Raw genomic sequence first — 72,089 nt, 5'->3', positions numbered from 1 at the left:
CCAGGAGTAATTCCTGAGTGCATGAGCCAGGAGTAAGCCCTGTACATGGTTGGATGTGACCCAAAGGAGTAATTCCTGAGTTCATAAGCTAGGAGTAACCCCTGTACATTACTGCGTGTGGCCCAAAAAGCAAAAAAATAAATAAATAAAAGAGAGAACTCAGTTTTCCTGCAGGAGGCCTGGGCACAATGCTCAGCACAACATGGTCCCTGGAACATGCCAGAAAGAACACCTGAGCGCTGAGTCCCCAGAACCAACAGGTTACTGCCTCCCCCAATAAAAACAGCCAAATAAAGAACCTCATTTAACACACCTAGAAATGTTTTTTTCTCTTTTTTAAGAGAATATGAGAATATTTAGAAAGAAAAAATTGTTTTGGAGGGGGCTGAAGTGATAGTACAGCCAAGTACAGCATTTGCCTTGCATAGGGCCAACTGGGGTTCTATTCCTGGAATCTCATATGGTTCCCAGGGCACTGCCACGAGTAATTCCAGAGTGCAGAGCCAGGAGTAACCCCTTAGCATCACTGGTGTGGTTACAAAAAATATCACTTAATCACTTAACTTCCCATTAGTCGTCGATTTGCTCAAGCGGGTGCCAGTAACGTCTCCATTTGTCCCTGTCGCGTGCTAGTGTAGCCCAATGGCATCTGTTCGCTCCGGGAATATGAAGGGCCTCAAACCGATCATTCATGATCTTGACGAAGAAGTCTGACCATCTGGTAGGTGGGCGGCCACGCGGTCTTTTGATATCCCGTGGAATCCAGTCAGTAACAGCTCTAGTCCAGAGGTCGTCTTTAAATCTCATTACGTCTCATTTTTTGTCTCATTCACCTGACAAAAAATATATGTTGAAATATATATTTATATGTATCATTTTGGTATGCACAGTAGCACTCTCCTCCTGTTGTTCATCAATTTGCTTGAGCGGGTACCACTAACGTCTCCATTGTGAGACTTGTTACCGTTTTTTGCATATTGAATACACCATGGAGAGCTTGCCAGGCTCTGCAGTGTGGGCAGGATACTCTCAGTAGCTTTCTGGGCTCTCTCAGAGGGACGAAGGACTCGAACCTGGGCCGGCCGTGTGCAAAGCAAATGCCCTACCCGCTGCGCTATTGCTCCAGGTATTACTGTATCACTGTATCACTGTCATCCCATTAATCTTCTGTTTGCTCGAATGGGCACCAGTAATGTCTGCATTCGTCCTAGCCCTGAGATTTTAGCAGCCTCTCCTTACTTGTCCTTGCCAATGGTGCCGCATTGGAGGCTCTTTCAGGGTCAGGGGAATGGGACACATCATTGTTACTGTTTTTGGTATATTGAATATGCCAAGGGAGCTTGGCAGGCTCTGCCGTGTGGGCAGGATACTCTTGGTAGCTTTCTGGATTCTCCAAGAAGGAGAACGAGACTATAAGAGGTCATGCAGCCGCATATGTGACCACACGCTTCCAGAAGCTTTGTTTTATAGTCTCTGGATCTTGGCTGTTGATGGGATTTCACGGCACTGAGGGCAGTTTGTGGGTGTGATTGCCTAGCTACTGGAAAATGGGGGATCTGGATGGAGGAGGCCCAGTCCCGATCCTAGCAAGCTTGGAGATTTCAACCCTGGGACCCATGCACCTGGGTTCCTCTGCCGGTTCCTTCATGCATGAAGCTCGTCAGAGCATGTGAAGAGTGACCTTAGCATGGCTGTGACTGGGTACCAGAGGTCTTTGGCTGCTGGGGCTCTGCTTGGGGCAGGGAGGGAAACTCAACCCACCCCCCTCCAAGGGGCCCCAGTGAAGACAGCTTGGCACAGGGGCAGGAGGCTCTCTTCTGGGAGCTTTGTTTTATAGTCTCTGGATCTTGGCCGTTGATGGGATTTCATGGTGACAGGGGCAGTTTGTGTGTATAACTGCCTAACTACTGGAAAATGGGGGATTTGGGTGGAGGACGCCCACTATATAAAAAGATAAATATATAAATATATGGGCTGCAGCGATAGCAGAGCAAGTAGGGCGTTTGCCTGGCACACGGCCAACTTGGCCAACCCAGGTTCAATTCCTCTGCCCCTCTCGGAGAGCCCAGCAAGCTACCGAAAGTACCTCGCCTGCATGGCAAAGTCTGACAAGCCTGTGATGTATTCTATATGCCAAACACAGTAACAAGTGTCACAATGGAGATGTTACTGGACCCGCTTGAGCAAATCGATTAACAACAGGAGAACAGTGACAATTACAGTGACTGAAACCAGTTGGGTTACTTTGAGGAAGTCCCAGAAACTCATACAAATGTAGCTTTAATATGTATTTATTCCTCTAAGATAGTTTCAAAATAATTATAGTTAATTTATCACAACTAAAGAAAAAAGACAAGTACCACTTTGCAGTTTATCAACAGTTCACAAATAATTCTTATTTTTTAAATTAAAAAAAATTTTTTTGCTTTGTTTGGGTCATACTCGGCAATGCTCAGGGATTACTCCTGACTCTACACTCAGGAATTACTCCTTGCAGTGCTTGGGGGACCATATGGAATGCTGGAAGTCGAACCCAGGTCAGACACGTGCAAGGCAAATGCCCTATCCACTGTACTATCACTCCAGCCCCACACAAATAATTTTTGTGCATAAAATTTTTGCTTCTCTCTTTCCCCTTCCAGTAATATGGCTCTCTTTCGGTTCTTGCCATTTGGTTTCACTGTGTCTTTGAGTTGCTCGGCTTATGTTCAGTTTGTTTGTACTCTTTCCAACTCCGAGATCAGTGCACCAGTCTCCTTAGATTGAGGGATCTCTCTACAATGTTTTCTTTTAATAATTCTTCCCAATCTCTATTTCTCCATTCTCTGTAAAATTTCTATAATTTGAAGGTTTGTTCCTCTTACTACTATTAAATATTTTATTTTAATCATTTTTTCAAAAAAACCCTTTAGAGGTTAGAGTGATAGTATAGCAGGTAGGGCACTGGCCTTTCAGGCAGTTGACCCAGGTACAATCCATATGGTCCCCCCAGCACTACTAGGTGTAATTCCTGAGTACTGAGCATCACTGGGTGTGGCCAAACCAAACCAAACTAAAGCAAATCAAAGCAAAGCAAACCAAACCACATCAAAAACAAAACTAAACAAAGTCCAAAGAACCCCAATGTTCATTTCGAGTCCGGAGAGATAGGGTCAGGCACTTGCCTTGCATGCACTCAATCTGGATTGGATCTCAGGTATTCCATATGGTACCCTGAGTCCACCAGGAGTGATCTCTTAGTGCAGAACCAGGAGTTTCCTCCAAAGCACCACAAGCTGTGGCCTAAAACCAAAACCAAGCAAACAAAAACAAGTCCCTTCACTTTTTTTTTTTATATTATTAGCTTTATTTATTTCTCTTTTACTCAATAGCATGTGCCTTCATCTCATCGAGGTTACTGAATAGACTTTCAGCTTCATCCACTCTGGTGCAGAGCCTTGCCACAGTATTCTTTAGCTCTTTCATTGATTTGAATAAATTCTTTGAATTTTTCATCAGTATTTCTTCCATTTTATTGAGGCTCGCTTCCAATTATTTCCTCAATTTAGTCAGCAACAAGGGGATTTACACTCTGAGGAGTGTTGCATCCTCAGGTAACAGAGTAAGTTGTGAAGCACTTGAAAATTTCCCTGGGGTTCTATCCTTATCCACTGAATCAGCTTACTTCCTTTATTCAACTGAATTCCTTTATCTAATCCTGGTGCCTTATGGGAACTGAGAGTGACAAATTCCAAGTGGTCAGAGCAATGATCTGATCTTCCGGTTTATAGTTTCAGGCCAGGCTATTGCTTATGACCCTGGTGATTCTGAAGGCCACAGCAGCCACGTGATTAGTTGTCTGCAGGACTGACCGGTGAGCGCTAGGCCGGGTCTGGGACTAGCCAGGTATGGGGTAAACTGGCAGCACTGGTGGATTGGAGCTCAATTGTTTAGGTTTTTTTTATTTTTATTTTTTTCACATCTGGCAATGCTCAGGGGTTTCTTCTGGGCCTTGGCCTCAGAAATTACTCCTGGCAGTGCTCAGGGGACCATATGGGATATCAAGGATCGAACCCCATTCAGCTGTGTGCAAGGCAAACACCTTGACCATTGTACTATTCCTCTAGCCCTGCAATTGTTAAGATTTTTTAGATGACCAGTTAATGGACAGAGGTGAGAGTTGACAGGCCTGGGAGAAGTTTCGAGCGGGCAGACTGGGAGCTCATCTGTTTACACTAATGGGATGTGGGCAGGTCCAAGACTCCTGGTGTGTGGGAAGCAGAAGGCTGGCAATGAGCTAAAGGAAACAACAAGTTCTGCAGCTCACCTGCCAGGGCAAAGGGGGCAGTAAACGAACTTATATTTACTTAAGATACTAAATCTCTTATCTGCTCTCTGGTGAAATCCAGACTGAGAACTAAGTCAGACATACGAGATTTGGGTAAAATGAAAGGAAACAACAATAACAGTAACCAAAAAAAAAAAAAAAACAACTCATGAAGAACCAAATAGAACCATGAAATGCCAGCCCTAAAAGTTTTCTACAATATATAATTCCACTTACTACCATTGCTCCTAATCCCAACCTGATTGAATGTAAATTGTATGCTATGGTATGTCCAGGGCGTTCCATAAACTTCTATTCTGAACTGCCAGTTAGTTACATCACCACTTTCCACTTCATTCTTTTTTTTTTTTTTCGCTTCTTGGGTCAAGCCTGGTGATGCACAGGGGTTACTCCTGGCTCTGCACTCAAGAATTACTCCTGGCGGTGTTCAGGGGACCATATGGGATGCCAGGAATCGAACCTGCGTTGGCTGCATGCAAAGCAAATGTCCTACCTGCTATGCTATTGCTCCAGCCCCCTCCATTTGATTCTTTACTGGGCAGTATTTGAACCCATGAAAACTAACACAAATTGAACACCACAACCACAAGTCCTTGAAACATCAAACCACACTCCTAGTGACAGATTTGAAAGGTCTCCAATTTGTGGAGAAGTTGTGAAATGTAGCACCGCACTGTACTGTCCTCCTGTTGTTCGTCAATTTGCCCGAGCGGACCCAGTAACGTCTCCATTGTGCGACTTGTTGCTAATGTGTTTGGCATATGGACTACGCCACAGGGAGCTTGCCAGGCTTTCCCGTGTGGGCGAGATACTCTCGGTAGCTTGCCAGGCTCTCAGAGAGGGGCGGAGAAATTGAACCTGGCTCCACCGGCCGGCCGCACGCAAGGCAAACAGCCTAGCACTGTTTTATCGCTCCAGCACAGTGAAATGTAGAGAGAATTTTAATTCCCCGTTCATACTTTCTCTACATTTTAGAATGTTAACATAAATGGTGTCTTGATTGTTTCTCTCTATTACTTCTGCCATGTTTCAGAGAGCTACAATATCTATAACATCTCCTACTCTATTTGTATAATTCTGTAACATGACCAAATGTTGCACATATCTGCATATTATTCTATGCCTTGTGTTAATGTGAAAAAAAAAATGGACACTGATCTATGTTTAAAACATTTTTTTCTTTTCCAGTCCCAGAGTAAGTATTGACTGATTTCAATAAGATGATCTGAATTTTCTAGCATTGCACATGCATGCCTGCATTATCAGTAAATTTCAGGAATAGAAGGGTTGGTTCAGTTCTTTCAGAAGCAAATCCACAGGCTTGAACTGACTTGTTTGGTGAACTTAACAAACCACAAGTGGTTTCATACTTCAGAGACCCAAAATACTTTCTGCTATTCTTAACAGAATTAACACTGTCTCCTGGCTGTCCTACAGTTGTCTTTGTCTGTTAAGCAAGACATCAAACAGTCTCTTTCTGACACAGTGTGACTATTAGAATAGGCGATATGTTTAGGGAATAGAACACAGGTTAGAGAATGGCAAAATCATTATTATTGTTTAATTTTGATTAAGAAAGATCACATTTAATTCCTTTAAAAAGTAAAAAAAAGATTGAGAATTATACTACTTTTAATAATGAATATTTTGTTACAAATTCACAGAGAATACTCTACGTAGGAAACTTGCATCTACAGTTTAGGAATTTACTGTCCTAAAAATACGGATAAAATAGAAAAGTGTGAGGGAATTATATTTATTGCAGTTATGGTTAAATATATGCTGCCACATTGCTCTGAAACTGTCATAAATGAAATATGTTATAATATTTTAGATTATAAAATTTAATTGTTAAAAGAATTGACTGTTGCTGGACAGATTATTGGACATTTTAGTCTTTATATAGCTAAAATTAAATGGACAAAATTAGACTAAAATTAAATGGACAAAATTAGACTAAAAATAATTATCAGAAACAACTTTAAGAGAAGTGTGTTATAGATACTTTAAAATACCAGCTAGGGCCATGGGAGACAGTGAAAATAGCTGGAGCATATACCTTGCCTGCTCAGGACCCCCATGTTCAATCCTCACACAACGTGACCCCCAGAGCACCACTGGGAGGGGTTCTGGTGAATTCAGCACTGCTAGGTCAAGCAGCATTGCCTCATGGGGCCTGAGTATTGAACCCTCCAGCCAAGTTGGCGGAGGACAGAGGGTCTGGCCTCCAGGGAGACTAAGAACTGCTTGGGAGGCCCTAGAGGGAATATATATTATGCTAGGTGCAGGAGGTGTCCCAAAGTGTGCTGAAGGTCTTTGCCCTTAGCTCTCCTAATAGTCTTGGACAATGAATAATCTTAGCCGTCTTCACCTAGTAAGATACAAAATTCTATGTAATTAGCTCTTATTTTTCCCAAAAGCTCTCAAGTATGAGTGGCCAATTATACATTCAATTCAGTTCATTCTCCTAGAAATGTATTTTTACATATTCCATAGAAACACTTGAAATAGCTATCTCTATCCTGGGCATATGATTATATATGCGCCTGGTTAATATTTACAACAATTCTTACCATTGTTCATTCAGTCCCAAATAATCTCAATAGACAGACACGGCCATACAAGGATTGGAAGAAGCCACTTGCATATGCCACAACAGAGAAAAATTGTTCTATTTTTTCATAGTAACCCAGTATATGATGTTTTATATATCAAAAAATTTACATTTTGGGACCAGATAATATAGGGGTTAGTGCACATGCTTTGCATGCTGCCGACTTTATTTCTATTGCATGCACATAATGGTACCCAGAGCATCATCTGGTGGCCTGGGTAATTCTCAGTACTGCTAGGCACAAGCAGCACCACCTCTTTAGGCCTTCACATTGAGCCATCAGCTGATGGGTCAAGAATCACCACGGGTCTCCAGGTTCTCCTGAGCCCAGAAAAGAAAGAGAAAATTCAGGCTTAGCAGCAACGACATCTTGTATCGGTAGTCTAAAGCAAATTACACAAAAGCCTCCACCATTCCTCATCAACTAAGGTTAGTATGTATTTTATTTTCTTAGTATATTTGTATAGTATATAGTATATTGTATATTAGTATATACATCTATCTTTCAAATTGAAAATTGCATTGAGGGTGAGAGTAATAACTTTCATGTCTTATTTTGCACTCATTCTCTGGAAAATTTTAATTAAAATTTCAAATTTTAGCATAGTCACACTAAATATCCACATAGAAATGAAACTTTCTTTCCCAGTATAAAAGTCACAATTTTTTTCTAGTAATTAAAGTTTATTTACTTAGAAACTTGAATTAACTATTTCACATATAAGATTGATCATGTATATTTTCTGAATCAAATTGGCTCAGTGTTAGCTATGCAAACTCAGGTCAAATGGGACTTAGACATCTAAATAATGTCAGACAAAACACAAAGTATTGACTTATATGTAGCCTTCATACTTTTTCCTGACATGGGTTAATCAATAATAAGTTAAATTGGTGACAAAAAATTTTGAAGAATTTTAAGGAATGAAACACTTTTCAAAAACAAACAAAGCGCATGTTAAAAAAATAGAAAAATATTCAGGAAAAATTCTAATATATTTGAGCATGTGGTAAATACAAAGAACTTTGAATTTTATTGTGTCTGCTTCTCACAAGAGAGGTAACTTTTTTTCACAGGTGAGAACACAAAAATGAAGGACACAGAGCTGATATTTCTCTTAAAACAATATCGTTAAGTTGCTAAAATAGGAGACACACCTTACCCTTAAATTGCAATACATGAATACCTAAGAGATACCAAAACTTGCCTATTAAATGCAAACATTACATCTTAATTGATGTGATAGTAGACTCCAACCTATCGTTTCCACTTAATTTTCAGAACCTAGAACTTAATTTAAGACATTCTTGTATTTTGATTAGAAACATCTGATGTAACATGCACGGAATACAAGTAGGCGCATATAAATCGCAATGGAAATGAATTATTTATTTACTAAAAGCCTGAAATAGGCATATCTAGTAAATTATGACATTAAAAACTCTGGTGTATTATTAAAATAGAAGCAAATAATTCCTTAACATACTCTTAATATGAAAATAAAGACAAGCAATTTCTAATCACTGTAAGCTTAAGGTAAGATTATACCATTTCTATGAGCTTCTGTTAAGTACTTTTTAATTTTCTGAAAAGAGAGATTTAAGCTCTGAATCAGCTTTCGACAAAGCTCTCTTTTCTTGTCTCATTGTCTTTTCTACAGTGATTTCTAACTTCCTAGAACATTATTCAAGGATATCAAATACACTTAAAATCATGAATATTTTACATATATAAAAATTCATGTCTTAACAAGCATATGTAAACATATTCATTCTCTATATAAAAAGATCTATCTATCTTTTACATATATCTGACTTTTGTGTTCTATTTTGTTCTAGCTGGTTTCTAATGAAAAACCACTAGGGGGTGATAAAGCTTCATTTCTTTTGCTCTAAATCCTACTACTAGACAATACTTATCACACAAATGTTTATTATAAGCTAGTTCATGTGGAATTTTTGAAGGATGTTAAAGTTAAAAATACTAAAGAAACTGAACACAATACAAATTATTTACAATAAATTTAAGTGTTCATTTTATTCAATCTTAAAACATTTGATGAAATAATTGCAGTCCTTTAAAAAAATCTGAATGAGGGTCACATATGAACTATGAATTGTTTACACATCAAAAGTTAATAGATTTTCTATTTCCTCTTAGAAGATATACTGTATGCATTAAATATAAGTTTAAAAATAATTTCAATAGTTTTGGTCATACAAAGATCAATCACCCATCCCTTCACCAGTGCACATTTTCCACCACCAAAATCCCCAGTATACCCACCCCCCCATTCCAACCCTTCCCCTGACTGTGTGGCAGACAATTTCCATACTCGCTCTCTACTATGACTTCATTCATTCTATATTTTCACACCAATTCCCACCACCACTCAAACCTGCCAAAAAGGCACTGCTAGACAATTTGTTTTGTATTGCTTGTTATGGATAGCATATAATGTCTAGGAATCCTAAAATTTTAATAACTAGGGTCTGGAGAGATCTCTGCAGCGAACTGCTCGGTTCTGAGATTTGTGTGTGTGTCTCTGGACTGTGGCCGTGTAGGAGTGTAATAAGTAGCTGGGGCAGGAGACGGGGGCATTTGTGGGCATCATCTGAGTCCCATCAGGGCGGGAGGGAAGAAGGGCGGCCCTTCTTCTGTCCCATGTGACCTAGCATTTGCCTTTTCTGCTCCAGCATACATGGACTTTTTATTGGGTTCTGGAAGGTGGTGGTTGCTGGGATTCCTAGGGGGCAGGCAGAGGGACAGCACCTGCTCCCGTCCGGAGTGGCCTGGTGAAAGTGGCCTATGGCTAAATCCAGAGACATCTCTGTAGCGAGCTGCTTGGTTCCGAGATTCGTGTGTTTGTGTCTCAAAATGAATATTTCTTCAAATAAGTGTCAAAATAAATAAAAATGGTCTTAAAATAGTATTTATTATCAGTTCTACAATCATTTTAGACAATGATGCAGCTCATTATAAGTAACTTTCAGGCAAAACTTTTTTTCTAGAATCAAACAGAATTTTGAAGACAGACTGCGATTTGCTAATTTAGAACTTTGAGAAAACTAGTTAATTTCTCTACCACAATTGGAATGGCACATAATTCCTATCTCTTTGGGTTTACTGAGGATTAACTGTAATTGACATGAAGAAGCATGCTTGACACAAAACTTTCACTGAATAAATGTAGAATATTATCACATGAGAAGCCCTGTTTCTTGATGAATGGGTTGGGAAAAGCCTCTTTTAAAAACTGTTTACTTAATTTTATTTTTTATTGTGATTGAGTAACATGGTTACAACAGTGATTAAATTATGCTTTTGGTGTACAAATTATTGCACCTTTGCCATTAGCAAAGGGCCAAAAACCTCCCACCAATATGTCCTTTTGTCAGTTCTCAATCAGTTCTCCTACCTTCCAGTCTAGTTTTCAAATACTTCCTCCTACATTCCTCAAAATATCTGATTTTAAGGGTTTAATGGAATCAAATAAATAATTTTAGGACCATAAATCTTATTTTTTAATGATTAAAAATTTAAACTTAGGACCTGGCAATATCCTGAATTCAATGAGGAAATTACGCCTGCCCAAAATGCTCAGGACAAATTTTTTCATTTCAAGGATTGCCCTTAAAGTGAAGATTGCACAAAAAAATTGTGGATTTGTGTGTGTGTGACACACACAGAGAGAGAGAGAGAGAGAGAGAGAGAGAGAGAGAGAGAGAGAGAGATTATGTGTAATTAGATTTAATCAAATTCTGGTAAGGATTTCCTGTTAATTACAATCTCATACCATTTCTGCTTTCTCCCAGAGTATAAATCACAGGTCAAAAGATCAAAATCACAAATCACAATCACAAATCATCCTGTTATTCGTCGATTGCTTCGAGCAGGCCCCAGTAACGTCTCCTTCATCCTAGCCCTGAGATTATATTCAAGGCTCTTTAGGAGAAAGAGACCCATCATTGTTACTGGTATTTGGCATATTGGGTACACCAAGGGGAGTTTGCCAGACTCTGCAGTGTGGGCAGGCTACATTCGGTAGCCTGCCAGTTTATCCAAAGTAGGAATGAGATAATAAGATGTCATAATAAGATGTCAAACGGCCGCAAATGCGGCCGCGCGGTTCCGGGATCTGGGTTTTATAGTCTCTGAGTCTTGGCCGCTGATGGGATTACACGGCGCCAGGGGGCCAGTTGATGGGTGTGACCCCTGCCTACTGGAATTTGGAGGATCTGGGTGGAGGATGCTCGGCCCAAATCCAAGTAGGCTTGGAGATTTCGGCCCCGGAACCCGCGTGACTTTGTCCCTCTGCCAGTACCTTCATGTGTGCCGAAAGTGGTCTCAGAATGGTAGTGGCTGGTCCTGGAGGTCTTTGGCTGCCGGGCCCTGGCCAGGGCGGGGAGGAAAGCTCAACCCGCTCCCCTCCAAGGGGTCCCGGCAAGCGAGGACAGTCAGGCGCGGGGGCAGAAGATCAAAACATTAAAAAAATCATGGTCTCTGTCATAATAGATGAGAATAAGCCATAGTGAGGAAGGACAAATTGGGGTAGGGAAGAACGGAAAACAAATATTCTTTGTATAGAACCATTAGTTTATAGGGATTTTTTTTACAGCAACTATAGAAAAAAATTGTGCACCCTGCCCCCACCCTTCCCCAGTTCCACAACCATAACAAATTAATACAGAGGGAATTAATTTCAACTAGTCAGCTATGTGCAAAGAATACATAAATATTTATAGCTAGGAAATGGAAAAAATGCAAGAATTGTGTGTCTTGTGTAATTAAAACTTCTACAGTTGAATAGAGATGACCTGCTTAACTGTAATTTCAAGGACAGTTGAATTTTCCAAAATGATTCTAGGCGTGTCTTAATGTTTTATTTTATTTGGCTTTAGGGCCACAACCTGTATTCTTGAGAAGTTGCATCCAGGGACCACTGCATGCAGGGCTTGGGGTACCATCTGATGTCAGGGACCAGACCTGGGCCTCTTCATGCAAAAGATGCACTTGGCTTGTTGAGTTACCTCTCCAACCCTTTTAACCCTCTTCGCATTATTTTTATATACTTTTTTTTACTTTTTAAAAAATATTTTTATATTGATGCGATTGAACCAAAAAAACTGTGATATGATTCTTAGTTGAAGAGACTGAATTCTTCACCTATTTTATTTGTGGACAATTCCATCACACTTTTAAGACACACAGAAACTTCTTCAAAGAAGACACACAGATGGTCAATTCATATACAAAAAAAATCTCAGGACCCCTTATTATCAGGAAAATGCAAATCAAAAAAAGAAAGAAAACAACCAGTGTTGGCATGAATGTGGAAAAAAAGCACCCTCATCCACTGCTGGTAAGATTGTTTACTGATGCATCGTTTGTATAAAACAATATGGACACATCTCAAAAAACTAAGAATTGAACTGTAATATGACCCAGCAGTTCTACTGCTTGGAAATCTACCTTAAGGGCCCTAAAGCTCTATTCAGAATAGACATTTGCACTTTCCATATTCATTGCAGTACTATTCACAATAGCAAAAATCTAAAACAACCCAAGTATTCAAGAACAGATGCTGGATAAAGAAACGGATATACATACCAATGGTACACTACTTGGTAAAATTATAATAAAATTATGCAGTTTGCTACTATGTCGATGGATCTGGAAAGTGTCATGCTGTGTGTAGTCAGATGGAGAAGGAAAGATGCGTGATGACTTCTCTCATATGTGTGGTATGAAAAAACATAATAAGGGAGTAACAAGTGACCAAAAGGCAATGGATCCTAAGAAATGGTCCACAGAACTGAGCTTATGAGAGTGGGACAGAGGGATGAAGAAGGGCGAGACACTGGTGGAGGGTGTGATACTGGAACACTGTATACAGGAAACATTATTAACAATATTGTAAATCATGGTGCCTTAAAAAAGAAGAAATGGAAGAAAGAAAGAAAGAAAGAAAGAAAGAAAGAAAGAAAGAAAGAAAGAAAGAGGGAGAGGGAGGGACTGAAGGAAGGAGGGAGGGAGGGAAGGAAGGAGGGAGGGAGGGAAGGAAGGAGGGAGGGAGGGAAGGAAGGAGGGAGGGAGGGAAGGAAGGAGGGAGGGAAGGAAAGGAAGGAAGGAGGGAAGGAAAGGAAGGAAGGAAAGAAAGAAAGAGAGAAAGAAAGAGAGAGAGAGGAAGAAAGAGAGAAAGAAAAAAAGAGCAATTGTTTTGTTTCCTCCACACCCTCACTCAAGGAAATTCTAAAGTAGTGGTACAAGTATTTCCTAATTATTTGCTGACATAAGGCCTATCACTGATGTGTACTGTAAATATGGAGTACTCCTCTCAGTCTTCAATTACAAGAAAAAAATAGAAATTGATGTATAAGACACCAATAAATAATCATGTTGGGGTTTCTGTTAGGTATGTTGATATATTATTTGATTTAATCTTTACCTTAATTATCCTTTTATTTCCTTTTTCTGGGTCGGAGCGATAGCACAGTGGGTAGGGCAACCCCGGTTCATTTCCTCTGTTCCTCTTGGAAAGCCCAGCAAGCTACCAAGAGTATCCCTCCTGCATGGCAGAGCCTGGCAAGCTCCCCGTGGTGTATTCAATATGCCAAAAACGGTAACAACAAGTCTCACAATGGAGACGTTACTGGTGCCTGCTTGAGCAAATCGATGAACAACAAGATGACAGTGCTACAGACAGTGCTTTCTTGGGTCACACCTGGCAACGCACAGGGGTAATTCCTGACTCTGCACTCAGAAATTACTCCTGGCGGTGCTCGGGGGACCATATGGGATGCTGGAAATTGAACCCGGGTGTGACCCGGATGCAGGGCAAACACCCTAAATGCTGTACTATTGCAGCAGCCCTAATCTTCACCTTCTAAAAAAAATTGTTTTTCCTTCCTCAGCCGTGCTTAGCTTTCTGACTACCTGCTCTTTTGTGTATCTTAGTTTCCCATTCACCGTATCACTTTCTCCATGAAAGAGACAAAGAATAAAGGGGGTTGGAGGTGGGAGGGATACTGGGATTAGTGGTGGTGGAGAACAGGCACTGGTGGAGTAATGGGTACTCGATCATTGTATAACTGAAATCGAAGCACAAAAATCTGTAAGTCTACAATTGTACCTCATGGTGTTTCATTAATAAAAATTAAAAAAAAAATTACACCAGCCCCAAATTCTCAAGACAAATTTTCTCCTTTCAAGGACTATCCTCAAAGTGAAGATTGAGTGAAAATTTTGTGGATTTGTGTGTGTGTGTGTGTGTGTGTGTGCGTCTATGCGTGTGCTCACTCATGTGCATGTGTGTGCATGTGTGTGTTATTAGATTTAATCAAAGTTTAGTATTTCCTGCCAACTACAATCTCATACCATTTTCACTTTCCTCCCAGAGTATAGAATACAGGTCAAAAGATCAAAAGAGCAACTGAGGGGGCTGGAGTGACAGCACAGCAGGTGGACGTTTGCCTTGTGTGTGGCCGAACTGGGTGCGAATCCCATTATCCTATATGGTCCCCTGAACACTTCCAGGAGTAATTCCTGAGTGTATGGGCCAGGAGTAACCCCTGTGCATCACTGGGTGTGACCCAAAAAGCAAAAAAAAGCAACTGAACTCTTGGGCCGGATCAATAGTACATTGAGAGTACATCGAGTAGGCTCCTGCCTTGCATGCACTGAAGGTGGGTTTGATTCCCAGAACCATATACTCCTGAACACTGTCTTGTGTATGTGGAAAATTGAGTTGAACATTTAAATTGAGTTGAACATTGAAATTGTTATTTTTTGATTCGGTTGTTTTTTTCCCTTCAGAATGTCAATATCCTTGACACAGTGGGTCTCAATCTGTTTTATTATTATTATTATTATTATTATTATTAGACTTTTGGGTCACACTCGGTGATGCTTGGGGGTTAATTCTGGCTCTGCACTTAGAAATTACTCCTTGAGGTGTTTGCAAGACCATATAGGATACTAGGGACTGAACCCGGGTCAGCTTCGTGCAAGACAAATGCCCTACCCACTGTATTATCATTCTGTCCCATGCTATGATTTCTTCCACCTGTAAAAGCTTTTGATTTCATTTATTTATATTTAGGTATAATTAATTTATTTTTAAAGTGAATCACAGTGAGATACAGTTACAAAGTTGTTCATGATTGGGTTTTAGTTATATAATGTTCCAACAACTGTCCCTTCATCAGTTTACATTTTCCACTACTCTCTTTCCTTTTCTGCATTATGGTTTGCAACACAGATACTAAAAGATTAACAGATATATCTCTTTACCTACTTTCAAAACGCAGTTCCTGTCTGAAGTGATCAGTCACAACTATTATTGTCATACTGGTCTTTTCTCTATCCTAACTGCCCTTCATTCCCATTACAGTCATGGTAAGTTTGCTACCAGTGAGTAGTCTTCCTAGACTGTATTTTCCCTGGCCTTGGATATTAGTCTCATATTATTTTATTTTTATATCCAACAAATGAAAACAGTCATTCTATATCTGTCCATCTTTTCTGACTCACTTCACTCAGTAATTCTCTCCATGTCCAGCCGTTTATAAGCAAATTTTATGACTTTATTTTTCCTAAAAGCTCCCTAGTATTCCGCTGTGTAGATGTACCATAGTTTCTTTATCCAAGCTTTCAACAGAAAGGAAGAAAGTACTCACATAAATAATTTGAATTCACAGCTTAAGAACATAGAAAATGACCAGCAGAAGGAGACCAAACTATGCAGGAGGAAGGAAATTATAAAACATAAAGTAGAAATTAATGAGCTGGAATCACAAAAGAACAATTCAAAAGATCAATGCAACCAAGAGTTGTTCTTTGGAAAAATAAACAAGATCTATAAACCATTTAAAAAAATTCACAAAGAGAGAGAAATCTACTGAACCAAATCAGAAATGATAGGCTGGACATCACAATAGAAAGCAAAAGATCATCAGTGATTACTTTGAGAATATGTATACTATGAAAGAAGAGAGCCTAGAAGAAGTGAATATTTTCTGGATTCTTATAACCTCCCAAACTGAACCAAGAAGATATGGAATACCTGAACAGACCTATAGCTATTGAGAAAATTGAAACAGTAATCAAAAGCCTCCTCCAAAATAAAAGCCCAGGTCCAGATGAATTAATTAGTGAATTCTTTCAAATCTTTAAAGAGGACCTACTGCTAATCCTTTATAGACTATTCCAGGAAATTGCAGAAACAGACACACCACTCCAAAGAATTAAAGGTAAATATTTCTGATGGACACAGATGTAAAGATCCTTAACAAAACGCTACTGAATCCAGACTCATCAAAAAGAATTAGACACCATGACCAATCAGGACTCATCGTGGGATGTAAGGATGATTGAACATTTGCAACTTAGTCAGCAGAATATACCATATCAACAAAAGAAAAACTAAAAAACATATGATCATATCAATAGATGCATAGACAGCATTTGGCAAGATCCAGTACCTGTTCATGATAAAAACTCTCATGATAAAAAATGGGAGTTGAAGGAACTTTCCTCAATATAGTCAAAGTCATCTACTGCAAGCCCACAACAAGCATTTTATCCTCAATGGGGAAAAATTAAAAGCCTTCCCTCTAAGATCAGCACAAAATAAGTTTTCCCACTCTCCCCACTTCTATTCAATGAGGACTGGAAGTATTTGTTACAGCAGTTAGGAAAGAAAAAGATATCAAGAGCATTCAGATAGGAAAGGAAGTCAAGCTCTCACTATTTGTAGATGATGTGATACTATGTTAATGGAACCCCAAAAAGTCTCTACTGAAAAGCTCCAAGAAACAATAGATTTTTATAGCAGAGTGAGAGATCACAAAATCAATATCCAAGTCCGTGCCTTTCCTATACACAAATAGTGAAAGAGAAGAAAGTGATATTAGAAAAATAATTCCATTTATGATTGTGCCTCAAAAAATTAAATACCTCAGAATCAGTTTAACTAAAGAGGTAAAGAACTTGTACAATAAAAACTATAAAACACTACTTCAAGTAATAAAAGAGGGGCCAGAGAGATAGTATAGCGGATAGGGCATTTGCCTTGCATACGGCCGACCCAGGTTTGATCCCCAGCATCCCATATGGTCCTCCAAGCACCGCCAGGAGTAATTCCTAAGTGCCGAACCAGTATAACCCCTGAGCATCGCTGTTTGTGTGACCCAAAAAGAAAATAAATAAAAGAGGACAAGAGGAAATGGAAACACATCCCCTGCTCATGGATTGGGAGAACTAACATTGTCAAAATACAATACTTCCTGCTTCCCTCCCCACCGAGGCTGAGAGTTGCCCCCCATGACTGGCTCTTCAGCACGGCCATGGCCCCAGAGGCACCCGGACCTAATTAGGAGGCCAGCAGCTTTCAGCAGAAATGTGAATGGGCTATGCGTCAAACTAAGGTGCCGTGCCCCCCCTACCCCAGCACGGTGGCTGCTGCCTCAGAGCTTATTGGACAGCCAGGTATGAACTGGCAGTGATGGGGCAACTGCAGCCTCATGGGATTGGGGGGCGGGGCGGAACTGGCACATCCTTCCTGCCCCGTCAAGTCCAAGAGTTGCCCCCCCATGAGCAGCTCTCCGGCATGGCCATGGCCCCAGAGGCACACAAACCAATCTTGGAACTATGCGGCTTTTTGGCAAAACTCCCTCCAGACTTCATAACCTGCAATAGAACACAAATTATTTAACAATACCTTTTCGGCATGTCTGATTGTTGGGGCAATATTCCAAATAATAATGGTACATCTTTTGTCAAAATAATGAATGTAATCAAAGTAGAGAGAGAGTTAAGTGGAAATCATCTTTCTCACAGGTGTTGGGAGTGGTGGGATGGGGGGTATATTGGGTTCTTGGTGGTGGAAAATATGCACTGGTGAAGGGATGGGTGTTTGATCATTGTATGACCAAGACTTAAACTTGAGAGCTTTGTAAATTTTCTCACGGTGATTCAATAAATAAATTAATTAAAAAAATACAATACTTCCCAAAGCATTATACAGATTGTATGCAGTTCCTATAAGGATACCCATGACATTTTCCAAACACCTCTGAAATTCATGTGAAACAATAAATCTCCACGAATAACTAAAGCAATCCTTGGGGAAGAAAGATGGGAGGCATCACCTTTCTGAACTGAAACTGTACTATGAAGAGGCATTAATTAAAACAGCATGGTATTGGAATTAAGACAGACCAATGGAATAGAGTTAAATATCCTGACACAGACCAATGGAATAGAGTTAAATATCCTGACACAGACCCTCAAATATATGATCATTCAGTCTTTGATAAAAGAGCAAGAAATGTGAAGTGGAACATGGAAAGCCTCTTTAACGAGTGGTCCTGGTAAAATTGGGCAGCTACTTGTAAAGAAATGAACTCACCTCTTTCTAAAGTCCTGCACAAAAGTCAAATCAAAATAGATTAAAGACTTCAACATCAGACCTGAATCTACAAGTCAAATTTAGAAAACGTAGGCAAAACCTTCCATGACATAGAAGCTAAAGGCATCTTCAAAGATGAAACACCACTGAGTAAGCAAGTGGAAGCAAAGATAAACAACCTGAACTACATTAAATTATGAAGCTTCTGTGCCTCAAATGAAACGGTGACTAACTAAGACACAGAAATAACCCATGGAATGGGCAAAAATATTTACTGATAAATATTTACTGATAAATCTGATAAGGGGTTAATATCCAGGCTATACAAGACACTAGAATTATAAGGTAAAGGCCCTCCCGTTGATCGTCGATTTGCTCGAGCGGGCCCAGTAACGTCTCCATTGGAGCCTTTGTTGTTACTGTGTCTGGCATATTGAATACTCTCGGTAGCTTGCTGGGCTCTCCGAGAGGGGTGGAAGAATCGAACTCGGACTGGAGCGATAGTAGAATTATACAAGAAAAAAATCTTCCAATCCAATCAAAAAGTTGGGAGAAGCAGAAACTTCCTCAAAAAAGAAATATAAATGCCCAGAAGTCACATGAAAAAAAATGATCTTCATCACTAATCATTAGGGAGATGCAAATCAAAACAACAGTGAGCTATCATCTCACACCACAGACTGGCACATATCAAAAAGAACAAGAACAACCAATGCTGGTTTGGTGACCCCCATTCATTGTTGGGAATGCCGACTGGTCCAACCTTTTTTGAAAAATATGTGGACATTCCTCAAAAAGCTAGAAATTGAGCTCCATTTGACCCAGCAATACCACCTTTGGAAATATAACCTGGGGGCCCCAAAACACAGCAGAAATGTCTTCTGCATTTCTATGTTCATTGCAGCACTATTCACAGCAGCCAGAATCTGAAAACAGCCTGAGAACTAATAACTCGATAATGTTCACCTTTTGAAGAACGCATTATTTCTGTTTACAGATGGAGAAACCCAAACAATTAAATAGTCAAGTCACTGGAGATAGGGACAATATTGTATGTATTTTATAATATTCTAATTATAAAATCAATTATAATTGTAGATTTTTAATTAGAACTATAATTAGAATAGTAATTCTATCATGAATTATTATCCAGAGACTTAGCATTTAATTAAAATAGCCCTTTCAAATATACAATCTGCCCTGCATTAAAAATTTAATTCTGAGCAAAGATATTAGTAATAACACTTGAGATTGACGGTATGCTGTCTGATGTAATAATACATCAAACAGTGGTTAGAGGACTGTAAAACAAAACAAACAAAACAAAACTTGTGGAGACAGTGAGATAGTATATGGATTAAGATTTTGCCTTGCTACAGGCCGATATCCCTGATGAACACAGATGCAAAGATCCTCAACAAACTATTAGCAAATAGGATCCATTGACTCATCAACAAGATCATACACCATGACCAAGTAAGTTTCATCCCAGGGATGCAAGGATTGTTTAACATTCGGAAATCAATCAACATAATCCATCATATCAAGAAAAGAAAAGGTAAAAATCATATGATCATATCAATAGACGCAGAGAAAGCATTTGACAAGATCCAGCACCCATTTATGATGAAAACTCTCAGCAAAGTAAGTACTGAAGGAATTTTCCTCAATATAGTCAAAGCCATCTACCACAACCCCATGGCAAGTATCATTCTCAATGGAGAAAAACTAAAAGCCTTCCCTCTAAGATCGGGCACAAGACAAGGTTTCCCACTTTCGCCATTCCTATTTAATATAGTACTGAAAGTCCTGGCCATTGCAGTTAGGCAAGAGAAAGGTATCAAGGGAATACAGATAGAAAAGGAAGATGTCAAACTATCACTATTTGCAAACAATATGATACTATACTTAGAAAACCTTAAAGACTCTACAGAAAAGCTCCTAGAAACCATAGGTTGGTTTAGTAAAGTGGCAAGCTACAAAATCAACACGCAAAAGTCCATGGCTTTCTTATATACAAATAATGAGATAGAAGAAACAGATATTAAAAAAAAATATCCTGTTCACAATAGTACCTCAGAAAATCAAGTACCTCGGAATCAGCTTAACCAAAGAGGTGAAGAACCTACACATGGAAAATTACAAAACACTACTTCAAGAAATAAAAGAGGACACTAGGAAATGGAGACACATCCCCTGCTCATGGATAGGGAGGATTAACATTATCAAAATGGCAATACTGCCCAAAGCACTATACAAATTCAATGCGGTCCCTATCAGGATACCCATGACATTTTTCAAAGAAATAGACAAAACACTTCTGAAATTAATATGGAACAATAAACCCCCACGAATAGCTAAAGCAATCCTTGGGGAAAAGATGGGTGGCATCACCCTCCCCAACTCAAACTGTACTACAAAGCAGTAGTGATTAAGCAGCATGGTACTGGGCTATAAACAGACCTGCAAACCAATGGAACAGAGTTGAATATTCTGTCACAGACCCCAAAATATCTGACCACTTAATCTTTGACAAAGAAGCAAGAAATGTGAAGTGGAACAAAGAAAGCCTCTTTAACAAGTGGTGCTGGGAAAACTGGATAACTACCTGCAAAAAAATGCACTCTGACCTCTCTCTAATGCCAGGCACAAAAGTCAGATCAAAGTGGAGTAAAGACCTCAATATCAGACATGAATACATAAGGTACATAGAGGAAAATGTAGGCAGAACTCTCCATAACTTTGAAGCTAAAAACATCTTTAAGGATGAAACAGCACTGACCATGCAAGTGGAAGCAAACATAAACAAATGGAACTACATCAAACTAAGAAGCTTCTGCACTTCAAAGGAAACAGTGACCAAAATATAGAAAGAGCTCACAGAATGAAAAAGAATATGTACCCAATACCCATCTGATAAGGGGTTAATATCCAGGATATATAAGACGCTAGTAGAATTGTACAAGAAAAAAAACCTCCGACCCCATCAAAAAATGGGGAGAAGAAATGAACAGAAGTTTCCTCAAAAAAAGAAATACAAATGGCCAAAAGGAACATGAAAAAATGCTCCACATCACTAGCCATCAGGGGGAGGCAAATCTAAACAACAATGAGATATCATCTCACACCACAGAGACTGGCACACATTCAAAAGAACAAAAGCTCTAGTGCTGGCGTGAATGTGGGAAAAAAGGGACACTCTTTCACTGTTGGTGGGAATGCCAACTACTCCAGCCTTTCTGGAAAACAATATGAACAGGCCTTCAAAAACTAGAAATTGAGCTTCCATCTGACCCCATAATACCACTTCTGGGAATATATACTGAGGATGACAAAAGGCACAGTAGAAATGACATCTGTACCTATACGTTCATTGCAGCACTGTTCACAATAGTCAAAACCTTGAAACAACCCAAGTGCCCTAGAACAGATGACTAGTTAAAGAAACTTTGGTAACACCTACACAATGGAATACTATGCAGCTGTCAGGAGAGATGAAGTCATGAAGTTTGCTTATAAATGGATAGACATGGAGAGTATCATGCTAAGTGAAATGAATCAGAAAGAGAGGGACAGATATAGAAGGCCTGCTCACTTTTTTGGAGTATAAAACAACATAACATGAGGCTGACACCTAAGGATAGTAGACACACGGGACAGATACATTGCTGCATAGCTGGAAGCCTGCCTCATGAGCAAAGGGGAGAAGGCAGCTGGAGTAGAGAAGGGATCACTAAGAAAAAGATGGCTGGGGGAACCAATCGGGATGGAAGATGTGTGCAGAAAATTGATAAAGGACCAAACATGACAACCTCCCAGTATCTGCATTGCAAACCATAATGCCCAAAAGTAGAGATGATGGGGAATCATGTCTGCCATGGAGGCAGAGGGAAGGTGGGAAAGGGGGGTTATGCTGGGGATATTGGTGGTGGGGAATGTGCACTGTGGAGGGACAGGTGTTTGATCATTGTGTGATTGTAACCCAAACATGAAAGCTTGTAACGATCTCACGGTGATTCAATAAAATTAAAAAAAAAAAAAGATTTTGCCTTGCATACAGCCAGCTCTAGTTCAATCCCTGGCACATCATATGGTTCCCCTGTCTGATCCCTGAGCTACAGAGTCAGGAATAAGCAATGGTCACCACTGAATGCTGGGGACCACCAGGCCACATCCAGTGCTGTCTGGGGAGTCATATGGTATTTGAGAGGCTATTTGCATGGTTTAGTTTCATTGTCAGAACTACTTCCATCACATAAACATTTATAGCTAGGAAGCACAGAGGGTTGAGCACAGGCCTGATGCATATAGGGTCCATGTACAATCCCCCACACTACATGGCTACCACATCAATAATTCCCAGTCGCAAAGGTGCAGCCTTGGTGGTTCTGAGAACATAAGAGTGTGAACACTAAGAACCACTAGGGAGTTTTGCATAAACATAATAAAAGCATTTTAAATTTCAGTATGTCAAATGTTTAATCAACTATTACAGTGCTTGAACAAATGAGTTCATCTTTGACCTCATATCTGCTTCCGAGTATTGCTGTTCTAATTCATTAAGCAAATAAAGAAGTCACAAACTGGCAATTTGGTTTGATGTCACAACTTGAAGTATCTCTAAGATCTTTATTTTGTAAAGTTCTATCACTGTGAAAAAGAAATTTTGGTCCTAATTGTGGGGGCTAAATCCAGCCATATTTGGATAGTTATGCAGTGCTGTTAGTTGGAGAAATTTGTGAGGGAAAATTTGTATAATTGTATCCCAGTATTATAAAACCATACTCTTGTTTATGTCAACTCAATAATAATAGGCCAATCATCGTCACACTCTTGAGTTTCAGTATACTTCCAAAAGATCACACTGCTCATTGTCTCTACCAGGTTATTCACTTAAATTAACTTCTTTCTCCTTTTACAAATCACCAAGACTCTAGATTCTTCAATATCCAAAAGATGCATTTCAATCTGAAAACTGAATACTTATAAACCCTTGTCATCAAGTGCTCAGTAAATATCTGTAAAATTAAGTTTTGATTTTCAGCACATTCTCAGTGTCTCCTGAACTTGCCATTATTATTATTATTGAGTTTTGGCCTTTATTATTCTGTGATCAAGCTGCTACTCCAAATGTCTGTCACATGACTGCACATCCTGCAAGAACAAATTAAAAATAACGTTTCCTAAAGAACATACTCACATTTCTAAAACGTTTGCATGCTTTTTTGCTCATAACTTCTCTGCTTCTTTCAGTTTATTCATTTATTTTAGACTGTATATTGTGTCTGTGTTTCTAGCAATTTTTACATTTTATAGCCTTATCTAGATTGTAGAACCCAGTATCCCTGGGTCTTGAGTGGCATAGACAAATTGGGAGAAAGTGACCGTGTTTCTCCTCCCCACTTCACATGAGCCATCCGTAGGGCTCACCGACATCACTATGGGATGCCGGTGGATGGAACCTGGGTCAGCCATGCAAGTCAAGTGCCTTACCCACTGGACTCTCTCAGGCCAACACACCATCTCATTCTGGCCTCTCTCTGTTTAAAATATTCTGTTGTTTTTGTTTTGGGGCCATGCCTGACTTTGCTCATGGCTTACTCCTAGGTCTGCACTGAGGGATCATTCCTGTCAGTTCAGGGGACTATCTAGGTTGCCAGGTATCAAACCTGGGTCAACCACATGCAAGGCAAGTGCCTTATCTGCTATACTATCTCTCTATCTCTTTGGCCCTCAGGGATCATTCTTGGTGGGGCTCGGAAGACCATATGTGGTGGAGGGATCAAATGCAGGTTGATCAAATCCAGTAAGACACATACTATCACCCTGTTCCCCCCCACCCTCGGCCTATTTTTCAAATTAAAAAAATGAGAGTATGGGGCTGGAGTGATAGCACAGAGGGTTGGGCTTTTGCCTTGCATGCTACTGACTGGGTTCGATTCCCAGAATCCCATATGGTCCCCTGAGCACCTCCAGGGGTAATTCCTGAGTGCAGAGCCAGGAGTGACCCCAGCGCATTGCCAGGTGTTACCCTAAAAGCAAAAATTTTTAAAAAATGAGAGTATTTATTAGTAAAAGATTTCTCTCTCTTTTTTAGTTGCAATACAAAATGAAGTCTTCAGCACAAAATATAAAGAACAAGTGTTTTCTGGAGAGAATTTGGCTATGTATTCAAAGTCAAGGTAATGTTTAACTCTGATTATTCCATGGCTACTAGTTTTAGTATGGGAACATTGAACTTTAAACAGGATAGAGAGAGGGGGAGAGAAAAATAGAAATATTGAAGAAAATATATTCAGGATAAGTTCTCTGCCATTTTTTTGTTTGTTTGTTTTTGCTTTTCCCTGAAAGTAGTGCTCAGCAATGCTCAGGGAGTTACTCCTGGCTCTGCACTCAAGAATTACTCCTGGGGGTTGGAGCAATAGCACAGTGGGTAGGGCGTTTGCCTTGCATGTGGCCAACCCGGTTTCGATTCCCAGCATCCCATAGGGTCCCCCGAGCACCGCCAGGAGTAATTCCTGAGTGCAGAGCCATGAGCAATCCTTGTGCATCGCCAGATGTGTCTCCCCCACCCCCAAAAAACCAATTACTCCTGGGGGTGCTCAGGGGACCGTATGGGATTCCAGGGACTGAGCATGGGTTGAACACAGGTCTGCTGCATGCAAGAAAAATGTCTTCCCCGCTGTACTATCACTCCAGCCCCTCTCTGCCATTCTTTTTTTTTTTATTTGAAAGTGAATATTTCTTAATTTTATTTATTTATTTGGGCTGGAGCGATATTGCAGCAGGTAGGGCATTTGCCTTGCACGCAGCGTACCCGGGTTTGATTCCTCCACCCCTCTCGGAGACCCTGGCAAGCTACCGAGAGTGATCCCACCCACTCTGCGAAGCCTGGAAAGCTTCCTGTGGTGTATTTGATATGCCAAAAACAATAAAAACAAGTTTCACAATGGAGATGTTACTGGTGCCCGCTCAAGCAAATCAATGAACAATGGGAGGACAGTGCTACAGTGCTATCTAGATTGTAAACTTCTTTAGAAATACATATAACCATCTTTATTAATCTTGCTCTGGAAACTCAACACACAATAATCTCAAATTTGAACATTTAATATTTATTCAAGTCTCACAATGGAGACGTTACTGGGTGCGCTCAAGCAAATCAATGAACAACGGGAGGACAGCGCAGTGCAGTGCAGCTTTTCTTTGGCCTTTTATTTTCTTTGGCCTTTTATAACCCATTATGCTATTGATTTACTATTTGTCTTGCGTCAATATTAATACTATACAGTAATATCTTCTTTGGTAGTATTCCCTGTAGTCTTTCACAGTAATCAAATTATTTGAAAATTGTGTTCCTCAATTTTACATAAATTAAGTTGTTATCATCAATAATATATTATTGGGAGGTTTTATTCTATGAATATATATATGTAGCTACGTTTTGAAAATAGAGCTAGGAAAGAATCTTATTTCTGTTTTGTTGATTTTCAATTAGCTGCTAAGAAACAATGTACATAGGTTTAAGCAACTTTGTTTCCTAGAAACAGCAAGAAATGGTTGTATTAAAAAATATATAATTATATTCACAATAGCCGAATTCTTACTTTTTTCGTACATTCTAAGAAGTAGAATGTCATATTTTCATTGTAAATCTAAACATACAATTATTTTTCAGAAAGGTAAGTTTTAAAAATAGATATTTACACAGGATGTGCCATATGTTAGTTCATAACAAATCTAAGAACTTTGGTTTTAAATTTTTGTTTTTGTAACACAATCATATTATCTATTATAATACTAATTTGTATGGTCTCATAGAGCAATAGCTATTTCCAATAAATTGTAGCTACAAAAATTATATAGTATCTGATAGTTGTCTTAAAAATCACAATCATCATTTAAAAAAATTGTAAGTGCCAAATTATAATAGAATATATTCATTGTTTTTAGTATAAATACCCTGATATCAACATTAGATAATACTTCATCTAATTCACTTTACAAATTATAATAGAATATCTTCATTGGTCGTAGTATAATTATCATGATATTAACACTAGATAATATTTCTGTGCAATATTTTACAGCATTTTTAGTAAAATCTTTTTAATATCCTGCATAATTGCTATTTTTATTATACAGGAAACAAAAAAGAAAACACTCTTGATATTTTTTCCTGGAAATTCTTGGCTTTCTTAGAGATTACAGGCAATGTTTATTATTATAACTGAAGCTCACAACTTCTTAGTTTTTAGTTACCTAGTAACATAAAAGACACACCTGAGTTTTTATTTACCTAGTAACGTAAAAGACACACACACACACACACACACACACACACACAAAATTTCCTCTTTCAAGTCCATGTATAAATTATTTCTGTTTTCAGGATTGGAGCGATAATGCAGGAATAGAGCGTTTGGCAAGGGACATGGGTTCAATCTCCAGCATCCCAAATGGTCCACCAGGAGTTAATTCCTGAATGGAAAGCTAGGAGTAAATCCTGAGCATTTCTGTGTGTGGCCCCCAAACAAAAACAAAACAAAACAAATTAACAACAAAATAAAATTAGATCATTTGTTTTCTTAGGATTAAGCTTGGAAGTACTAATAAAACACTTTAAAATTTAAAACAAAAAAATACCCTTATAATGTAGAGGTGATAAGAACATGAATGAGAACTCAGATGAACAAATCCTAAAGGAAATTATAAACGGAACCAAAGAGATAGTCCAGTGGACAGGGCACTTGCCTTGTACGCAGCAGATTCGGGTTCTATCCCTGACCCCCATATGATCCTTCAAACCATGCAGGAATGATTCCTGAGCCTAGACCCAGGAGTAAACTCTGAGCACTGCCAGTTGTGGTCCAAAAGCAAAGCTAAACAAAATGAAACATATATCCTTTTGCAGCTGGGAATTAGATTTGAAAGTGGAGAATAGAAGTTCTTTTCGGGATTAGCAGAGAAAGTTAAAATGATTGCTATTAAAATGTGAATAAAATAGTCCTCTAATCAATTATGGAGATTATTGTAGCTTCCTTCCTTTTTTAATTTCTAGGACTCTCACTAATTTTACCCTGAATAATTAGAGATTTTTATTTTTACTCCTAGTTACAGAAAACTTGTAAGAGCCAACCCAGAATGCATTTCCTCAATTTAGAACACAGTTCTAAAAAGTTCAAGACTCCTTCTTCCACTTTTATGTGAGTGTATTTTTGGGGGTGTGAGGGAATTTTTACAGTGCTGGGGAAAAAAACCTATGCCTTTACAAAAAATCATCTTCTATTGCACTTCGAAATATCTTCCTGTTCCCCTTTTCCTTACTTCAAAGGGAATATGCTTATTTTTATTTTGTGTCAATTTATAAACACTAAATTAGAACTGGTTATTCCTCTGTAGTTTTAGGAGAAAAGAAAACTTATATAAACAGAACTGCAAATTGAATAGAATTCTTAGTGAAATTCAGGTGCCTTATTTTGTTGTGCTCTGCAAATGATATGAATGAGAGCTAAAGTTTGCTGTGAGAGGGAAATTGATTTTTGGGTAAGATCTAAGAGGAGGTTGGAACCTTGAAAGAAAGTATATAACGCTTGCTTAGCCCTTTGGAATATGCAAAAAAGATGTGAATTGACTCCAAGGAATGGTAGATGAAGGAAAAGCAACACAAACTGGAAAGAATCAGAGAAATGATGTAACAGTACAAGGGTAAATATCTAGTTCAGCTACTCAAAACTACTTACTAGGGGTCAGAGTGATAGTACAACGGGCAGGGCATTTGCCTTGCAAGTGGCCAATTTGAGTTTGATCCCTAGCATCCTATATGGTCCCCCAAGAAACTCCAGAAGTAATTCCTGAGTGCAGAGCCAAGAGTAACCCCTGAGCATCACCAGATGTGACCCCCCCCAAAAAAAGAACAAAAAAGCCCCTGCTTACTAGTTATGAAGTCTGCCTTGAGACTGTACTCTTAACCTTTGCTTTTTTTTGTATGATGAGTAGGTGAGATGATTTATATTCATCTAATTCATACTCATCTAAGAATGTTACCATCAACTAAAAAGATTCCTTGGCAGCCATACGAGTCTAGCTACACAAGAAAGGGAGCTCCTTCATTTCAGTTTACTTACTGTCAAGTAATAAAATAGTCCAAGAAGAGTACACAAGAATAAAGTATTAAATGAATCCATCAGAAAAATAGAATAGATCAGAGAGCAGTCAAGTCAGAAAAATGTCTTCTTTACTTCAGGGAGAAGAAAAGTTGGAAGATCTTCTAACTTTACCGCCCTCTGATCTATTTCATTTTTCTGGTGGATTCATTTAATACATTCTTCTTGTGTACTCTTCCTGGCTTATTTTATTTCAGGCCAGGAATATAGGAGGGAGAGGAAGGATCTGAAGAAAGCAGATAGGAAGCAGTCATCCTCTTCACCCAGGGATGGGGCATGGGAAAAGCTGCAAAGGTCAGGAGAGCATAGCATAGAAGTGATGAGTTCTTTCTATAGAACAGATTAGCAGGCACATATCAGAGAATTAACATTCATAGTATTGGGGAAGAGAACAATGCAGAGTCTCCTGCCCTCATGCCTGGCTGTCCTCAACGGGGCCCTTTGGAGGGGGGGGCGGGGTTGAGTTTCCCTCTCTGTCCTGAGCAAAGCCCTGGCAGCTGAAGACCTCCAGGACCCAGCCACAGCCATGCTGAGACCACTCTCCACATGCTAGGCTGAGCCTCATGCATGAAGGAAACGGCAGAGGAATCTAGATGTGCGGGACCCGGGGCTGAGATCTCCAAGCCTGCTAGGTTCTGAACTGGGCCTCCTTCACCCAGATCCCCCATCGTCCAGTAGCTAGATAGTTACAGCCACCAACTTCTTTTTAACCCCATCAATGGCCAAGATCCAGAGACTATAAAACCAAGCTCCTGGAAGCGGAACTCTGATTGTTTAGTTCTCACTCTCAGAGAACCCAGCAGGCTACCAAGAGTATCCTGCGTGCATGTATACCTGACTGAGAACACCTGTAAAGGTGATTACATCCCTTTCAGAGAGCCGGGGAAGCTACCGAAAGTATCCCGCCCGCATGGCAAAGCCTGGCAAGCTACCCATGGTGTACTCGATATGCTAAAAACAGTAACAATGATGGTTCTTATTCCCCTGACCCTGAAAGAGCCCCCAATATGTCATCAGGCTACACTAGCATGTGACAGGGATGAATAGAGACATTACTGGTGCCCGCTTGAGCAAATCGATGAACAACCAGGTCATAGTGATAATGATAATGATAGTATTGGGATTGGAGAGTTAGGACTTTGGGGTAGGCTCTTATCTTACATCCAGCTGATCTAGGTTTGAACCCTGGCACCCCATAGGGTCCCCTTTGCCCCTCCAAGAGTGATCCTTGAACACAGAGCCAGGTGAGCACCGCTTGGTGTGACCAAACAACAACACCCGCACCCCCCCCCAAACAACACCAAAAGCCAAAACAAAAGATTCACAGTAGGACTGTGTAATCAAATATATCATAAACATTTCTGAATGCTTGACTTTATATTTGAGATGTTTGGAAAGAAGGCAAAGAGTTTTCTTAGAGAGGGACTCAGATTTAAATCAAAGCTACCTATTCACTAGTAGTTTTAGTATTGGTAAAAAAATGTCATTAGGCATCTAAAATATGGAGATTTTAATTCTGAAAAATTATACCATCAGCTTTGTAGTATTGTTTTGGGGGTTCAGTATGTGCAGAGAGTATATAAAAGAGACCCAAAACAGGCCCCCCAAATGATTAAAAGATTATATTATAATCAATATTCCCCTTATTATTATAGGTTTCTGATCAATTCATTGAGTGTCAACCAGGTCAATCTTTGGCTTGACTTCTATTCAAGAATTTACAATTTGTAAAGCTATTGCTTTTTTTTTTCTAGTATACTCCCCCCATCCCCTCCTGACACCCCACCCCAATTAGCATTCTTTCAAAAGTCTACCACACCCTCACTCCCCTAACTCTGACTTTGCTTCAGCCACATCAAAGAAAAAGAACCTGTTCATAGGCACCCAGGGTGGTTAAAGAACAGGCCTGACTGTGAACCGGCCAATTAGGGCCAGCTTCTCTCAGTAAGGAGCCAGGTCGGAACAAAGAAGAAGGGAAGGAGTCCTAACAGGCATGACTGAAGTTTTCCTTTAGAAGAATCCTTGAAAGGGATGGGCATTATTGCATTGAAATAATGCAGGAACAGATGATGTCTCACTCAGGAGTTTATGGTAGTATTCCCATACAAGCAGGCAGAATCTGGCCTCCAAAAAAGGTAAAAGGGTTGTGAAATAACGACTTTTAATAGTAGGCATCGTTAGAGGGGATGCCAAAACTTTGCAACTGAATAAATGAATGAGAAAATGAATGTAAGTTTTCTATGGAAATCACATTACTATGGATAATCTGTCAAGAGAGACGCTAACATTAACAACAGCATCTGTCTCTAGTGGCTAGATCAATTAGGAAAATAGTTTTGCGGGGAGTATGTTTATTTAAGCATAAATTTTATCTAGTTTTACTGTCACCTTCACCTCCAGGTTTGTACAGACATAAATCAAACTTCCTTCTGTTCTATGTAAATTTGTTCCTACAGGGGGTCCCCACCCCGCCCCTACGCGCGCGCCAACCCCCTTAAACTCCTTGATCAAACATTCTTTTGAGATGACCTCATAAGTTAGAGAGGCATTTCACTATTTTAGTTCAAGTGCAAAGCCGGGCAAGGCCTAGAGCAGATAAAGATGAAGAGTGTTGGGTTTCACTTCTGACTCTTGGTCCCACCCCCGCGCTGAGAAATTGTTTTCAACCTCAGTTGCGCCACGGCAGATAGGCAGAACTCCTTCTGCAGGAAAAGGGCGCCCAGACGCGCTGGGTGTTGAGACTTTTAACGTCTGGGAAACACACTTCGGTCAAGTCCCATGACCCCAGAGCGTTAAACGGAGCTTGGTTAGCATCCAAACGTGGATATTTGCTTGTTTGCTCCGCGTCCTTAGAGACGCGAGGGAGCGGCTGGCAAGGAGGAGGAGGAGGAGCGCAGGAGGGCAATGGAATATTCTAGATCTCGGGGAAGGAGGCGAGATAAGCGCTACGTGCTGCTGGGGGCTGGCAAGGATGCTCGGGATGAGAGGCATCTCGGTGCTTCGGGAAGCGGTGCGGGAGCGCCCGGACGCCCAGGCTGCAAACCCCGAGCGCGGTTCCTCCCGCCGAGGCCCCGCCCCCAGGAGCCCCGCCCCCGCCCGGCCCGGACCAATAGGAGCTCGGGATGTTAGCGGGTGGGAGGTGCGGTCGGGTTGCTACAGCCAGAGCTGGGCGGCGGCGGCGGCGGCGGCTGCGGGCGCTGCTCGAGTCTCCAGCAGCCCGAGACGGCGGCGCGATGGAGGGGCTGGAAGGTGAGAAGGTGGAGGGATGCGGGTCGGGCCTCTCGAAGCGACCCGGAGAAGTTGGGGGCACCTGCGCACCGGTGCCGGGGAGGCGACAGCGGGTGGCGATCGGCGGACTCCGCCGCGCCAGCGCAGGCCGGGAGCCGGGGGGCAGCCGGAGGTCCCCGAGGTGTCTTGCATCATTGGCCGCGCTTCTCCCGCCCCCGAGCAGGGTCCAGCGCCTGGACACGCGGCCTCTGATCTCGCCCCGCTCCTGAGTATCGTCTCGGTAGCGGCCACTGTCGAACCCAGGTCCGAGGGGATTGCCTTTGCAAAGTGGACTCCTTCCCATTCTGCTCTAGGGCCTCGCACCCGCCAGGACCAGCTCTGCTGCGTCCCCCTCCCGGAGGTGTCTGTCCAGTCACTGGCGGCTGGTGCTTTCCTTGACCGGTTTCCCTGGGTTACCGTTTATTTTCCATTTCTGCTGCATCTTCAGTCCGGAGGGTACCAGGAGCATCTCCCGAGGAAGTGCCCCCGGCCGGCTTTAGAAGCAGGCAGGACAATGGATTTAAATGGTTTATTCATGGCCACTCTTAAGGAAGAGCCAGATTTGCTTCCTTTTTCTTTTTCCTTTATCCTTTTCGTGCTGTAACCATGACTCCAGTGTTCTGCTTTGTTCTCAATTCTTCCACTTTTTCCTCTCTTCCCTTTTATCCATTTAATCCTGTGCAACACAGTATTCGCCCCCCAAACAACAAAGGAAAACGCCCAGAGAGCATTGGCAACAACACTTGGAAGACTCTATTTCAAATGGCAACCGAGCCATGTGATGGAAAATAAGTCTTCAGAATCGAAAGATCCTGGTGTCTTCATTTCCTTTTGATTTAAGTGCATTTCGGTAGAATTAAGACTAGGCTGAGACATTGCACCCTGTGTAATGTTGCATATTAGGGAATGAAATATTTCATATTGTGCAATGAAGTAAAAAGTAAAAAATACTGATAACTTCTACCATTGACTAAATCTCACCAAAAAGCTGTTAAAGTAATAGCTGGCACGAAAGGTTCACTTTTAAAATTTTCTGCCAGGTGAAACTCTCACGGTAAACATCTTGACCATAATAGGTAATCAAAAATTCTTCCATTTTTTTTCTGTGGGCAGTAAGTTTTCTGTGACCAAGGAAGGTTTTGGTGTTTGCTTATTTTTGGTCAACAGACCATTGACGTTTCCCTGAAATAGGAATTGTGATGGTAGTACTTCGTACTTTCAAGAAATTTTTTGTAAGTGCGTATTTAAGATTTATTGAATTGAGTTGAATGTCTTCTTTCCTTCCCCTTAAAAGTTGAGGTGACAGTGATTTGCAACAGGGTGACGTTTTAGAATGGGTTTGTTCCTTTCTAAATGTTTGTTATACCACACCCACCACTATAATGCCAATCAGGTCCACTACATTGAATCTCTGTTTCTATGTCCTCTACCTGCTCTGCTAATAGTTTTGCAGTGAAGATATCCATCTAAGACTTCCTTTTGGTTTGGCTTTATCTGTGGCTTTGCTTTGTTTCTTTAGGTTCTGCGTATGAATGAAATTATCCACTGTTTATATTTCTCTTGTGGAACAGTACTTGCTCCGTTCTCATTGCAAATGACATGATTTTATCTTTTTAAAATCTATAGCTGAGTAATGTTCCATTAGTTTATATGCTACGCCTTAATCTTTTCATCTGTTCTTGGAAACTTGGCTTGTTTCCAGGTTTGGGCTGTTGGAAATAGTGTGACACTGAACATAGGCCTACATGTATCTTTTCAAATTAATGTTTTTATATTCTTTAGATGGGTATTTAGGATCCTGTATGATTGCTGGTTAATGTGATAGATTCAGTTTTAGCACTGTAGCACTGTCCTCCCGTTGTTTATCGATTGTTCGAGTAGGAGCCAGTAATGTCTCCATTGTGAGACTTGTTACTATTTTTGGCATTTTGAATATGTCGCAGGTAGCTTGCCAAGCCCTGCCATGAGGGCGGGATACTCTCGGTAGCTTGCTGGGCTCTCCGAGAGGGGCAGAGGAATAGAACCTGGGTCGGCCGCATGCAAGGCAAATGCCCTACCCCTATCGCTCCAGCCCTTAGATTCAGTTTTAGTTGAGGGAAATGAAAACATTGTCACCAAAAGTATGAGACTCCCTTTTACTCCCTCACCAATTCTTGTTTTTATTTGTGTGTGTGTATTTGTGTGTGTGTGTGTGTGTGTGTGTGTGTGTGTAGGTGTAGGCCATTCCTACAGGTTTGAGGTATTTTAAGAACATTTGGTTTAGGAGACGTCTGGGGCTGGGGTCTGAGTTAAAAATTTATCTGAGCCTGGAAGAGAACTCATAGGGCCAGAAGGCATACCTGGCTTGCAGGAAGCCTGAGGGATTTTAGTTTGTTTTTATTTTGAGGCCACACCCAGCAATGCTCAGGATTTCTTTTTGGCTCTGCACTCTGGGTCAGGGAAACATGGTGCTGGGGATTATACCCTGGTCCACCCTGTGCATAATAAGCACCCTACCTGCTATACTGGACTCAGTACCCCGGAGGCCTAAGTTTCATCCCTGATGTCACATAGTCCCTTGGCACCTCTCTGTAGAGCCCCCAAACAACATCAGCAGACAAAATTTTATTTATGAAAAGTATGCTCTTTCTTATCTTCACAATATTCTCATAAGGTCTTTGATGCTAATATTTTCTGAACTTTACAGCGAATAATAAATGCAGTTTTTAAATTGGGATATTACACATGAAGAGTTCCAACAACATATGTGGTGACGTTCTGAATTCCTAAGTAGACGTGGGCTCCAGGTCTCCAGGGCTAGTCAGAATGTGGCTCAATCTAGTCAGAACTATAAATAGAAGTTTGAATAAATCAGATTCAGCTTAGCTTTTAAATAAATTTTGAAACTGCCGGTGGTATTTTGACATGGTAGATATCATGGATTCTGGCGTTTTAAGCATCTTCAGTACAAAAAATTGCATAAGGACAGTTTCTGTGTAAATTAATGTACTTTTAATTTTAAGCAGTACTTTTAATTTGAGGTGTTATGCTCATAGCTTCCTGAGATTTGGTGCTTTTGAGTTGTAATGAAGATTTACTGTAATAATTAATGCCTTGGAAAATACATGATTTCTGATGTAATAGTTTATGATGGGCATGCTTTGTGGCCCCAGTCTCTTGATAGGTCCTGGTAAGTAATTTTTTTACTTTAAAAAAATTTAAAGATAAAATTCTAGAGTTAATGATGATATATTTAAATACAGTGGACTAATTAAAAATATGAGATTGTCTTTTTTCTAAGATAAAACAATGAAAGATTGGTAATTTCAAGTGGTCTAAATTACATATAAGATGAGTTTTATGTTGAAATTATGGTAGTATGCTTATTCCCTTTTTGAATAGTCAGTCCTTTATGTCCTCTTACCTTAGAAAGATCAGATTTTTTTTTTTTGGGTCACACCCGGGGATGTTCAGGGGTTACTCCTTGCTCAGCACTCAGGAATGACTCCTGGCGGTGCCTGTGGGACCATATGGGATGCTGGGAATCAAACCTGGGTCAGCTGCCTGCAAGGCAAACGCCCTACCCACTGTGCTATCACTCCTGCCCCAAGATCAGATCTTTAAGCCTTACCATTAGCATTCATTAATTCATCCGGCTGTATTGTTATTTAACAGGCATTGATGTGTTCATAGGACAGCTTTTTGCCTTCTTTGGACCTTAAATTATAGCATTAAGCTTGTGTCTAAAAAAAAAATTGTAACTAACACCGCGCTGTTTGGTGTTACAGTCATGTTTCTAGTTTATATTGTGGAGGTGGTAAATGCACATGTAGATGAATAAAACTAAATTGAAATTCCACAAAATATAAATCAGTAAGTTGATAAAGAAGAACTTAAGGGGCTGGAGCGATAGCACAGCGGGAAGGGCGTTTGCCTTGCACGCAGCCAACCCGGTTCGATTCCCAGCATCCCGTATGGTCCCCCGAGCACCGCCAGGAGTAATTCCTGAGGGCAGAGCCAGGAGCATTGCCAGGTGTGGCCCAAAAAGCAAAAAAAAAAAAAAAAAACTTAAAAAAACTGATATTTTTCTTTTTTTTTTTGTAGGTATATACATTTAAGACAGTATGATTAATTCTATGCTGATACATTTTTAAAATAACATGAAATAGATATATCCTACAAGTTTGCAGTTTAGTAAGAGTGAAGAGAATTTAGAAAAATTAAGAGAAAATCTGAATAGGCCTGTAAAAGTATAAATGAGGGTTTTATCTGAAGAAAGAAATTTTTAGAAAATACTGTATTTTTGATGACGCTTAAATATCTATATTAGTAATAGTGCACAATAAAATTTTCTATAGATGTAGCAAAATCACCTGAATAGACATAGAGCATTTAATACAAATGAAACATTAATTCATTGTTGGAAAAATATAACATCCTTTTGCAAGCTAGAACTTTAGTCTTTGGAGACTTTCATGCTGTGGATTGTTAAGAGATCATCTATGAAATAAGAAACGCGGTTTGTGATATTGCAGTCCTTAACGGACTACATCTGGTCTGTCACGATCACGACCATCCTGTTGTTCGTCGATTGCCTCAAGCAGGCCCCTGTAACATCTCCTTCATCCTAGCCCTGAGATTTTTTAAAAAGGGCCATATTCAAGGCTCTTTCAGGATTAGGAGAATGAGACCCATCATTGTTACTGGTATTTGGCATATTGGGTACGCCACGGGGAGTTTGCCAGACTCTGCCATGTGGGCAGGTTACATTTGGTAGCCTGCCAGTTTGTCCAAAGTAAGAATGAGATAATAAGATGCTTCCGGGAGCTGGGTTTTATAGTCTCTGAGCCTTGGCCATTGATGATGGGATTACACGGTGCCAGGGGGCCAGTTGGTGGGTGTGACCCCTGCCTACTGGAATTTGTAGGATCTGGGTGGAGGATGCTCAGCCCTGATCCGAGCAGGCTTGGAGATCTTAGCCCCGGGTCCCACATGCCTTTGCTCCTCTGCTGGTACCTTCATGCGTGTGGAGAGTGGTCTCAGCATGGTGGTGGCTGGTTCTGGAGGTCTTCAGCTGCTGGAGCCCTGGTCGGGGCAGGGTGAGGAGGGAAACTCTGGTCTGTATTGTCTTGATAATTAGTATAAAGTCTTTAATTTCTTTATATCTAAAGCCTGTTTAGGTTTATCTAAGGGAGTAGCAATTAGTTTTAGATTTAGAAGAGGTTATTTTTGTTGTTGTTTTGTCTTTTGGGCTATATCTGGCTTCGCTTAGGGGACCCTTTGGGATGCTGGGGATTAACCCAGGCTGATGGCATGCAAGGCAAGCTCCAGCCCAACTCCAGAGGGTTATAATCGCATGAGCTTTTAATCTGTATACTAGAGAGATGATAAAGTAAGCCAATGGATCCAGATATTTTGTTGTCATTTTTTTTGTAACTTCCTGCTAAGTAGTTATTAATAAGTTGTGACATCAGATTGCTCATTCATTTCTTTTGACAGTGGAAAATATTAGATCATAGTTTTGCCCTAAAAAAATCAAATTAAAAAAAAAGGCTTATTTCTCTTCTACAGTTGTAGTCCTTGTTCTTATAATTTATAGTTCTTTTTGTATGCCTAGTTGGAGGCAGTTATTTGCCCCATTAGTGTTTGTTTTCAGTTTTTTTTTCTGATTCTAAATATATCCTAGTTTATTGAACAATTTTTCATCTTTCCTACTTTATATAGCATTCCCTTTTTTGGGTACTGTGTTGGATGCAAGGCATTTTGATAGCTGTTGTGCTGGTGAGGCCTGTGTTTGAATCCTTGTCTTGTTTCTTTGCATTTTGAACAATTTACTTGCTCTAAATCTTCGCTTTCTCAGCTATGAAATGGAGCTCTGAAGTCACAATCTCCTGTGTAATGGTCGTCTAAAATCATAGGAAATACATTTGGATCTTGAGAATGGTTCATTGTAGGTAAATGTATGCAGGGAAGGGATTATGGCAGCCTCACTAGGTAACTATGACTGCAGATAGAGTAGGGTGGAAAAATATATGTGTTGAGAATTTGAGCTAAGACAAAAAAGTAGGAATTAAAAAAGAAGACATAGAAGATGTTTCTGAGATGGAAAGATCTGTTATGAGTGTTGAATGTAAGAGAACAAAGGCTATAATAATTGTAGCTTTGCGTCTTGGTCAAAAGCATAATATTAGTGCCTCTATCCAAGAGGAAGACCAAGTTTGGAAGATGAGGTAATGCGTTTGGCTCAGGAAATGCTTGTCAAGTACTTGGGTGTGGTATCTGGTGGAAAAATCTCATAGGGACTTGGAAGTATCTGGAATTTAAAAGTTTGATAATCATCACCGTATAAGTGATAATGGCAGAATACATTTGCCCAGGAAAGTTATATTTAGCAAAATTAGGTAAGAAACTTGGGTGCTTTAGGGTTGAACAGGAAAGGAAATGGAGGTAGGGGTGTTTTCTGCAGATGCCTCTACAGAGGTTTAAAGTTGTCAGAAGAGGTAAGCAGTAGAGACTTCATTTATCGAATGAAGGTTATGTGCTGAAGATGACTTAGCACCTAGCATTTCTAGAGGTTGAGTACTAACCAGGTCCAGACCCCCTTAGTTTGTGAGATATGAAAAAACTTAAATTTTGGGGAATGTTAAAAAGGAAGAGGATGAATCTTAATGTTGTTGGAAGTTACATGGTGTGTGCTCATGTTTAGCTTAATTAAAACATTAGATAAAAAAATTGTTGGATGGGATTGATTAGCACTGCTTCCTTGCTGTAGAAAGGCCCAGTAGTGTCAAGATTCAAGAAGGGACCTGGGTTATGACTAGTTATGAGTAGCTTAGTGGTGTTCTGTTGCTTCTGTGTCTTAAGGACTCATTACAGAAGCTCTCTCTATTTTCTTCTCCTCCCCCTCCCCCTTCTCCTTTTCCTCCTTTTCCTTTTCCTCTTCCTCCTCCATCCTCCTCCTCTTCTCCTGTCTTCTTTCTTCTTCCTATTTTCCTACCTCCTAGAATAGTTTTATTGCTGAATGAAGACTTATACTGATGAATGTTTTATTCTTCAAACCAGTGAATTTTTGTTTATTAAGATAAATGATTTTAGAATTAAGATACCATTGGTTTACAGGAGTACAGTCATTGAATCTATTTATAATTGTAGTTAAGACCACTGGGTTGGAGCGATAGCATAGTGGGAAGGGCGTTTGCCTTGCACACTGCTGACCTGGTCGACCCAGGTTCGGTTCCTCCGCCCCTCTTGTTGAGCCTGGCAGACTACTGAGAGTATCTTGCCCGCATGGCAAAGCCTGGCAAGCTCCCCGTGACATATTCAATATGCCAAACACAGTAATATGTGTCACAATGGAGACATTACTGGGTTCGCTCGAGCAAATTGATGAACAATGGGAGGACAGTGACAGTGACAGACCACTACAGTGCTTTGAAATGTGCCAGTCAAGGTGGCAAGGGGGCTGGCTGGTGGGTGGGCAGGAGGAGAATGGGAACACAGTGGAGGGAAGTTGACAGCGGTGATGGGATTGATGTTGAAATATTGTATGCCTATAACCCAACTACCAGTAATGCTGTAAATCGTGGTTCTTTCATTAAATAAAAGATTAAAAAATAATACAAACACTTGTAGTGAGGCTTAATTACAGTTTTTCTTGCAGTTCATATGGGGAACAAATGGGAAGTGGGAAATAGCTGGTCCGTAAATGTGAAGAACTAACCTGGAAATATAATTATTTCAAAAAATACTGTTACTCTGGATGTTAATCATCAAGATCTTTGTAGGGTCAGAAAGGATTAGGGGAAACAGGAATTCAGCTCGTAGAATTCCACTTGCTTAAACTGGTTTCTTCCCAGCTATTTGGCTGTGAAAATAATGGCTTTGAAGATGATTAATGAAAGAAGTGGGAATGACTAGGAAGGTCCAAACTGGAGTGGAAGGTAGGTACACGCAAGTATAGGCTATCAAGGAAGTAAAATTCATTCTAACATTAGGAAAAGTGAGTTAGCAAGGTAGATGTTTGTAATAGAGAATGTGGATATTTTTTAGTTTACAAAGTGTCGACTAAAATAAGTGTTCAAATGTTGAAATCCAGCCTGAGCTGAAAAAGGGAAAAACTGGTGATATATTAGAGATTGTTGATCTGGAAGTCAAGTTGATTTTTAAAAGGATTGTATCTCTGTGCTTCCAAGAATTCTGTTGAGTTTGGAAAGTTGAATTCACCTCATCAGTGGGAGGAAGTGGACATGCTCCCAGAACAGAAAAATAACTTTCTGTTCTAACTTGCCAAGTTCTTTTATTTTAAGAATGTTCTTTCCTACTTCCTCAATGTTAAGAGTTAAGACTTTTTATTTTTCATTTTTCATTTCATCATCCTGTTATTCGTCGATTGCCTCGAGCAGGCCCCAGTAACGTCTCTTTCATCCTAACCTTGAGATTATATTCAAGGCTATTTAGGAGAATGAGACCCATCATTGTTACTGGTATTTGGCATATTTGGTACGCCACGGGGAGTTTGCCAGACTCTGCCCTGTGGGCAGGCTACATTCGATAGCCTGCAAGTTTGTCCAAAGTAGGAATGAGATGATAAGATGTCATAAAGATGTCCTGATAAGATGTGGCGCGGCTGCGATAGGATCTGGGTGGAGGATGCTCGACTCCAATCCGAGTAGGCTTGGAGATCTCGGCCCCGGAACCCGCGTGGATTTGTCCCTCTGCTAGTACCTTCATGTGTGCGGAGAGTGGTCTCAGCATGGTGGTGGCTGGTCCTGGAGGTCTTCAGCTGCTGGAGCCCTGGTCGGGGCGGGGAGGAAAGCTCAACCCGCTCCCCTCCAAGGGGCCCCGGTGAGGAACAGCCAGGTGTGGGGGCAGGAGACTGCACTGTTCTCATCCGGGAGCTGGATTTTATAGTCTCTGAGTCTTGGCCGTTGATGGGATTACACGGCGCCAGGGGGCCAGGTGGTGGGTGTGACCCCCACCTACTGGAATTTGGAGGATCTGGGTGGAGGATGCTCGACTCCAATCCGAGTAGGCTGGGAGATCTCGGCCCCGGAACCTGCGTGGATTTGTCCCTCTGCCAGTACCTTCAGGTGTGCGGAGAGTGGTCTCAGCATGGTGGTGGCTGGTCCTGGAGGTCTTCGGCTGCCGGAGCCCTGGTCGGGGCGGAGAGGAAAGCTCAACCCGCTCCCCTCCAAGCCTTAGAATTGTGATTTTTACTTCATTAGGCTGAAAAGTGCTTTTACATGACATCTCAGTTGTCCTCCAGAAATTTTGAGCTAGATTGACTAGACATTATCCTCACTTAACAGCTGTCTATCTAGTTTATATAGTGAGGTTGTAGGCCCTTGTGATTCTCTGTTATGTACATAGGCAAGTGGTGACTTATTCAACATACTACGTAACACACTATGTGAAATATCCATTCCACCATCTTCTTCAATTAGTTAACTGTTTTACTTATTTATATATATGACAAACTTTAAACTTCTCCAGTAAGGTAGAGATACATGTAAGTTTCTTGCTAAAGGGTTCTCTGTGGTAGATTTTATTAAACTGGAATATTAAAGATAGAAGCGAGTCCCACAAAGGTTTTTTGAACCAAATTTCCTTATTTTATACAGGAATAATCTGAACCATAGAGAAGTTGAATATTTTTCCTAGGATAACTAGGATTTGGAAACTACGAAGGACATCTGAGAGCCTTATCTGTCCCCAAGCATGCCGTTTAAAGCATCCCACGAGAACAGAGTGTGACTTGTGGCTCTGGGCCTAACCTAGTTATCGTGTCTTGCCGGTAGAAGTTCTTTCTAACAGGTGTTGACACCAGCATGCTTGCACATAGCTCATTTTGTGGATTACAGGACCTTACTCAGTTACCAGCCAATGTCGGAGAAAGTCACGTATTTGTTATAATATTTATAGTTAAGACAGTTATAATAGTGTTGATATTTACGGTATTGATATACAGCATTACTGCTCCCCGACCCTCACCCCAGAGTGCCACGACTTTACCACTGTCCTAAGTCTCTTTTAGTCAGGTTTACTTGTTCACTTTTATTTTTGTCTTTATGGGACACACCTGGCAATGAGCAGGGGTTCCTCCTGGATCTGTGCTCAGGAATTACTCCTGGCAGTGATCGGGGGACCATGTGGGATGCTGGGGATAGAACCTAGGTTGGCTATATGCAATGCAAACACCCTATCCATATACTATTGCTCTGGCCCTTAGTCCAGTTTTCTTACACCTTCTCTTTACTCTTTTAGTTTTTGGTGGGGTGGACGGTGGTGGGGAGAAGTGCAGGAGGTATGTGTTTGATGTCAGGTAGATTCAGAGGCTATTCTTGGATCTGTGCTCAGGGGCTACTCTGGTGATGCTTAGAGTATCAGGGAATCAGCCACATGCAAAGCAAGTGCTTTGTTTAAATATATTCTCTGGCCCCATGTATATGTATATTTTGAAGGAAGTAATAATTCTTTTTTTCGCTTTAGCACCGGGAAATCCTTCAAGTGGTGTTCAGGGGACGAGAGTAATTTCAGTTTGTGGTTCACTGCTAGGGTCTAAGAATGTGGTGCTTCTTGGGCTCTGTGGGACCAGAGACCATCAGAGATTTCCTGTGGTACCCATGGGCCTCCATGGCCATCTGCATTGATGCTCAGGAGTGTCCATTGCTGTATCTTAGGATGCTTTGGAGGTCAACTGGTGCTGCAGGTTGAACCCGGCACAACCTTAACTATTTCCTCACTCCTAATTTTTCTCTTGATATAATTGCTCTTAAGTGCTTTCTCTTTAATGTCAGTTGTCTGTCTTTTAATACTTTTTTAGTGATGATAATTTTCTTTTCCTTTAAAGACATTTTGACTCAGTAAACTGTAGGAATCAAACCTAAGAGTTGCAGTTCATTGTATTCTGGGTATTGTTGTGTTAAGTGTTTTTATGTGAAAATGGATTAGATGATTTGGTTCTTAGGATAGAGTGAATAAGTAAATCATGCACACAGCCAAGCATTTTGATGGCCCTGCGTGTTATGTCATCCTGGCGTCACTATTATTTCATTTGTTTTTTTGCAGATAGTCAGGAGGTCCCATAGGCACTTATATTATTTTCATGTGTTAAAGTTATTTTTCTTAATAATTAATTTTTATGAATTTTTATCCTTTTTGTTTTTGTTTTGGGGCCACACATGGTGGTGTTCAGGGCTTACTCATGATTCTGCATTCAGGGATCACTTCTGGCTGAATCAAGGTATCATATGGAGTGCTGCGGATCGAACCCCAGTCAGCCGTGTGCTAGGCAAACCTCCTACCTGCTATCACTCAGGCCCCTCTAAACCTTTATCTTTTCTTTAACAAAGAGACAATAAAATATACTTTTAAGCATGCAACAGTATGTGATACATTTTTGCATTTTTATTGATGACTTTTTAATTAGTAGAATATAGAATAGCCTGAAAACTATAAGCGAGTCTGATAGATCATGTATCCTGTGTTTTCCAGTTCTGTTCTGTTGTTCATTCTGGTATGGAGACATTCATAGTGAATCTAATGAACTTCACTCAGAAAGTGCCTCAGACTTTCTGATTAGACAGTGAAATTAAATGATCGAGATATATGAGGTGGCTCTACCTAGAAAACCTAGTTTTAGAGACAAATAATCTGGTTTTAAATAATCTGGTCTTAGAGGACAGATCAGGCGAATCTCAGCTTTGTCTTTCTTGTGTCCACTGCTTAACTGTCACCGCAGTGACATTACCTCCACCTGAGATGACAAGTCCTCGCTATCTGCCTTTAAATAGGTCAGTGGAGTGGTAGAAGTGAGAAAACAAAATAGTTCTTCTGTTACCAGGGACTGTATTCTCATTGATGGCTATTTCGGTTCTCATTAGTTTACTGCGAACTCAGTAAATGCCTGATTGCAAGTTACTTGGTGTGAAAACTGTAATTTCTTTGCGAGTCTGTTACTTCAAAAGATGTTTCTTCTGTATTTATCCTTTCTATGATACAAGAACTTCAGTAGTCAGTAAGATATTCAGGAGAAAACGCGATGAATAGGTTCAAGTATTAATTTTTGGGAAACTACAGACATGAGAAGCATTTTAGATCACTTATAAAATAAAATAACAGATTGAGTCAGTTAGGTAGAATTCTGAAGAATGTAGTTTTTGGCTTCCACTCTGAATTGCCCACATCCTAACTCTGAGTGTGGAATTGCTTTCTTTTGCTTTGATAGCACAGCAGCTAGGGCGTTTGCCTTGCACGCAGCCGACCAGGCTGACCTCGGTTCGATTCCTCCACTCCTCTCAGAGAGCCTGGCAAGCTACCAAGAGTATCTCGCCCGCACGGCAAAACCTGGCATGCTCCCTGTGACATACTGGATATGCCAAACACAGTAACAAGTCTCATAATGGAGACGTTACTGGACCTGCTCGAGAAAATCGATGAACAACGGGAGGACAGTGCTACAGTGCTACTGTGCTTTCATTTTACTGTATTCCTCCTAATCCACAGTGTCCCTGGGCTCTGGCCTGCACTGCATAGTCCTTTGAACCACCTTCCTCACCCTTTTTTTTTTTTCCTTAAGTAAAACTTTTACTTCTGGGAGGGGGAGAAGAAAAAGAAGAATGTAGTGGTTTTCTTTTTTTTTTGATTTTCATCACTGTAATTTTGATATTATGATAGGGTTTCGTGCATACCAAGTTCCAACACCCTATTGTCCAAAAGAGTGTCCTTTTTCCTCCAACATGCATCGAGAATTTTATTAGTATTTATTTTGATTTTTTATTTTTGGGAATTTGGAGCCACACCCAGTGGCTCTCAGGGTCTACTCCTGGCTCTGCACTCAGGCCTCACTCCCTGTGGTCTTGGGGAACTCTACAGTGTTGCCCTGGAAATCGAACCCAGGTGAGGTGTATGCAATATAAGCATCTTACTCACTGTACTGTCTCTCTGACCCCAACAGCACGAGTGTAGAATTTTTAAAAAATGTCATGTGTATTGTTATGGTATATGTATATATTGATTTTAAATCAAAAAAAATCTTTAAGAAATAGAATTTAATTTAACATTAAAGGTAAAGGTAAAGGCCCTCCCGTTGATCGTCGATTTGCTCGAGCGGGCCCAGTAATGTCTCCATTGGAGACTTTGTTGTTACTGTGTCTGGCATATCGAATACTCTCGGTAGCTTGCTGGGCTCTCCGAGAGGGGCGGAGGAATCGAACTCGGGTCGGCCATGTTGGCCGCTTGTAAGGCGAATGCCCTACCCACTGTGCTATCGCTCCAGCAATAGATATTTTATTTAACATTAGAATTTAATATTTCATTATAAAATAATGAAACAATTCACATAGTCACATATGCTAATTCAGATAATCCTAGCATCTGTAGCATATGTAGCACTGTTCTCCCTTATTCATCGGTTTGCTCGAGTGGGCATCAGTAACGTCTCCATTGTGAGACTTGTTACTGTGTTTGGCATATTGAGTACGTCACAGGGAGCTTGCCAGGCTATGCCGTGCGGGCAGAATACTCTTGGTAGCTTGCCGGGCTCTCCGAGAGGAATGGAGGAATCAAACTCGGGTCAGCCAGGTGCAAGGCAAACGCCCTACCTGCTATGCTATCGCTCCAGCCCATCCTGACATCATCTCAGGAAATCAGGAAGTCATTTAACTGCTCATCAGTGTTGTTTCTTAATCCTTGGGATTAATAACATCAACCTTAAATTGAATTTGGTGGAGATATATTCTCTTAATATAAATTAAGAGGAGTTTGGGGATGGAGAGATAGGACAGCAGGTAGGGTGCTTGCCTTGCATGCAGCCAACCTGGGTTTGATCCCCAGCATCCTGTATGATTTCCCTGAGTCTGTCAGGAGTGATTTCCTGAGTACAGAGCCAGGAGTAAGTCCTGAGCAATGCCGGGTGTGCCCCGCCCCTCAAGAAATAAATTAATTAAGGAAATATGAAAAGTTAATTTGCCTAAAATAATTTAAAGAAAGCCAGATATCTTCTTTCTTAAAAAAAAAACAGTATCAATAATCTCTTTTGTCTGTGTACCATTAAATCAACATTCTGTGGAAAAGTCAGACATCTTCAAAGCCAGACATCTTCAATGGTTCAGTAGCATAAGAACAATAAAGTAACTCTCACATTGATCTATATTGCACATCACTGCTTACACATAAACACATACTATTATTATTCTACTGTAATTGTAGAATAGTTTACTATAGTAGAAAAAGATCATAAAAGTTTTTCCTTGCCTTGCATCACTAAAAAATTTATACTTAATGACAGAACAGTCTGTGTATTTTTTTTTCAAACACAGTAAGTAGTTGTAGAAAGCATTATGATAACATCAATAGAAGCACAGTATGGTAATGTAAAATTAATGAGAGAGATGCCATCTTCTTTCTAGGCAAGTAGTTCTTGATAAGACAGTGCGCTCTCAATTAGGCTCTTCTCAGGAATCAGAATGTGAGTATTGTTTAATGTGTTTCTGAGGATGTGGGAATAGCTAAGGAAGTTGGCTGCAGTTGGCAATAATATACAATATACAATTTTCAACAGTAATCAATTTGGTCTGGAAATGATGACTTGTTTGAAATTGCCTTTCCAGCAAATGACCAAACCAAGTCATGTCCATTTCAACTGATATTCCCATTTTCTGTATTTATTATTACTTTTCTAATAATTCGGGTAAGTAACATGATTATAAAATCCATAGTTACTGAACTTGCACCATCACTTAAGTGCCAGAGACCTTCCACCACTTTCATGTCTTTTCCTCTCCTTTCCACAACCCCACTGTCTACTCTCCACATTGCTGGATAAGTTCTGTTGTCAAAATCTAAGATTTTGTTCTCTGACAGCTGCACTTCTAAAAGGTATTGTATTTTTTGGAGGCACACCTAGCTGTACTTAGGGCTCACCCCTGGCAGTGCTCAGAAGGGTCATATGTGATGCCAGGTGTGGTCTTGGGGGCAGCCACATGCAAGGCAAGTGTCCTACTTGCTATACCATCCCTCTGGCCCCAGAAAAGTGCACTTAAAAAAAAAAGAAGGAACTGAACAATTTATATAAGAAATTAAGAGAAAAGATTAAAATGGAAAGTTTCACAGCAGAATTTGTTTTGTTTTGTTTTAGAAAATGGAAGTGTCCAGGTTGGAGAATTGTTACCTTGCAAGATTTGTGGAAGAACATTCTTTCCAGTGGCATTAGTGAGTACCTTTATCCTTGGGGGTTAATCAGTAATAGTTAAATACTTGAGAACAACTCTTGTGGAAAGAATCTCTGTGGGATAATTTAAAGTGATGCTAAATAGCATTCTTTGTTCAAAAGTATCAGTTCTATCACTTTCATTCTTTGGAGTGGTCTCTTTTCTTCTCATTTTACTTATTCTTAATATTGGTACTATTAACAAAGAGCTTTTAGAAATGCATAATACTGTATTTGAAAATTACAAAAAAGGGTATGATGTTTGCAGTTTGCTTTCAAGCACTTAAAAAATAATGAGGAGAGATGAAACAAGATTGTCAAAATGTTGGTAATTGAGAAGGCAGCCAAGGAATAAGTGGAAATTCATTATACTGTTTTTAAATTCTTGTGTAGATGTGTCTAAACAAAAAGATTTTTTTCCCTTTTTTTTTCAGATCACAAATAGGACATACAAATAGGTTTGGGAAAGTAGCATATAAATATTTGACATAAACTTAAAGCTCAGTTTCTGGAACTAGATAATATGTGATTCTCCTTGAAAGTTGCATGCTACTCGCACTTCACTTTTGTTTTTAAATACTTAAGATAGTTTATTTCTTTTTATTACTTTGGTTTTGGGGGCACTATTCAAATAAGAACTTTTATTCTAATAACTATAATTATAAAGGCCCTCCCGTTGTTCATCGATTTGCTTGAGCGGGCCCAGTAACGTCTCCATTGGAGATTTTGTTGTTATAATACTTTTCAAAATAAAAACTGAAAACATGTTACTAAAACCGTTGATTAGCAACTACATACTGAAATTTGCATGACCCTTTGATACCAAAAAGCCAGTTCTATGATTTTTTTTATCCTCCTAATATTGAACAATTCTAATCTTTTTAGAATTTATCAAAATAAAGGGAAAAAAGGTACTACATTGAGTTCTTGATGTCATGAGTTAATATTATTATTATTTTTTTAGCCAAAGGAGAATGATTGCTTATCTTAATGGGCAATTGGATGATGGTTAGGAGAATTTTTTTTTCCCTTAAATTTTTATTAGTGAAACATCATGAGGTACAGTTGTAGACTTACAAATTTTTGTGCTTGGGTTTCAATTATACAATGATCGAATACCCATCCCTCCACCAGTGCCCATTCTCCACCACCACTGATCCCAGGTTAGGAGAATTTAATTGTGACTTTTGTTGTTGTTGCTTTGGGGCTACTCCCAGCAGTGCCTCGGGGTTACTCCTGGCTCTGCACTCAGGAAATACTTCTGGGTTATGCCCTGGGGACCGCATTGGATGCCAGGGGTCCAACTTGGGTGAGCCTGTTGTACTACAGGGCACCTGTTGTACTGTTGCTCCTGCCCTCGTTGTGATTTTTTTTTAAAAAATGAGTAAATTAATTATTGTATGAATGAGTTGGCAACTGTGGTTTTTTTTTTTTTTTAATTTAAAACATTTTTATATATTTTTTTGTTTGGGGACACATGTGGTGGTGCTCAGAGCCTGCCTCCTGGTTCAGGGACCTGATGGTGCTCTGGGGATCATATGGGGTGCCGGGGATCAAACCCTGGTCATCTGTGTGCAAGGCAGTGCCCTGTTCACCTTACTATCTCTCAAGGCTTCAAGGCAAATTGTATTTTTAAAAAAGTTCGTTAAGAGGGGCTGGAGTGATAGTACAGCAGGTAGGGCGTTTGCCTTGAACACGGCCGACCTGGGTTTGATTCCCAGCATCCCTTATGGTCCCCTGAGCACTGCCAGGAGTAATTCCCGAGTGCAAAGGCAGGAGTAACCCCTGTGCATTGCTGGGTGTGACCCAAAAAGCAGTGCGTAAGACTGTTACACTATAGATCAAGAAAAATCTTTGGTTAAGAAAAAAAAAAAGAGGCTGAAAATTTTCACTCCAGAAGGAAAGACAGAAATGACTGACTATAGAGGAAAATTCCAAATTTGACTTTTTTAATGTTGACTACATATCATCTTGCTACTACTAGGTCAGTTTTAATCACTAATGCATTTTTTAATTACGTTCTTTTTCTAGTATTAATTTTTAGGAATTTAATGATGGAGAGAGAGAACAAAAGGGAATGCCCTGCCACAGAAGCAGGGTGGGATGGAAGGGATGGGGGGGTGGGAGGGATACTGGGATCCGTGGTGGTGGAAAATGGGCGGGCACTGGTGGAGGGATGGGTATTTGATCATTGTATAACTGAAACCCAAGCACAAAAATTTGTAAGTCTACAACTGTACCTCATGGTGTTTAACTAATAAAAACTAAAAAAAAAGAAATTAACATTTTCCATGCAGACAGTTTTAACTTGTATATTATTTTCCCCAATGATAAGAAAGCTAGGAGTAATGAAAATAATATCTTTAAGTGTCTGTGCTTTCTGTTCTGAGAAAGAGAACTTGTTGCATATATATGTACTATTTGATACATCATATTTATGTTTTTTGTGTATCTTATTTATGTATTATTATTTTGTCTCAAGTTTTTTTTTTAAAAAAAACTACTGTCAAATGACAGTTTAAGTGGAATTCTGTTCTGTAGAAAAAAATAATGATATATTTCTTCATTTTAACAGAAAAAGCATGGACCCATTTGCCAGAAAACTGCCACTAAAAAACGCAAAACTTTTGATTCAAGCAGACAAAGAGCTGAAGGAACTGATATTCCAACAGTTAAACCTCTTAAACCAAGGGTAATTATATAACCTTTTTGACAGTGTCAACCTTGCTAGTATCTATTTTGAAAAAAAAACTCAGTATCTTTTTGAGTGTAAAATTCCTGTCATTTTCTTGGTTTAGAAATTATTAAAACTTAATTTTAACTTTTGCAAAGGGGTGACCAAAATGTTGTCTCAAAATTCAAATTATATAGCGAGCCTTTTGGCAGTAGAGAACCAATTGTTTAGCAATGAGCTAAAAATAATCTGTTTTCACACATTCTTTTAAGTCATTGTTAGTTAAACATCCTATAATATTAGTTGATTTTAAATTTTTCTTGCCAATTGCAGTATCCTTATATACAAAGTAGAACTTTATAAGAGAGCTTAGCATCATAGATATGAATTATAGTGATTAATAGTATTTGCTGTCTGGCTGAAATTTTATCTGTGGCTTGTTTGTTCTCATATAGTGTTGTTAGTTTATTTTGTTTCTTGGAACTTCTATAATATTTCCTTAATACCATCTGTTATATTGCTGCAACAAGTCACTTCAATAATTAGGCATAGTTTTACGAGTCATTTCAATGAAATACTTAAAATTGAGATGACTTATTGGATAACTTTTTTTCCCCGTTTGCATTTAGTTAGATTTTCCAGAAATGGAAAAGCTAGCTGCTGCTTTTTTTAAAAAATTTTTTTCAAATGTGTTGGTTAGCAAACCAAGAACCAAGAACCTTTCCAGTATTTTAATGCAAGCCAGTCATCCTTGAATTAAAGGAATGTTTTCAAAGTAGGAATAACACTAGTTTTTCCAGATGCCTATCTAGTTGTTTCTGGATGGGGTCAGGGCACTGACACTATATTCCTCTTTCCAAAGTTGTCCACTAGATCCAAATGGCTGTTGTTGATCCCAGGAATGGGTGAGGTATGTCAGGCCCTCTCTCAGGTTTAGCGTTGTGTCTACAGTGTAGCATGCTCACAAATATAGCTGGCTGAAGACCAGCTATATTTGTGAGCATGCTCACTATAGTTAGAAACTTGCAGGACTAAAGTTGGTGGCATACAGTTGGTGGTGCATGAATGCTCTAGGACAAAGGGTTAAGTCTTCTTCTCAAAACTAGACTTGCACTCAGATTAGTTTGTAGATGTCTGTGCTCCTAAAGCATTAGAATAAGGGTCCCTTCCTGAATTTGTGTATCATCCTTGTGCAGACACCAAGCTTATCTTTGGTTTATCATTCTGATTTGAGTGTATGTGCTCCCCAAATTTGTACTTGAGTAGGGTTCAAAACAATTGTACTTTCAGTGGCCATAACTTATCCCAGTGATGCAGGAAAGCATCTTCATATGGGGAAACTGACCTTAATAGAATTGTTTTAGAGTAGAAATGTCTGATGTTCATCTTTGTTTTATTAGTTTGTGAACATTCAAGAGGAAATGGTTATGTTTCAATTAGATATACTAACCAGTATTGGAAGTTATTTTCTTTGTAGCTTGCTAGCTATACAAATGTTTTCTTTAATTAGCTTAAATTGATAAGCTAGTTAAATTTTTTTTAGCTTATTTTTTGTTTGTTGTTACTGTGTCTGGCATATCGAATACTCTCGGTAGCTTGCCGGGCTCTCTGAGAGGGGCGGAGGAAGCATGATGATACTTGGGGTACACGTCTGACTCAGTGATCAGAATTGCTTCCTATACTTCTTGGGGGTCCATGTGGTGCCAGGGATGAATCTTTATTGGCATAGTGGATATGAAAATTGGCTCTCCAGTCAGAGTGCCTGAATTTATTCCTGGCTCTGTTTATCATCATATTGTGTCAGGCAAGTTACTTAATCTATACTTATTTATAAAATGATGCTTAGCAATTAAAACACCTAATTGTTGGATTGTTATGTTTTATAATATAAAAGTCTTCCAGCTGATATTAACAGATATTAGTTCTACTATTCCTTTTCTAAAGAATAATCTTTTAGGGAAAAATAGCAACGTGAAAATCACTGCTTTACAGCTTGATGCAGTAGTTTATGGCTGATACTTAAAATGTGGTCTTTGTATCAGTAATATTAACAATATTTGGGAACTTGTTAGAAGTGTGGAATACCAGTTCTCATTCAGATACACTGAATTAGTATATGTATTTTGATAAAATCTATGGTAAATCATGTACATTAAACTTTGAGAAGTAGTTTGTTAGAAGATTCGAATGATACAATGTCATTATTCACAAATCAATTGCAACACATACCAGTCTGTATATTCCATAGACTATAAAATAATGTATAATCTGTCAACAGAAAAATGATTCAGAAGAAACTGTAAACAATGGAGGGTCATGGTTACAAATCTTGCAGTGTGCGGTGTGACCTTAGAATTGAGGGTCTCCTTACCTTAAAGTGACTCTTCGAATACTACTTGCGTCTTATCAGGAAGAAGTATTCTTTGTTTACCAGAACTGAGGCAGACTTAGCAGAGCTCTAGCATCTCTCCATGCCAAGAACTGGAGTAAACTTGTCTGAAACTGGACAGAAGAAGGAGAGAAGTAGGGGAAGGGGAAGCTGGAATTGAAAAGACCCAGTTGTTGAAACTGTCAGAAAGCAATAATGAAAAATAAAATACTCTTTCTCGTAAGAAAGCCATTAGAATGACTCTTTTTTAATTTTTGCAGTAGTAAAGGAAGAATAAGGGGATTTAATCAGTAAATTAAGATACATTTAAAAATAATTCTGAGTATTAAATCACCCTTGGCAATGAGGCAAGGTGACATTTTCGTGCCAAGGAGCTTTGGCAAGAGATGAAATGATCTTATGACGTTTGTTGGGGAAGGGTAGGACTAGTCTCCCCTGAAGAGTTACTTGAGTCTCTTACTTAAAGAGTCAGTCACTAGGTTGTCAGTAACGTGGTGCCCAATAGATAAATTGTTAGTGAATATATGCAGTTTATGGAAAACATAATACACATGATTATTTTAATTTTTGTTCCTGAGGTCTGAAGCCAGGGCCTGGGACTAGAGTGGTAGTATCGCAGGTAGGGCATTTTCATTGTATGTGGTCAAGTTGGGTTCAGTACCCAGCATTCTGTATGGTCCTCTGAGCATTGCCAGGAGTAATTCTTGAGTGGAAAACCAGGAGTCACCCCTGAGCAGCACCAGATGTGGCCCCCAAACAAACAAACAAACAAACAAAAAAGAAACATTAATATAAAAAATAACTGAAATAAGGGTTAGAGATACTGTGGGTAGGGCGTTTGCCTTGCATGTGACCCACCTGGGTTCTGTCTCTGGGATCCTGTATGGACCCCAGCACCACTAGGAGTAATTCCTGAGCATAGAGCTGGGAGTAATCTCTGAGCATCACTGGGTATTGCCCCCCCCCCAAAAAAGCAAAAAAAAAAACAAAAAAAATTTAAAAAATAAATTTGGGAGGAATATCACTTAAAAATTCCTGATATGAACATTTCCTCAAATTTTCTTTTTTTTTTTTTTTGACTTTTTGTTTGTTTTGGAGGCACATCCAGTGATGCTCAGATTTCTTCTGGCTCTGGGCTCAGGAGATAACTCCTAGCGGGGCACGGGGGACCATATGGGATGCTGGGAATTGAACCAGGACTGTCTGTGTGCAAGGCAAGTGCACTACCCATTGTGCTATTCCTCCAGTCCCTATTTTAGTTTATTGATTTTTCAAATTACTTTGTGTTTTGGGGGGTAAGGGGGCCCATTGGGTCACACCCGGTAATGCTCAGGGGTTACTCCTGACTGTACTCAGAAATTATTCCTGGCGGTGCTCAGGATGTTCTATGGGATGCTAGGGATTGATCCTTGGTTGGCTGCATGCAAAGCCAGTGTCCTACCTGCTGTTCTATCTCTCTAGCTCCTGCACTCTACTTTTTAAAAAGTTCATGAACTGTAGTTTTCTTTCTTTATAGCCTGAACCACCAAAGAAACCATCTAATTGGAGAAGAAAACATGAAGAATTTATTGCCACTATAAGAGCAGCCAAAGGTCTCGATCAAGCTCTTAAAGAGGGTGGCAAACTTCCTCCTCCTCCTCCACCTTCTTATGATCCAGGTATTTGAAATATTGTTGACATAAAGACTCAGGTGGGCAGAAAGTATGATAGAGTTGTTTGTTTTTTTTATAGGGGCCAAGCCCGTGCTTGGCCTAGTGTGGCCCTACAGTTTTAGCCCTGTTTTATGCCCAAGGAGTGCTTCGGGACCTCCAGGATACACTCTATGGTGCTCAGGGACCCTGGTGTGTCTGGGATGGAATTCAGGGCTTTGCACATGCTAATTGTGTGAATCACCACCTGGCACTTGCTGAGGCCCTAGAAGTTTTACAGATTTTAAATCCTTAGTAAATTTAATCTGTAATAAATCCGTAAAAAAGTCTTTAAAATACAGTATTTGAGAGACAAGAAACAAAATCATATTTTCCTCCACTTACCCTGTTTTTTTGTGCTATCATTAATTTTTTTCCTCACACTGAATTTGAACTGGGAGAAAAATGTGAATTTATTATATATTAGCACATTCATCTTTTCTAAGTTTGGATAATTCAGGTTTGACAGTTAGAAGGAAATGAGTTTTTTGTTTTTCAGATGTCTGTTCATGAAAAGTTCTACTTCTATATGTCCTGTTTTTTTCATATGTCCTATGTTTATTTTTTTTAAAATCTCTTCTAGATTATATCCAGTGTCCATATTGCCAGAGGAGATTCAATGAAAATGCAGCTGATAGGCATATCAATTTCTGTAAAGAACAGGCAGCACGCATTAGTAATAAAGGCAAATTCTCTACTGATAGCAAAGGGAAAACACCGTCTCGGAGCCAGGTGACATGCTCGCTTTCATTCATTTGTATAAACAAGTGAGAAAATGACTCGTTTGTAGATGTGTATTATAGATGTGTATGTCATTTATTAGTATGCCATGTGTTTGTGCTTTATAGACATAGAACTGCAATTTTCTTACATACAAAGATTTATGTTGTGCTTGGAAATTTAGTAGGAAACCCAAATAGCTAATAAGGACATAAAGTTAATTATTTTGCAATGGACTTGAACTAGTAAAGAGTTGAAAATAAATGTTCTGGTTTAAAACAGTATTAGGGAAATTTGAGAAATTTTGTTAAAAATAAGCTAAACAGGTTTAGAGGAAAATAAATGGGATAAAGAATGAGAAAAATGGCATTTAAGTTTGTGTTTGGAAATCATATAAGTCTTTTTCATGTAAATGAGAGTAATTGGAAAGAATTAAAAACTGGCTCCCTCATTTGAAATGCTGCTTTGGAGCTATTAGGCAAATGCCTTTTATGTCTGTTAACATTTGTTGCTTCATCTGTGAGGTGGAAACTACATGTCTTTGTGCACCTTTGTCACAGATTAGCCGGTCATGTATCTGAGGTCTTACCTGACCTCCCAGTTCTATTCTATTGGTCTGAGAGTCTATATTTATTCCAGTACCTCACAGTTTTGATTAACATAGCACTGTAGCACTGTCCTCCCGTTGTTCATCAATTTGCTCGAGTGGGCACCAGTAGCATCTCCATTGTGAGACTTGTTACTGTGTTTGGCATATCGAATACCCCATGGGAGCTTGCCAGGCTCTGCCATGCAGGCGGGATACTCTTGGTAGCTTGCCGGGCTCTCCGAGAGGGGCGGAGGAATCAAACCCAGACCGGCCACATGCAAGGTAAACACCACACCTGCTGTGCTATTGCTCCAGCCCTGATTAATATAAACCTTCAAAATATGATTCAAAGCTGGAAAGAAAAATTACTTTGTTCATTAATTTCATAGAATTGTGACCCAAAAATACATTTGATTTCATTTTAGATTCTGAAAATTTCCTGATACTTGTTTTTTTGGTCCCAGGATGTGGTCTGTTCTTGAGAGTGTTTTGGGTTCTGTTACATTGGGGGTCGAATGATTTTAGAATAATAAGTTCTTCTTATCTATTTTGTGACTGTAATGCTGTTAGTTCCTTGTTGAATTTCTATACGCTTTCAGTTTATCTGATCTCTCTGTCCATTTCTGTATGTGGGATATTAGTGTCTGTTTCTCTTATTAAGTTCTCACTGCCTACCTGAGGTTTCTTAATATTTGCTTTGTATATTTTGGTGTTCATATGTTGGGTGAATATATTGTTATATCTTCTTGATATAATGGTCTCTTCGTATACAATGTGATTTTTCTCTATTTTTACCTTTATTGATCACAAGCTAGCTGGAGTGATAGCACAGCAGGTAGGGCGTTTGCCTTGCACACGGCTAACCCGGGTTTGATTCTTTTGCTCTTCTCAGAGAGCCCGGCAAGCTACCGAGAGTATCTTGCCCACACAGCAAAACCTGTCAAGCTACCCATGACATATTCAATATGCCAAAAACAGTAACAACAATTCTCACATTGGAGAAGTTACTGGTGCCTGCTTGAGCAAATCGATGAACAACAGGAGGATGGTGCTATGGTGCTTGATCACTAGTACATCTTATAGAATGCATTCATATTAGCAATTTCTGAATTTAAAAAAAATTACCATGTCTTGGGATACCTTTTTTTAACCTTTTCACTTTTTAATCTCTTTTTGTATAACTTTCAGTGTATCTCCTAAAGAGCATGTTTTTGGACCTTCTTAAAATTTTCAGTTGAACCCGTTTATATGCTCAGACCAGTTTACATTCAACAATAATGAATTAAGGTTTCATTATCTCCTGATTCTGGTCAGCACTGTGTTTCTGGCTTTTTGATATAGGACATTCTCACTCTGAGGGGAGTTTCACTGTCATTTTGATGGTTACTTCACTGTCATTTTGATGGTTATTTGTATTTCACTAATGGTCAGTGATAAACATTTTTTTTTTTAATGTGTTGGCTATCCGCAAGATTTCTTTGGAAAGTATTTGTTCAGGTGCCTAAGAAATGATAGAGAAGGAAGGGTGCTTGCCCTGCACACAATTGACTGAGGTTCAACCCTGACATTCTTTATGGTTTCTCCAGACCTCCCAGGAGTGATCCCTGAGCTCGGAGGCAAGAAAAAAAGCCCTGAGCCTTGTCAGGTGTGGTACAGAAGGAAAACAAAAAGAAAGTGCTTGTTCATTTATTCTGCTCATCTAAGAAGCATTTTGTTTTTTGCTGCAGTTACCGATTTTTTTGAGTGCTTTATATTATCTGGGGTGACATGAGGTCGTATTTAATCTGCAGTATGTGGGTAACCATTTCCTAGAATTTACCAGTTAATTAAAAAAAATAGTTTCTTTTGCAATGTCAAATTTTTTTATTTTATATTGTCGCCATTATTTTTGTACTTCTTTTTCTTGTCAATGAAATCAATATTGAAGGTACTTCTGAAGTGGGTATTATGAATGTTTGCTTATGATTTGGGGGATGTATTTTATGGTTTTATATATGTATATATGTATATATAATTGTGTATGTGCCACTTCTGCATTATTGACTGTTTCTAAATTTTTATGTTAATATTTGCGTATTGTTTGTTATCTTAACATTGAAATTTTTTTCTGCTAGAACAGTTTTATTTCAGTGAACCGTGACATGATAATCAGTCTATTTTAGTAGTGGAAGCAGCTGAGCCCAAAGGCCAGTTTTGAGAGGGGTTGTAGTTTGGGAAATCTCTCTCGTTATTTATTCTGAATGTTCCATTATTTTAATTTTCACACTCTCAATTTGAACACTCCAGTAGCTCATGGAAGGGTTGCTCGTTGAAGAGAAAAATGAGGACTTCTCTCTTTGAAAGGCTAGTTTGTCATCTGTTAAAGTGATATTGATAAAATATTTTATTTTTATTATTTTAGTATAAGCCGCCTGCACTTAAAAAGTCTAACTCTCCTGGAACTGCACCATCAGGATCGTCACGATTACCACAGCCAAGTGCTACTAGCAAAACTGTTGTAGGTAATGAGATCTCTGAAAGAATTTGACTCATATTCTATATCTTTTATGATTAAATTGTGGTGGTAGAGAAGAAAATAAAGATAGTGGTCTTTTCTGGATTATTAAACTAGATTCACAATTAAACTAGATTCATATTCAAATAGCTACAGAGATTATTTCTGAATAAAATATCAATAGGTTCTATTGGAGATGATTTGTATTCCTTGTTTTTTAAAAATTTAAGTGGCTGTTCTTAATGAGATTAATGAATCACATGTTCAGAATAATTAATCAGGTTCTTGATTTCTTTTAACCATATTTTCTCCTCATTTCTACGTGAGTCTTTCATACTTTTCTGAACGTGGCGATTGTCCTTACTAGACAAATACTTTGACAGATATGTTGACTTTTAAAATGAACCTTTACTTGTAAATTGTAAAAAAAATAGAGAAATTAGAAATCAAAGATGCTTGATGTTTTTCCCCTGAATATTTCATTAAAGTAGCTTCTTATTGATAATTTATTTTCATTTACATTGACTAAGACATTTTGGCACTTAAGCATTGTTTTCCTTATGGCAACGCTTTAAAAAAAAAAGTAGGTGACTTTTTTTTTTTCAGAGTGTTGTTAAAACTAATACCTTTTTTATTATAAGGTGTGACTTCAGGTAAAGTGTCTTCCGTTAGCAGCTCTGTGGGAAATAAACTTCAGACCTTATCTCCTTCCCATAAAGGGATAGCAGCCCCTCAGGCAGGGTAAGTATGCTGAATTAATTTCATAGGTGATGTTATTTTTTATTTTTTTTTCAAATTTCTTTTTTTTTTCCCCTAATATTGCTGGTCAGGTACACACATTCTGCAATGAAGGGTCTAAAATAACTGTTTTGTAGTTGAGATAAGTACCAGGAGGTCTGCTTCATGGCTTGGAAGCTGACAGCACATGCTGGAGGAAAAGGCAGCTCAGATAGAGAAGGGAGCACCAAATAAAGGGTGTTTGTAGAACTCGCTCGGGATGCGAGATGTGTACTGAAAGTAGACTATAGACTGAACATGATGTCCACTCAATACTTCTGTTGCAAACCACAACACCCTAAAGGAAAGAGAGAGCAAAAGGGAATGCCCTGCCACAGAGGTGGGGTGGGGTGGGGGTGATGGGGGGCTAGGAGGGCTACTGGGATCATTGGTGGTAGAGAATGGGCACTGGTGGAGGGATGGGTACTCGATCACTGTGTAACTGAAACCCAAGCACAAAAGTTTGTAAGTCTACAACTGTACCTCATGGTGTTTAACAAATAAATAAATAAATAAATAAATAAAATAACTATTTTGGAAGAAAATCTGGTGGCATTTATCAGGATCTTTACAAATATGAATATTTTGGGGCCAGAGAAGATAGTACAAGGCTGAAGGCTTATGTCTTACGTGTTGCTGACCCCTGTTAGATACCAAGTAACACATGTTTCTCTGAGCATTGCTGGTTGGGTACAGCCCCTGAGATCCCTGAGGATCAAGGAACAGGGCGCCCTGGGTCATGTCTGTCATTGCAGAACCCAAACAGTACTGCTCCTCAGTCCCTCATTGTGAATTGCTGGCCCAATTAGACAAGAATCTTGGGGGAGGTACTGGTCCCAGAGCACTGCTTTGGACATCCAACACCCATGCCAACAAAAAACAGACAAAAATCAAGAATAGTCTATCTTTTAATTGAATAACTTTATTTTTGTCAATCAAGGGAGTACTGTAGCACTCTCCTCCCATTGTTCATCGATTTACTCAAGCAGGCCCAGTAACGTCTCCATTGTGAGACTTGTTGTTACTGTGTTTGGCATATCGAATATGTCACGGATGGCTTGCCAGGCTCTGCCATGCAGGCAAGGTACTCTCGGTAGCTTTCCGGACTCGCCGAGAGGGGCAGAGGAATCGAACACGGGTTGGCCAGGTCGGCTGTGTGCGAGGCAAACGCCCTACCTGCTGTGCTATCGCTCCAGCCCAAGCCAGCAACTACTTTATAGAAATTATCCCGTGGAGCCTTCTGTGAAAGCTGTATCATTTCAGTTTAGTAATCAAGGGAAATAATTTGAAATGTGCAAGATTTTTGTAATGAGTATGATCTATTCATTCTGATATGTTAGGTATTATGCTGGATGTTTTAGGCACGTTGGTGTTACAGTACCCCACTGCATAGGATGTAGGATGAAGAAAGCAAAACAGTCTGCTTGAAAACAGTCAGGGATGAAGAATTCAAAGTAGGAGATAAACTGGTATACCCTTGGCTATAAATGGTCTTGTCATAAATTTTATTGTAATGAGAAAAAACAGTCACCTAAATGTTTAGTGTTGTTTGCAAAGTGAATTTGGAAAGTCTGTAAAGCGACTGTGTAAATGAAAAAGACAGAGCATGGGAGCTGGAGAGAGAGTGCAGTGGGTAGGGCGCTTGCCTTGCACGCAGCTGACCCAGGTTCGGTCCCCAACATCCCACACAGGACCCCCAAACACAACAAGGAAGGATCACTGAGCCAGGAGTAAGCCCTGAGCATGATTGTGGGTGATGTAATTTAAAAAAAGAACTTTGCTAAGATATTAACGTGGGTAATTTTTGAATAATATATGTTGCATATGTATGTATAGTAATTTTCTGATTTACTGTTACAAAATACTTCAGTCTTATTTGGAAGGAGACGCTTTCCAAGCAGTACTCATGGGGCCCAATGGCCACTCCCCGTAATTCTTGGCCAACCAAGAATTGCTTGGCCTCAGCATCCAGTGGTAAAAATGTGATTGAATGTTTTGGTCACTTTTCTACTGGATTAGTATACTGGATATTTAGCTCAAGTATTAGCAGTAGTTTGTGTTTTAACTTTTCAAATAATTTTTTGCCATATCATAGCAAACTGCCTTCCATGATAGATTACAGAATCATTTTACTGTTTCTTTTTCAGTTGATTGTGCTAATTAGAGTTTCATTTACTATGAATTATAAATGAAAGCTGATGTGTTTAGAACCTTTCTTATCATAATGTGATTTTTTACTCATTGAGAATATTAAATTGTACAGATAGGGTGTGAGTAAAAAAAATTGTACAGATAGATGCCCTGTATTCTTCTTCTTGTATGTGAAGTTTCCTTACATAATAAAAAGGGACATTGAGTTTGTATTAGAAAATGAGGCCTCTAAACCATACTTTTTGTTACTAAATGACTTGATACACATATTTTTTCTCTGCTTCACCCTAACAACTTTGTGTCTACTTAGACCTTGAAAACTAATATAGGAAATTTGACATTTATTTAATCTGTAGGAGAAAAAAACTTTTATAATATAGTAAAGATTTTGAGCACATTAATTTTAGGAATTATTTACTGCTAATAATTTCATAAAAATTTAACTGGTTGTCACACAGCATATAAAACTATCAAATATAACTCAAATCCTGACTGTCTGTTCTATAGATATGATCTTTACACATCAAGAGAATGTGTAAAAGGGGCTGGAGTGATAGCACAGTGGGTACGACGTTTGTCTTGCACGTGGCCGACCCAGGTTTGATTCCCAGCATCCCATATGGTCCCCCAGCACAGCCAGGAGTAATTCCTGAGTGCAGAGCCCTGATCCAGGAGTAAGCCCTGACTCTCTCTCTCTCTCTCTCTCTCTCTCACTCTCACTCTCTCTCTCTCTCTCTCTCACTCTCTCTCTCTCTCTCTCTCTCTCTCTGTCTCCCTCTCTCCCTCCTCCCCCTTCCCCCCTCTCTCCTCCTCGCTCCTTCCCTCCCTCCCTCCCTCCCTCCCTTTCCCCTCTCTCATTTTCAGCTAGTGGGGTGAGAGCAGTAATATTTGCTTCTCGCCAGAACATTATATTAAATTAAGAAAACTGTTTGCCAACCCGATTCCTCCACCCCTCTTGGAGAGCCTGGCAAACTACCGAAAGTATCTCGCCCACATGGCAAAGCCTGGCAAGCTACCCGTACTTATTCGATAATGCCAAATACAGTGACAAGTCTCACAATGTTACTGGGCCCACTTGAGCAAATTGATGAACAACAGGAGGACAGTGGCAGTGACAGTGTTTGCCAACTCAGTATCAGATTATATTTTTTAGTCAATATTTTCTGTTTTCTTGTTCTAGTGATGACAGAGTACAGCACACAAGACCTCAAATATTTAATGTCTTGCTTTATTTTTTTTTCCTTTTTGGGTCACATCTGGTGATACTCAGGGGTTACTCCTGGCTCTGCACTCAGGAGTTACTCCTGGCGGTGCACGGGTACCCCTGCTGATGCTCGGGGGACCATATGTGATGCCACGAATCAAACTCAGGTCCGCCATGTTCAAGGCAAATGCTCTACCCTCTGAACTATCTCTCCAGCCCCGAAAGTATAGCTTTATTTATTAACTAATTTCGGTGTTGAGGCCACACTCAGCAATGCTCAGGGTTCAGTCCTGACTCTGTATCCAGGGATCACTCGGTGGTGCTTTGGGTACATACATATATGGTGTCAAGGATTGAACTGGGGTCATCCTGGTGCACAGCATGTGACTTAATCCCTGTACGGCTCTCTGGCCCCTGAAAGTAAAGATTTAAATTTGTCATTTATTTTTCACAGATGGGGCTGTTGTTTGCAGGTCATTTGAGTTATTTAGAACTTTATCCAGAGGTTGTTGTTCCATGGAGCCAGTACATTTTTTGATTAGTGGTTGAGTTGAAAGAACACTGAGGAATTAAAATTGTGTATTCATTCTGATTTTAGCCAAATTGTAGGTATCATTTTAAGGAGATATATTTAAATTTCATGTGCGATTTGAGATTCTATTTCATGAAGTGCATATTGCTTAGTCTCCACGGAAGTATGCTTTCTGTAGATACACTTGGTTCATAATACCCTTGGTTTTCCTTAGCAGTAACAAGATTACTTTTTATTTCTGAACATATTTGTTTATCCTTGTCTTAATTCATTCTAGACCTTGGATATAAGATAATCGTCATTCTTTGACGTATTTCTTTAAAGAAAAGTTGTGCAAATGCACATCAAAAGCATTGGTCTCAGTAGTTCCATAATGATTATCAGATTAAAATTATAATCCTCCAATGTTTCTTAAAATGACATAATAAAATGGATCTCAGTGTACTTTCTAAGCATTTATGTATTCTCAAAGTAATCTCAGGTGATATATCAATTCAATATAAAAGTTAACAAAGGTGAATGTTCTTTTGTCACTTAACAAGGCCCCTTAAGTTAGGAAAAGCCATGTGAAAAACACGGTTCTCTGGGTTCCTTTTCTCATTTTATTTACTTCTATAGATAAGTTGCTGATGTTTAACAAAAAAGAAATATTGACAAAGAAAAAATTAATTGGGTGAAAACCTTTAAATTCCCTTTAAAAATGTGTCACCACTTTTTTTATTTTTCAAATTTTTTCAAGTATCCTTTCATTTTATGCCTATGTTGAATTATTCTTAATGCTTATAGAGATCGAAGAACTGAAATAAAAGGATTGGTAAACAAGGTGCTATGAACAAAGAAGTGTTCATGTTTAATAAAATAAATAAAAATACATGAGAAGTGGTATATTTTGTGATCTGGATACTTGGCTGAGATACTTTGAAGAGTTTAGAAGCCTCCATTTATACGCTAAAATGATTACTCCAACACTGACTTTTATGTTATTTAAAAATTGTATGCATTCACATTTCATATTTTAAAATACTTTTTGTATTCTTATGATTATACTTTAATTTCAGTATAACGTAACAAATTTTTAATTGTGTATAAACGTAAATTATTTCTTGGAGAGCCTGGCAAGCTACCGAGAGTATCTCGCCCGCACGGCAAAGCCTGGTAAGCTACCCCTGACGTATTTGATATGCCAAACACAGTAACTCCAGGTCTCACGATGGAGATGTTACTGGCCCCGCTTGAGAAAATTGATGAACAAGGATAGTACAGTGCAGCTCAGTGCTACTTATGATTTACCTTTGCTAATATTAAAGTTAAGTAATGTTTGAAGTATGTGTCTATATATGTGTATATATTTTTCTCTACATCAGCATATATACTATCCAGACAGGAAGGTAGGTAAAGGAAGAAATTCATCATTTGAATTGAATTTTGCAGGAGGCAGATGGTACAATAAATAATGTTTAGGACCTGCCCTTCAGTTATATTTTCAGAATTTGAAAATACTGGCAATCCTTTCATATGTAGAATATCCGATTAGATAATTACCTTTAGACTTTCATTAGATTTCACACATCTCATTTTCCAAATGGAGCTTTGTTATGTTATATAAAATTTGAATAATTCTTATAAGTGGAATTTTAAAAATGTGCATTAGAGCCAGGCATGTAGCTTAGGGGCTAGTCTCACCCGGTGTGTGAGGGCCTTGGGTTTGCTCCCTGAGCTTAGAAAAGAATGATACTTATATTTTAAAATTAATTTTTCTAGTTTTATTAAGACCCGAGTTCGATTCCTCCGCCCCTCTCGGAGAGCCCGGCAAGCTACTGAGAGTACCTTGCCCGCACGGCAGATCCTGGCAAGCTCCCCATGACGTATTCGATATGCCAGACACAGTAACAACAAAGTCTCCAATGGAGACGTTACTGGGCCCGCTCGAGCAAATCGATGTTCAACGGGAGGGCCTTTACCTTTACCTTTATTAAGAATTGATTTATAATTTAGTAGTTTTTTTTTTTTGAGAATGAAAATAAGATCTTTTCCAGTCCACAGATGTCTTATGTAAGATAATCACTGCTTGAACAGCAATGTTTAGATAATTGTTAGGCAATTCAAAGAAAAATTTGAGTTGTTAATTAAAATCACAAATAGGAATTTTTTTTCCAGTAAGCTTTCACATACATATTCTATCATATTTTGACTTAAAATGTTGTATGGGGCTGGCAAGAGAATACAGGGGTTACGGTGCATACCCTACACGCAGCTTTATCAGAATCCCCTAACATTAATGCGTTGGTCCTGAAGACCCCTGAGCATCAGTTGGGTGACTGGAAAAGCGCCTTAGTGGCAGCATGCCGTTGGGTCCTCACATTGAACCCGCAGCCCACAGCCTGGCCTCAAAGCTCCTTGGAGCCCTGGTATTCCTGAGCACTGCTGGGAAGGGCAGAACTTAGAAGGGCTAAGATAGAAACATTATTTACTAGATTGCTTTTTCTATTTGGCGTTTAAAAATGTAGGAAAAAAATCATAAAACAGTGAAATAAAATCAAGGCTTATCACTTTGGGGAAGGAGAAATAGTAGGTTAGTTCACAACCTCAGTAGTAACAAGCAGCCGATCTGTTTTATTTATCAGAATTGTCAACTTTTTGTTTACTCCTAGCTAAATGAATTTTATTAGAAACAATTGAAACTTATTTAGGTTTCTTTTTTCTTTTTCTTTTCTTTTCCTTTCTTGCTTTTGGCTTTTTTTGGGTCACACCCAGAGATGCTCAGGGGTTACTCCTGGCTCTGCACTGAGGAATTTCCCCCGGTGGTGCTTGGGGGACCGTCTAAGATGCCTGGAATTCAGCCGGGTGCAAGGCAAACCCCCTCCCAGCTGCACAATCGCTCCGGCACTGCCTTCGGTTTTTCTATCTGTTCCATGGCTCTGTTACATATAAAGGTGGCACTGCTTTGGATGTTCAACAGGACTAATAGCCTCATTTTTATAGTCAGAATTTTCATTTCTGACAATGAACATTGTATGAACTAAGGATTCTTTTCTCTTTGTTTGGGAGCCACACCTGACAGTGCTCAGGGGTTTACTCCTGAGTCAGCACTCAGATATTATTCCTGGCAGTGCTTGGGGGACCTGGGATCGAACCCAGGTCAGCCATGTGCAAGGCAAGTGCCCTACCTGTTGTACTATCCAGCTCCCAAGGATTCTTTTTGACATTAGTCTTTACCTTAGCAGTTAGAAAATTAAGAGCTTGGGGGAGGGTTAGATTTTTGATGTACCAGAATAACATCTTTAAAAAAGCCATTTATATAAGGAAACAAACAACAGCAATTTCCTTATGGGTACATCTTTATATATTTTAATAGTAAGATGGACAAGTTAGGCCCTCCACTTCGAACTGGAAGACATATGCAAAGGTTCTATGACAGTGATACAAAATCAGACAGTGCCATCAAAAGACATGAGTTATTACCCATTTACAAGTAAGTAACTAACTGAGTTTGGTTAATCTTTTTCAGGTATTTTCTTGAAGTCTTTAATGTAAAACTATAACTTGTATAATTTAATATTTAAAAAGTCTTATTTTAATCCTTTTTGAAGTCAAGAAATGGAACATGGTCTTTTGGAACTTAAAAATACTTTGGTTTTTGTAGAACAATCTGTCATCCTAAATAATGCATAATTGGATCAGACTTTTTTTTTCTATTAATTTTTAGAGGGTTAGAATGCCAGTCACCTTCAATGATTGCTACTTTTACTAAGTTTTAGGAGTACTAATAAAGAATATGGGGGATATTATGCCATATATATGAAATACGATTGCTAGGTTATCTTTTATTAGACAGGTGAAAAATTTATTACAAATCAGGAAAAAAATCTTAGAAAACATTTATTTTAGAGATTTTTGCTTCTTTTATAGCTGTAAAATTTTCATACCACAAGGAAATGATATGATCCTGCTAAGTTCTGTTCCATTTTTGTACTGCGCAGCAAACTAATGAGAGAGACCAGTATGGCGATGGAAAATTTGGAAAGCTTCATTTTGGAAAGCTTCCTCATAAATACTTAAGATTCACAGTTTGGAGTCCTAATACCTGATTTAAAGATGATGAAATTAATAAATTACTTATTAGAATCAAAATATATTATTTAGCAGAAGTAATATAGCCAAGGCCTGCTATCATATTCTACTGGGTATGAGAAGTACCTTCTTTCTGTAGCCTTTGCGTTAGCAGTAAGATAGATTTGAGTCCAGGTCCAAAATGAGACCTTTTACTATTGTTGGACCTGTCACAGTTTATAACTATAAAATAAGGTTAGCACTTTTCAGACTTATGAAAGAAATGTTTCCCACGTGAGAGTGGTATGAGACATTTTAAGCATTAAAATGTTTCTTATTGGGCTGGAGTGATAGCACTGTGGCTAGGGTGTTTGCCTTGCATGTGGTCAATCTGGGTTCAATTCCACCGCACCTCTCGAAGAGCTTGGCAAGCTACCAGTAGTATCCCGCCCGAAGGGTCGAGCCTGGCAAGCTCTCCGTGGGGTATTTCATATGCCAAAAACAGTAACAACAAGTCTCACAATGGAGACGTTACTGCTGCCCGCTCGAGCAAATAGATGAACAATGGGAGGACAGTGCTACAGTGCTACAGTCTTAAGAATAACTAAACCTGCGTGCCTGAGAGATCGATAGGACAGCAGGTGTGGTACTTGCCTTGCACACAGCAGACTTTTGTTAGGTCTCCGGCAACTCATATGGTTCCCAGAGTACCACCAGGGGTGATCACTGTGTGCAGAACCAGGAGTAAGCCCTGAGCACCACTGGATGTGCGCCCTCATTCCCCCATGTGCCCCTCCCCCCACCAAAAAATGAATGACTAAAACTGGTTTTTGTTAGTAAGATTCACCTCAGAGAAAAGGTAAAAATACATTATAATCTTTTACTATTGGTAGCCACTGTTGATACCTTACATTTTTTTTCTGAATTTTAAGGCATTTTTAAAAATTATCTGAAGGGTTTTATATTATGTTGACAAGGTATGTATGCATGAATATGCTTATTTATATATCATGTATTTAATTATATGGATGATTTAAGGTTTCCAGTAAGACTTTGATCTAGAGCCATAAGTGACCTTTTCGATTCTTAGGACACTCACTGTGGGAATTCCAGTTTTGCAATGTTTTAGGCTTAAAAAGTACCTCTAAAAGGTGCTTCCATTGTTCTAAAACATCCATAGAGGATGTGTACGAATGTGAGTAGAATAAATTTCTTCAGATTTACAGGCCTAGCAGTGTCTGTTTAGTAAGCCCAGAGTAACTCATCTATAAACCAAGGTGATATTTGCTTGTAGAAGCTTAGACATACTTTTAAAAGAAATTAGTCTCGACATTCTCTGTGAAGGGCACCATTGCATAAGAATATAGATTTTGTAGTATGATCCACCAGGGTTCAAGTTTTAAGTACTCTGACCACACATGAGCTTTTCAATTTAATCTCTCAGCACATGAATTTCTTTAACTTTTCTTTTGTGAAGATTAAATATAGTGGGAAACGTATATATTACTGTATCTGACATTTTTCATTAAAAATTTAGTAGGAAGTATTTGAAAAATTGATGTTGTTATCTGCATAGGATTTAGAGTTAGCTGTTTCTGATCTTAGGACACCCTCTTCACCTTTTGTAATATAAGCAGAGAAGAATTTCAGCCACAGATTACGAAGTTAGTATCTATCTAAAGACATTTTAAATGAAAATATGTAAATCTGTAACTATACCTCACAGTGATTCACTAATAAAATTTTTTTTTAAAAAAAGGCATTTTGGGGCTGGAGCAATAGCACAGCGGGTAGGGCGTTTGCCTTGCATGCAGCTGACCTAGGTTCGATTCCTAGCATCTCATATGGTCCCCCGAGCACTGCCAGGAGTAATTTCTGAGTGTATGAACCATGAGTAACTCCTGTACATTGCTGGGTGTGACCCAAAAAGCAAAAAAAAAAAAAAGCATTTTAAGACACACTCTGATTGTTTATGAAATAACAGTGCTTATCTATCAAATTGGAAATATTTGACTTAAATTGATAAAGAAGAAGGTGGAAAATAACCCTTTTTCAAACCACTGGTCCCTGATTCTGCAGCTTACTAGTGGGCAGAACAGTTAATTTTCTTACCTACTTTTTGACCCACTTGAAAAATGAAAGTAGTTTCTTCCTACTTCATAAGATTATCTGCAAGATGGAATAAATTTATGTTTTGAAGCCAATTAGAAGTGTAGTGGGCGTGTCATAGTTGACATGTCGTAATGGGCATAACATCACATCATTGTGTTAGCTTGCACTAATTCATATGCAGCAGGAGCAGTATTCATAGTGGGAGTGATCGTAGCAGCTTCTTCATTAGTGATGCTGGATACTTATCTGAAGTATGTTTTAGTTCTCCTAACTTCCTCTAAGACAAGCGATGATGGTCATAGTTTGTTAATTGGAAAATTTAGACTTACAAAAGTTGACTGCTGTCACAGAGCTCTTGAATACCAGTTGGGTTTTCCACGCGGATTCACCTGAATCCCAAAGTCTATACTTCAACCCACTCTTCTCATACCTCTAAGCTTCTGTTGATTCCTGAAATTCTAGAAAAGAAATTCAGTGCTTTTCCAACCAAAACTCCTTTTCCACTGATACCAGCCATCCCAGGCTGTTGGTGAAATTAAGGAAATTTTGTCTATAGTGAAAAATAATTTTAACCTTTTTTAATTTCAGTTGCTGTTTCCAAGAGCTGTTTTTTTACAAATTGGAAATTTTTGTCATAACGTGGCGTACTAATGTTTCATTCATTTTTTTACCTACATCATCTATGGCTAATACATTATTTAATGATCCATAAGTACTTAACAAAATATGCCTCTATTTTGAGGGAACTATAGATTTATACTTTTACAAGGATTACTTTTAGGTGATTAACCTATAAATTTTATATATGACATACATGCTTTAATTAATAATTGATACCACTACTAATAGTAGAAAGTGTAAATTGCCTTGGTTTATACTTAACTACTGTTGCTTTTAGATTTAGAAGTTATTTCGATTTTAATCCTTTGATTTACTTCTACAGCCTATTAATTATGCAAATAAGCAAATCAAGTATATATGCTTGCTATTAAGTAAAGTTTTCTCATTCCATCTTTTCTAGAACTAACATCAAACCTCGAAATTCCACACCGCCTAGTTTGGCACGAAATCCTGCCTCGGGTGTACAAACAAGCAAAAGAAAAACATATGAGAGCTACACATGCAGGTACGTTTAGCTAGGCTGTGCTAATAGTGAAAATTAAAATATGTAGTTTTCCAAAATATGTGTTGGGGTAATTTATAGAAAATTGAAGATTATGAATTACAAGGTCTTTTAATTGTACAATAAGGAAATAGTTTGGACATAGTATTTCCCTTTTCTTTAGTTATTGTTATAAAGGCGCAAAGACATTTGTTTATTTCTACCAGATTCATAGCTGAACTGCAACATGGTAGTTTTTACTCTATAAATCAAATAATAGATCCTTTAAAGGTCTAAGATTCTAGCTGAGCAGGGTGCCCTCAAACAAACAAACAAACAAAAACAAAACCCAAACTTGGAAAGAGGAGAATAATAAAGCACGTTTTGGAGCGATAGCACAGTGGTAGGGCGTTTGCCTTGCGTGCAGCTGGCCCGGCCGAGCCGGGTTCGATTCCTCCACCCCTCTGGGAGAGCCCGGCAAGCTACCAAGAGTATCTCGCTCGCACGATCAAGTCTGGCAAGCTACCCGTGACATATTCAATATGCCAAACACAGTAATAACAAGTCTGAAAAATAGAGACGTTACTGGGCCCGCTCGAGCAAATTGATGAACAACGGGAGGACTGAATTCAAGATGAACTCGTTTCAAGTTCAGTATTGAAAGTAGTTCTATAACTTAAGGGTTTTCTCATGACCCATTGCTTTGGGAGCCCATGGGCTGCCAGGATCCAACCGTGTTCGTGGTCGGCTGTGCAGAAGGCAAGTTCCTATCTCTCCAGCCCCATCTTATGCCTTTTTAGGATATTACCAGTTCTAAGTGCCCCACTTCCTAGTTTTCAGCCTGTTTGTGTATGTTTTTGTTTAGTATGTTTCCACCCGCTAGTTCATTTTGCACAGTAAATTTAGTGGTCCTGAAATACTTTAGCTGTTGCTTATGTGAACTTCAAATCTGAGTGTAAAATAAACTTCAGTGTGTGTTTTTATTGGAGGACCTTTTTAACTATTTTGAAAAGTGTTGTTGTTATTCTTATTATTTGGTGTTTGGGCCATATCCAGAAGTGTTCAGGAGTTACTCCAGGGACTTGGTCTTTGACAGCCAATCCGAAGGATGCCCAGCAACTATGTGTTTGTTGGGAATCAAACCTGGGCTTCTGAAGTATAAAATAAAGTACATGCTTCAGACTTGAGGTGTCTTCCCAGACTTAAGACAGCTTTTCTGTTCTGTTTTGTTTTTAGAAGGGGCGGGGGGAGCGGGGAGTGTGGTTTGGACCACACCTGGCAGTGGTCAGGGGTAACTCCCGACTTTGCACTCAGGAATCACTCCTGGCTGGCTTGTTGGTCCCTCAACACCACCAGGCAAAGTCAGGAGTAAGCCCTCAGTACCACTGGGTATCGCCCCAAAACAAAAACAGAAAATGAGATTAAGCAAACTTATTTATATTTAATGTGTATTTCTTGTTTCCAGGGTTATGTGGTTGAAACTGCTAACAAGAACTTTGTGTTTCTACTGTTTTTCTGTCCTTCAGACCTGATGGAGACTATGTAGCATCACTTAATGGTGGAAATATTAAAGGCATTGAAGGAAATTCTGGACACTTGCCAAAATTCTGCCATGAGTGTGGGACTAAATACCCTGTGGAATGGGCAAAATATTGCTGTGAATGTGGCATTAGAAGAATGGTCCTGTGAAAAGAATCTCAAAAGGAAACGACCTAAAATCAGAGTTGTAAGGCTGTTGCTATTTGGACAGCTTTGGCACTTCATCTAGTTAATTTTATGCTAAAATTATTCAAATAATTTTTCAGCAGTTTTTGAAGCATAATCTCTTGCTATATTATATGTATATATGTGTATATAGTGTACATATACTGTATGTAATAAACACCTGAAACCCCAAATTGTGCCATTGGAGAAAATTGTCACAAGACAGGAGATAATTTCAAGTGTAATCATTAACTTGGCTATTATTTTTCTGTTACTGTTGTTAAAGCACATTAAGTATGCCTTCACAAACCCCCGAACTCTTGTGCTCAGCCCTTCAAGCTTTCTTTTTAAATCATTACATTGAATAAACAGGATGAACATTCTCTTAGTGTCTATTCAGAAAGTATCATAGTAGGATGGGATGCTTGGAATTTTGAAATGGAAGAGAATATTTTTGTTACACCTAGTTATGTGAGGTCATTCTCCTGTAGAGCTCTTCCAGAGTTAAATTTATAAATACTCTCTAAAAAGGAAAAAAAAATAGCCCTGAAGTTTATGTTTGCTTTATTTGTATTGTTATATGTGATATTATCTATGATCTTCACTCATTCTTTGAAAATGTAATTATGCTATTTCCTTTTAAGAGATAAAAGACTAAAAATACAACAGTTCCTTACTCTATAAATTATTGATTTTTACCATGGTATCTTTTAGTTTGAATATATATGCATATATGTATATATGTTTATTCCTTTTACTCCCAGTTTTCTTAAAACATCACCTTTGCTGTTTTTTTGCCCAAATTTCATGTCTGAAGAGTATTTTGCTATTTCATTTTTGCTGAGCTAAACTATATAATATAAAATGCATAAAATTACTTGTAAAATTCTACATGTTTATTTCTATGGTTTTGAGTTTAGAAGAAATTGCT

General features: G+C 39.2%; 1 protein-coding gene and 1 non-coding gene across 2 annotated transcripts; one reads left to right on the top strand and one right to left on the bottom strand.

Annotated features, from left to right (window-relative positions):
* Positions 1-31,704: 31,704 nt before the first annotated feature.
* Positions 31,705-71,841, top strand: ZC2HC1A (zinc finger C2HC-type containing 1A). Its single transcript, XM_056106853.1, has 9 exons — positions 31,705-31,767; positions 46,901-46,974; positions 49,548-49,664; positions 53,552-53,693; positions 54,307-54,455; positions 57,434-57,533; positions 58,168-58,267; positions 69,374-69,478; positions 70,981-71,841. Exons 1-9 carry the CDS (start codon positions 31,752-31,754, stop codon positions 71,141-71,143), a joined length of 966 nt encoding a protein of 321 aa, XP_055962828.1. The 5' UTR covers positions 31,705-31,751; the 3' UTR covers positions 71,144-71,841.
* Positions 50,798-50,904, bottom strand: LOC130023125 (U6 spliceosomal RNA). Its single transcript, XR_008792417.1, has one exon. It is a non-coding gene; the product is annotated as a U6 spliceosomal RNA (small nuclear RNA).
* Positions 71,842-72,089: the final 248 nt, after the last annotated feature.

The sequence above is a fragment of the Sorex fumeus genome, unplaced genomic scaffold, assembly GCF_029834395.1.
Source record: "Sorex fumeus unplaced genomic scaffold, SorFum_2.1 ptg000002l, whole genome shotgun sequence".
In the NCBI taxonomy this organism is placed as follows: domain Eukaryota; kingdom Metazoa; phylum Chordata; class Mammalia; order Eulipotyphla; family Soricidae; genus Sorex; species Sorex fumeus.
Note: the sequence above shows the minus strand (reverse complement) of the source record. Positions and strands in the feature narration are given on the sequence as shown.

What these genes read in the sequence shown, in the direction of transcription:
- ZC2HC1A (XM_056106853.1), top strand. An exon ending in TTAAACCTCTTAAACCAAGG is followed by an intron (nt 49,665 to 53,551) that starts GTAATTATATAA and finishes CTTTCTTTATAG; the next exon opens with CCTGAACCACCAAAGAAACC. An exon ending in ATAGCAGCCCCTCAGGCAGG is followed by an intron (nt 58,268 to 69,373) that starts GTAAGTATGCTG and finishes CATCTTTTCTAG; the next exon opens with AACTAACATCAAACCTCGAA.